Source organism: Cyclopterus lumpus, chromosome 3 (genome assembly GCF_009769545.1).
Source record: "Cyclopterus lumpus isolate fCycLum1 chromosome 3, fCycLum1.pri, whole genome shotgun sequence".
Taxonomy (NCBI): Eukaryota; Metazoa; Chordata; class Actinopteri; order Perciformes; family Cyclopteridae; genus Cyclopterus; species Cyclopterus lumpus.
In genome coordinates, this window is record NC_046968.1 from 31273947 (window position 1) to 31346035 (window position 72089).

Here is a 72089-nt window from a genome sequence, read left to right on the forward strand (position 1 = left end):
AAAAACATGCTGCGCAAGTTTGTATCCAACACAGGAGCTGATTGGGACCAATGGCTGCCTTATCTACTCTTCGCCTACCAGGAGGTGCCACAAGCTTCAACTGGCTTCTCACCATTCAAACTGCTTTATGGACACCATGTGAGAGGGCCACTGGACCTCCTGAAGGACTACTGGTAAAGTCCTACGTCAGAAGGAGAGAACATGGTGGCATATGTGGACAAGATGAGAGAAAGGTTGGAGGAGATGTCGGCACTGGCCCAGGAGACCATGAGGATAGCACAACAGAACCAAAAGAAGTGGTATGACCAAAAGGCCAGAGAGAGGGTTTTTGAACCAGGGGGAAGGTACTGTTACTGCTGCCTATGTCTAACAGCAAGCTCTTGACCAAGTGGCATGGACCTGAAGTCAGTTTTCAGCATTCACACTATTACGCACTCCTACCACAACATATATCAAATCTACTTCAATTTTGTTTAAGGATGATCTGAAGACCTTGAATATGAATTGTTATCAAACTGGTGAGCTTTCACTCAAAAACCTTGCCGTGGCATGGACCACTATGTTATAGAAAGTTGCTGTAACTCCAAGATACATCATCCCATCCACCCAAAATGTCTCATGCATGATGCCGGTCTAAGCCTGAGCACATTTAAAGGAAAACATGTTTGAATGTATCATAGCGCCACCTACTGGCAAAGGGAAAACAGCGTTAAGTGACAAATGACATCGGATTTACATATAATTTACATGACGTGGTCTACACTTCACGTAGAGACACACGTTGCATGTATATGTTCGCATTGTCATTGCACCACCTACTGGCAAAAATAAATGACTTGTTTTATACTATGATGTATTACTCCTACTTTAGTGGCTTGGGATGCTCAAAAACACATGCCACTTTACACATGTGTCAAAGTTGATGGAAACAAATAATACATGTTTTTTGGTCATTAAAAATGGCCTGAATAAAAGTTATCTAAAGCTTTATGTTTCATGGACGAATTCCTGGGATGATCCTGCAGAATGATTACCATCTACCGTTATCATCTTGATAACGTTTTAATTCACCTTCACCCAGTACTCATAATTCATCTCTATTATGTAACTTATAAACTTCTCATTTAAATTACTGGATTTATTCAATGTTTCTCACCAACACTACATTTCGCGAGGTTACATGTGAAGTCATTTTGATAACGTTTTAATTTACCTTCACCCAGTACTCATGTTCACTGAGCAGAACCTGAACACATCACAATGGTACCGAATGGAACTTCGTTTGTTGCTATTACCGTTAACTATGATGTATTAATCCTAGTTTAGTGACTTGGGATGCTCAAAAACTTGTGCAACTTTACACATGTGTCAAAGGTGATGGAAACAAATAATTAACGTGTTTTTTTGGCTTGGTCGTAAAAAATCGCCTGAATAGCGCCCCCTACACATTTTACAAGCTTCCTCATTAAACAGGCTCTTGGAACTACAGTGGACTTCCTCCAAACTGCCCCAAACTTGTCATGCTTGATGAAAGTCACGAGCTGAGGAAATTGACAAGCCTATTTTCTCTATCAAAGTGCCACCTACTGGCGAAAATAAATCAGCGTTACGTGAAAAACAGAAAAATCAGCTTAAAATGAGATTTAGAACGTTCTCGGCTGATCGGGAAGGTGTCCTGCCGGCGCCCCTGACCGGCGCAAAGGAGCAAGGACCCGTTCATCGCTGCTCGCAGCTTTAATATTTGATTTTCTTCAATAACAAAGATGTAAACAGAGAGAAACTTTGATTTACATGTGAAACTGTTTTTACATGACAGATGATTATTGATTGAAGACGTTTCAACTGTGATCAGCTCATGTTCACACATACTAACCTTCTGTTTCTAGAAGAGCTTTGCTGAAGTTAACTCCAGTTTGTTCTAGGAGGCTTTTATTGGGAAACTCTGAAACAGGAATTAGTCTAATTAGTCTTTAAATCTAAGCTTCCTGTTTCTTTGAGCAATGACTGCTGATCTCTTCTCTTTTTCTTCAACTGATAATCAGAATCTGTTTGTCTCTTTGACCAGCGTTTAGTTCTTCATCTACTGAACTAAATAACATCTAATAATTCAGTCCAGGAGCTCTGACTGCCAACATACTATTAAATATGAGATGTTCATTCATCACTTGTTTAAATATCAGATCACATCACGTTTGAATACAGACTTCAAGGGAACAACTTCTCATTTCACTGAATTCTGGATTTGTTTCCTTAATTCCTCTTTTCAGTGGGACAGGAGAAGAAGAAGAAAAAATGAAGAAAAAGAAGAAGAAGAAGAAGAAGGAGGAGAAGAAGAAGAAGAAGGAGGAGAATAAAAACATGAACAACAAGAAGATGAAGAAGAAGAAAAGAAGGAGGAGGAGGAGAAGAAGAAAAAGATGAAGAAGAAGGAGGAAGAGAAGGTAGAGGAGGAGAAGGTGGAGGAGGAGGAGAAGAAGAAAAAGATGAAGAAGAAGAAGGAGGAGAAGAAGGAGTAGAAAAACATAAACAAGAAGAAGAAGAAGAAAAAGATGAAGAAGAAGAAAAAAAGATGAAGAAGAAGAAGGAGGAGGAGGAAGAGAAGGTAGAGGAGGAGAAGAAGGAGAAGAAAAAGATGATGAAGAAGAAGCAGGAGGAGAAGGAGAAGTAGGAGAAGGATAAGAAGAAGAAGGTGATGTAGGCAATGGAACGAGAAGCACCACCAGAAGAAGATGCTTCAGAACGTTAGACGGGTGTGCTTCTTCAAGAGGACAGAGACCAGAATGCACTGGGGTTTGTTGTCTCTCCACCGGAAACCCTCATCTCGTCTCTGAGGTTGAAATACATTCTGGGAAGCAGAAGAGTCCCGTGAGAATGACTCACTCCTTCTCCACCACAGTGAGCAGCTCCTCTCCTCGCGGTTTCGCCATCATCCTGATGACCACCGCGCTGTCGGTGGACTCCGACACAGCGTCGTCGTGGTCCTGAACAGCCACGAGAGGAACCGGAGAACGGTGGTGCATCGGAGAGGGGGGGGGGACTCGATAGACGAGGGGAGGAGCCTGGGCAGGAGGACAAGAATGAGGGAGGTCAACATGACAAGAGCTGAATGTGTCCTTGCTTACTTCCCTTAGTTCCTTTCCTTCTATTGGCAAAAAGGGAATTGGTGGTCTTCATGATATTTTCTCTAAAAACAAACTGAGAAGTGTCCTCGAGTAAGACACTGAACCGCCAGTTGCTCCCCGGGCGCTTCACTGCAGCCCACTGCTGCTTAATAACTAAGGATGGGTCAATGCAGAGCAGAAGTTACCCACTGGGATCAATAAAAGTGGACATTTATTTCTTAAAACACAAAGTTATTGTTTTGAGACCAAATTTACAAAGTCAGAAAAACAATGAAACAGAAAGATGTCCATGTTTGTCTTTCTAGCAGCGTCTGTCATTTTCCTGAGACATCACTCTCTGTCTCTACATTGCCTGAGACAGTATGTCTCACCTCTGTCTGTCCTGATCCTGAGACAGTGTGTCTCACCTCTGTCTGTCCTGATCCTGAGACAGTGTGTCTCACCTCTGTCTGTCCTGAGACAGTGTCTCACCTCTGCTGTGGTCTCAGCTTGTTGGTAGGTCTTCCTCAGTTTGGTGAAGGTCCCTTCTATTCCCACCTGCTGGGACACTTTCAAGGCCGCCTTGAACATTACAGGTGTGTCCGGTCTCGGCGGAATAACCTGCATCGCCTCTTTAGCTCCGGCCTTCTCGTCTGGCTTTGTGTCCTTCGTCAACATCGTCCTGCACAAACACAGAGACACAATGAGGACGTCTGAACAGAAAGACAGGGGTGCTGACCACGTAGGTCTCATACAGCACGTTCATCCAGTCTGCTGCAGCACCGTAATCTGACCCGAGATCCGTCGGAAGGAGACGAATGAGATGAATGAGACGAAAGGAGATGAAAGGAGACGAAAGGAGACGAAAGGAGACGAAAGGAGACGACAGGAGACTGAAGGAGACGACAGAGACAGTAGGAGACGGAAGGAGACGCAAGGAGATGAAAGGAGACAGAAGGAGACAGAGGAGCAGACGGAAGGAGACGAAGCAAGGAGACGAAAGGAAGGAGGCGACAGAAGGCGACGCAAGGAGACGATTGAGACGGAAGGATACGACTGAGACGGAAAGAGATGACAGACGCTGAGACGAAAGGAGACAACTGAGACGAAAGGAGACGAAAGGAAACGGAAGGAGACGGAGGAGCAGACGGAAGGAGATGAAGCAAGGAGACGAAAGGAAGGAGGCAACAGAAGGAGACGCTAGGAGACGATTGAGACGGAAGGAGACGACAGAGACGAAAGGAGACGACGGCGACAGAAGGAGACGACTGAGACGGAAGGAGACGACAGAGACAAAAGGAGACGAAAGGAGATGAAAGGAGACGACTGAGACAAAAGGAGGCAACTGAGACTGAAGGAGACGACAGAGACGGCTGAGACGAAAGGAGACGACTGAGACGAAAGGAGACGAAAGGAGACGACTGAGACGAAAGGAGACGAAAGGAGACGGAAGGAAACAGAGGAGTAGACCGAAGGAGACGAAGCAAGGAGACGAAAGGAAGGAGGCGACAGAAGGAGACGCAAGGAGACGATTGAGACGGAAGGAGATTACTGAGACGGAAGGAGACGACAGAGACGAAAGGAGACGACGGCGACAGAAGGAGACGACTGAGATGGAAGGAGACAACAGAAAAGGTAGGAGGAAGGAAAAGACTGAGACGGAAGGAGATGTCGGAGACAAAAGGAGACAAGTAGTAGTAGTATTAGTAGTAGCAGCTCTGTGGAGCTGTGTGTTCCTATAGACCTCAGTACTAGTAATAGTAGTAGTAGTAGTAGCTCTGTGGAGCCGTGTATTCCTATAGACCTCAGTAGTAATGACTTCATGAACTTCTTCAATGAAAAGATTTGAACTATTAGAGGCAAGATTGATGATCTCTTGCCCTCAACTACTGCCGATCTGTCATCAAGAGGAGTGGCCTTGGAAACGGCTGTATGCCCTGGTGTATATTTGGATAGCTTTTCTCCCATTAACCTAGACCAATTGTCTTCAACGGTTTCTACTTCTAAACCGTCTACCTGTCTCATAGACCCCATCCCAACGAGGCTGCTTAAAGACGTGTTACCTTTAATTGGCACCTCTCTGCTGGATATTATTAATGTGTCTTTGCTAACAGGCCATGTACCACATTCCTTCAAAGTAGCTGTAATTAAACCTCTCCTGAAAAAGCCCACTCTTAATCCAGAGGTGTTGGCTAACTACAGACCGATCTCTAACCTTCCCTTCCTCTCTAAGATCCTTGAGAAAGTAGTCGCGAATCAGTTGTGTGACTTTCTACATCATAATAGTTTATTTGAGGAGTCAGGATTTAGAAAACACCACAGCACAGAGACAGCACTGGTGAACATTACTAATGACCTCCTAATTGCATCAGATAAAGGACTCATCTCTGTACTGGTCTTGTTCGACCTTAGTGCTGATAAAGGACTCATCTCTGTACTTGTTTGGTTACACCTTAGTGCTTGTTACGTGTCAGTGTTGTGTGTTTTCCTCTCCCTCCATGTTGTCATGGGTGCCGGCTTCTGTCTCTCCTATAGGGAGTTTGTGGCAGAGCTACGTAAGGTGTTCCACCATCCAGCCAGTGGTCAGGACCCCGGTGTCCAGTTGAGCAGTATCCAACAGGGTGGTGGCAGAGTGGCGGACTACTCGGTGGAGTTCAGGTTGGCTCCTGCGGAGAGCGGGTGGAACGATCCGGCACTTCGGGTCACCTTCCGGAGGGGGCTCAGCGAGGCGGTGAGAGACCAGCTAGCCACACGGGAGGAGTGCTCTTCCCTCGATGACCTCATCAACCTCGCCATCCACATCGATGGACGCCTCTGTGAGAGGAGGCAGGAGCGAGTCCTCCGGGGATCCCTTTCCACCCCCCACAGACCCAGCACACAGGAGAGGACCCTCGCCTTAGCTCAACCTACTCCCCCTATTCCCGTCCTGCCCTCATCACAGACGACGACTTGCGAGGAACCCATGCAGCTGGGACGCACGCGCCTTAGCCCAGCCGAACGGGAGGCCCGATTCATGGCAGGCCTGTGTCTCTACTGTGGCCAGAAGGGACATCGCATCAGCGGCTGCCCCACCTGGCTAAAAGATTAGGCTCACCAGGACCTCGGGAGATCCTAGTGAGTCACCTTTCCTGTTCCCGTAGTCCTGCACCACCGAGCCGGCGGATTAGCGTCACCCTGGCCTGGGCGGATCAGCAGATTACAGTGGGGGCCCTCCTCGATTCTGGGGCGGATGAGTGTTTCCTGGACTCGGAGTTCGCTGCCCAGGCTAACATCCCACTAGAAGCACTGGAGGAGCCCGTAGAGGCCTTTGCACTGGACAACCGCCATCTGGCCCGCATCACCCAGTGCACCCGTCCCATCTCCCTCACCGTGGCGGGAAACCATGTGGAGAACCGCCAGTTCTACCTGATCAAGTCCCCACTGGCGCCTGTGATCCTAGGGTACCCCTGGTTTGTAGAGCATGAGCCACACATTGCCTGGTCCTCTGGGACGATCCTGGAGTGGAGTTCCTCCTGTCACGCCCAGTGTCTAAAGGCAGCCCCCAGCCCGTCACCCCGACCAATCCCAAGTGCCCCTCCCCCGGACATTTCCTCTATTCCTACCACGTTCTGGGAGAGGTTTTCAGCAAGACCCAGGCTCAGTCGCTCCCTCCACATAGGCCGTACGACTGTGCAATTGACCTCCGCCCTGGGGCTTCCCTTCCCAGCAGTCGGCTGTACAGCCTGTCTATTCCGGAGAAGGCTTCTTACATCTCGGAGTCAGTGGCAGCAGGGCTCATTCGGCCGTCGTCCTCCCCGGTGGCAGCGGGCTTCTTCTTCGTGAAAAAGAAGGATGGGGGCAGTTCTCCTCCGTGCAGAGTCATCTGAACAGGTGTCGTCGCATCTGGGAGGTCACCAGAGCCGCCTTACTCTGAGCGGCTGAACGTGGCAGCCGGGGAGCCAACCGTCGCCGGAACCCAGCTCCCGCATACCAACTGGGGCAGAAGGTTTAGCTGTCCTCCAAGGATCTTCCCCTGCAGTCGACCGCCAAGAAGCTGGATCCCTGGTTCGTTGGACCCTTTGAGATCACAAGGGTGCTCAGTCCTGCAGCGGTGAGGCTGAGACTTCCAACCTCCATGAGGATCCATCCAGTGTTCCATGTGTCGCGAATTAAACCTTGTCTCCCACAGTCCCCTGATGCCTCCTGCCCCAGTTCCACCTCCCCTAAGATTGTGGATGGGCACCCTCAGTGGAATGTTTGGATGTTCGCCGACGAGGACGTGGGTACCAGTTTCTGGTGGTCTGGGTGGGCTATGGTCCAGAGGAACGAAGCTGGGTGTCCCGCCAGCTCATTATGGACCCGAGAATGTTGACTGACTTTTATCAGGCCCATCCCGATAAGCCTGGCAAGTCGCCAGGTGGCTCCCGTAGAGGGTGGGGTGGGGGGGGGGGGGGGGGGGGTATTGTCAGGACTCAGCCAGCCGTACTCCCTCCTCAGCCCGTTCACACAGTGACACCCGGTACCTCAGAGCGCTGCCAGGGAGCTACGGGCTTGGAGGCGGGGACAAGCCAGGGGCGCTCCAACTCACACCTGAAGCCACTCAGCTCATCCCACAGCTGCAGCTCGTCAGCTCGTTGTATTCGGGGGATAAAGATCAGGACAGTCTGTGCTGACGTTGCGAGTTTGTGCCATGATGTCCGTGGACTTTCCTCCTCGGGTCTTTACTGAGTTTTTGTATGGAGTATTTTCTTGGGTTTTTTGTATGGATTATTTTCTGTTCGACCATCAAGTGGATTACCTTTTTTTCACTTCCCCTGGAGAAGAGGAGTTTTTGGTTTGTCAGGTTTGATGTTCAATCACTCTTGGATTAAGGGGACACTTTGAGTTTTTTGTGTTTCTTTTTCGTAGTGACTTGTGTTCTAATAAACTACGCTGTGTGTTTGGCTAAAACTAAAACCTTCCTGTTGTCGTGCGCTTGGGGTCAGAGACAAACCATAACAGATTCTTGTTGTTCTGAGTTTGGACTCATGGTTTAATGCACTTATTGTAAATCGCTTTGGATAAAAGCGTCAGCTAAATGACATGTAATGTAATGTAATCTCTGTACTGGTCTTGTTAGACCTTAGTGCTGATAAAGGACTCATCTCTGTACTGGTATTATTAGACCTTAGTGCTGCGTTCGACACCATTGATCATGACATCCTATTACAGAGACTGGATCAGTCGATTGGCATTTCAGGTACCGCACTAAGTTGGTTTAAATCCTATTTATCAGATCGATCTCAATTTGTATTTGTAAACGATGAAGCCTCAATGACCACTAACGTTAATCACGGAGTTCCACAAGGTTCTGTGCTTGGTCCAATTTTATTTACCTTATATATGCTTCCTTTGGTCCTCTAACCAGACCTTGTCGAGTTCCATCCATCCATCTTCCATCTCAGTGTTAATAAAATAAAATACTAACATTGTACCCAGGCATCCATTCTGCATAAGGCTTCCATTCCTTATCAAAGCCCACATAAGAGGAAAACAAGCAGTGAACAAGTACTGAACAAACTATGACTCAGATAAGAACTGTTACGTGACGTGACTGAAGCTGACTCAGAAACTCGGCTAAAGTTGAGACGGATTGAAAAGAACTGCATCCTGGTCATCGAACAACACACTGATTAGACAAATGCTGGAGGCGGGATCGTGAGCCGTGAGGGTGGGACCACCCTGTGCTCCAACCAGAGGAGTCCAAAGTCTAAACCAAGAGACTCCTCCTTCTAATTTTCAGCCAATCACGCTTGCTCTTAAAGACTATATAATGCTAAAAGTTTCCCTTGGAAAATCAGTCTGTTACCGAAAGATGCCTTGAGCTGACTTAACTCAGACCCGTGCTGCACGTTAAATACTTTGTTGTCACCGGACTTTTGTTCTACCGCACTTGAATAAATCCACTTGTTTTGATTTTAACTTTGCCGTCCTGGTCATCTTTTTCCCAACCTTCGACATCAGTCACATTTCAAACTTTAATTATCATAACGACGGTAGAGAACAAGTCATGCTCATAGAGCCTGTTACACACACAGACGCATGCTTTCCTTTCTTTCTTATCTTAAGTCAGTCATTCATTTTACATATAATTGAGACAGTTTCTTGGTTTTCAGTTCATTATTCAACCCTTTCAACTTGGAAAAGGAGTGCTCTCTAAGAAGAAAGTAAAACTCACTGATTGAACAGAGGTCAGCTGACTCCCTATCTCCCTGGATATATGTACTGTGTTTGATGACCCATAAGCCAGGCAGCACCTTGGGTGCAGGACTTTATCTTACTTGGCTTTCTTGCGGAGGAGTTTCTGAGACTCTGGGTAGTGCACCAAGATCTCTGCCAGGTCCTTCTTATCCAGGATGAAGAGGTTGGCGAAACCGTGCGCCTTTACGTTGGCAGTCCGTCGGTTGCCCCCGCCTCCTGCCAGCAAACTGACCAATCGATGAAAAGAGAGAGGGGTCACAACTCACTCAGATTTCAGAGTCCAATTAAATCACAAAAGGCTCTTTTTTCCTCTTGGCAGAAACATTTTCAATGCTAAACATAGTAAATGTTCTGCTGCTTCGAGTCAGTGCCTGTTGAGGACCACAGTCTACTAGACATCTATCAGAAGAGGAGTGGCATTGTGGGTAGTAGAAGCAATAACATTATTAAATTGAAATGATAAATAACTTTTCTATTCTATTCTGAGTTTTTTCCAATATGTAACTTACACATACAAGAAAAAAGAGAAACAAAGAAACCCTGAAACTTAAATGAAAGTTTCTCTCTGTATGCGTCCGTTTATGTTTTGCTTCGTGGGTTTGGTTTTGGACCCCTGATCCTCAGCCCCAGGTTCCCAATCATCAGGCCAGTTCCTGAGTCAGGACTCTAAAGTGGTCGCGCTTACATCACTGACCTTTAAAGTGGTCCAGCTTACATTGCTGACCTCTAAAGTGGTCCAGCTTACATCGCTGTGCATTGCGGTCCTGCTTATGTGGTCCAGTAGGGATGAAGCTTTCAGTCTTTTTGAGTTATTAAATGAAAGGAAGCAGTTCTGACCTGATCTCTCCGAACACAGAGCCGGATCTAATGGTGACAAACACCGTCTGCAGGTCTGGACCGCCCACCACCTGAACCTCCCCCTGTTTAATGATGTACATCTCCCTGCCGATCTCCCCCTGCAACACACACACACACACGCACACACACACACACACACACACACACACACACACACACACACACACACACAAACACACGCAAGTCCACACACATTGGAACAGAACAGAAGAACAATAAAAGGGAACGGCTGCTGCCCCCCCACCCCACACACCTTCTTACAGACGAAGTCTCCGGGCAGGTAGACCACAGACTTGAGCCTTGTCAGCAGGTCGAACACCATCTGTCTGTCGCAGCCCTGAGACGTTCAGTGAGAGTTTCACATGAAGTTGTTTCCACACCCCTGTGGAAGGATTATCTTACCTCATCTCATTGTATCTCATCTTCTTATCTCACTGTATCTCATCTCATTGTATCTCATCTTCTCATCTCACTGTATCTCATCATCTCATCTCATTGTATCTCATCTTCTCATCTCATTGTATCTCATCTCACTGTATCTCATCTTCTCATCTCACTGTATCTCATCTCATTGTATCTCATCTTCTCATCTCATTGTATCTCATCTCACTGTATCTCATCTTCTCATCTCACTGTATCTCATCTCACTGTATCTCATCTTCTCATCTCACTGTATCTCATCTCATTGTATCTCATCTTCTCATCTCATTGTATCTCATCTCATTGTATCTCATCTTCTTATCTCACTGTATCTCATCTCATTGTATCTCATCTTCTCATCTCACTGTATCTCATCTCATTGTATCTCATCTTCTCATCTCACTGTATCTCATCATTTCATCTCACTGTATCTCATCTTATTGTATCTCATCTTCTCATCTCATTGTATCTCATCTCATTGTACCTCATCTTCTCATCTCATTGTATCTCATCTCATTGTATCTCATCTTCTCATCTCACTGTATCTCATCTCATTGTATCTCATTTTCTCATCTCATTGTATCTCATCATCTCATCTCACTGTATCTCATCTTCTCATCTCACTGTATCTCATCTTCTCATCTCACTGTATCTCATCTCACTGTATCTCATCTTCTCATCTCACTGTATCTCATCTCATTGTATCTCATCTTCTCATCTCACTGTATCTCATCTCATTGTATCTCATCATCTCATCTCACTGTATCTCATCTTCTCATCTCACTGTATCTCATCTCATTGTATCTCATCTTCTCATCTCATTGTATCTCATCTTCTCATCTCACTGTATCTCATCTCATTGTATCTCATCATCTCATCTCACTGTATCTCATCTTCTCATCTCACTGTATCTCATCTCATTGTATCTCATCATCTCATCTTACTGTATCTCATCTTCTCATCTCACTGTATCTCATCTTCTCATCTCACTGTATCTCATCTCATTGTATCTCATCTTCTCATCTCACTGTATCTCATCTCATTGTATCTCATCTTCTCATCTCATTGTATGTCATCTTCTCATCTCACTGTATCTCATCTCATTGTATCTCATCTTCTCATCTCATTGTATGTCATCTTCTCATCTCACTGTATCTCATCTCATTGTATCTCATCTTCTCATCTCACTGTATCTCATCTCATTGTATCTCATCTTCTCATCTCACTGTATCTCATCTCATTGTATCTCATCTTCTCATCTCATTCTATCTCATCTTCTCATTTCATTGTACCTCATCTCATTGTATCTCATTCAGTTTCCAAATTAAACCTGCTCATCGTATCTCATCTTTTATCTCCATCTTATTTAATCTTATCTCATCTTATTTGATCTGATCTTATTTGATCTGGTCTGGTCTTATTTTATTTAATCCCATTTTATTTGTTCTCATCTCATCTCATTTAATCTCATCTCATTTTATTTGATCTCATCTCATCTCATTTAATCTCATCTGATTTAACCTCATCTCATTTTATTTGATCTCATCTCATGTTATTTGATCTCATCTCATTTAATCTCATCTCTACCTGAAACAAGGCGACCTTGCTGACAATGGTGTAGTTGACGTCCACGGCCATGTCCAGCCTCATCTTAGCGGGAAGCTGCATCAGCAGCTCCTGTTCATCTGCAAAGAGAACATCACTTTGAGTGTTCCTAAACGAGACATTCAGGGACAAAGTTTACTTCTGGAGATATAACCATGATGATACATGTACTGCAGCACTCAAGCACTTTCAGGCTACTTGAGTATTTAAAAGTAATGGGACATTTTTTTGACAGCTGCAGTTATTGGTTACTTTGCAAATGGAGATTTTACATCTTATAAAATATGTTGATATTTTAATTACTAAGCAAAAGAAAGTAAGCTACTCAACAAGATGCAACATTAAAGTACTGATTACCTGTACATTAGTAATATTTGTACTTTTGTCTGTACATTTACTCAAATGATGGCCTTTTTTATATGGTTGTACTACCTTCACATAATATTTAAAAAATATTTTTTCGTTATCTTTGTACTCAAGCTGTCATCATGTTTCGTCCATTTCTATTGTCTCTTATTTATTTTAAACCTCATTCTACTATATTTATATTCTTGTCTTCTCCGGCATTTCTTTGCATTTTGAATTGCTTCTGTGTTTACGAGCCCTAGAATGAGGTTTAAACCTCATTGTTTGTCCCGGTTTTATCTGCTGCTTGTGTTGTTACAAGAAAAAGAGCTTCTACTGGGATACAAACTGAGAACACCTCTTACCCAGCATGCCCTGGCTCTTCCAGGTATAGTCGTACCAGGTCTTAATGCGGTTCTGGACCTCTCCGGGGATGTTGTAGGAGTTCATGTACTTGACGGTGCTGTCCATGCAGGCTCGGTAGTAGTTCTCCCCGGCGGTCGCGGCTCCTACCACGTCTCTCATCTAGGACCAAACAATCAGGTTAAGGAGGACCAAAGACACCCACCTTCATCTCATTCACTTTGGATTCTTTGTTTGACTGTCATCGCTTTGTAACGTCGTCATGATCCATATAATAAACAACTGACCTGACCGATCATGATGGAGAAGGCAAAGACACCAACAAAGTAATTGATGAGCTGGAAGCAGATCTCAAAGACGGTGGTGGGGTCCGGGAGTCCTCCGATGGTGATCAACGTCTTCACGGCAAAATAGTAACAGCGAATATAACTGGAGGAAAAACACAATGGGATATCCACTAACAGTTAAAAATCATGTCTTCAGCCTTGTTTAAGCTTCATCATGCAGCTCTGAGATTAAGTTCTCAGGCCAATTAATGTGAGGAGTTTCAAACTCATCACCAAACTTTGGGCTCATTTTCATGTCGAACTCGTGTCTTAACTCAATGCACACTTCCCCTTCACCGTTTAACTCATTAAAGCTCCTGGTGGAGTGTTCTTGGAAGTCTTTGACCGCCAACAAACATCCTTCTTAATGAACATAAAGAAGATGGCAGACTTCTTCTTCACTGCTTTTATCGCCACACTGCTGCCATCTGCGACTACAGGATCGTATCGGTTCAACCTTGTAGTCATGAACCCTCAGCATTCTTCAGCCTCACTGTTCTCCTGTCCTCCAATGGTCTGACTTCCTGCTCATTTTAAAAACATCCTTGTGTGTTTAACAGAGTGGTGTGAAGCAGAAGCTTCAGAAACTGGTCAAGAAAGTGACCGGCGGTTCTTACGCGTTGCCTTTCCCGTTGTAGACCCACTTGGTAGACCCCAGTCCTTCATAGTCTGATCCCCAGTAGAAGAGACAAGCATTGATGTGCAGAGAGTACAGCAGGTAGGTGGAGGTCCGGATCACCCTGACACACACACACACACATGAAGATGAAATTCCACACAAACATAATTCACCAACATAATTACATGTGAGGCTCCTCAAGGACAAATTCGATCTACCGGGTGTGCTCGAGGTTGCCCTAGATTGATTATTTTTCTTTTTAGCCTCATGTCTGTGACAATAATATGTAGATAATACCAATAATCTGTAATATTCATTTTTATTATTATTTAATGAATTCAATATTAATATTTGTAATTGTTTGACCTGTTTATGAGGCACTGCAGGAAGGCCTCTAAAGCATTTTACTTGTTCAAACAGACAACAGAAGGACACAATCCCAGATGAGACTGAATATCACCAGTTAGTTCAACTTCATCCTGGTTTTATCGACCCACTGATGTGATAAACAATTCTTTCAGGAAATGTATCTGTTTTGGTTGTTATTTATAACCAGACCCAATATACTGAAGGTTGTGATATCAAGACTCATGAATAATGAAAAGACACAAGAGAAACAGCACCCCTGGTGGTTCTTGGAGGTAAACCTCTCATCACCTGTAGATGTATGCCTTCTTCATCACAGCCTCCATTCTGTCGTTGAACTCAAAGAAAGCCATGTACTGCCAGAGGAGAGACGAGACTCAGCTGAGTATCTTCACTCATTGAACATCTGCATGAACATCTGCATGAACATCTGCACGAACATCTGCATGAACATCTGCATGAACATCTGCATGAACATCTGCATGAACATCTGTATGAACATCTGCATGAACATCTGTACGAACATCTGTACGAACATCTGCATGAACATCTGCATGAACATCTGCATGAACATCTGTATGAACATCTGTATGAACATCTGCATGAACAACTGTACGAACATCTGTACGAACATCTGTATGAACATCTGTACGAACATCTGCATGAACAACTGTATGAACATCTGTACGAACATCTGCATGAACAACTGTACGAACATCTGTACGAACATCTGCATGAACATCTGTATGAACATCTGTACGAACATCTGTACGAACATCTGTACGAACATCTGCATGAACAACTGTATGAACATCTGTACGAACATCTGCATGAACAACTGTACGAACATCTGTATGAACATCTGCATGAACAACTGTATGAACATCTGTATGAACATCTGTATGAACAACTGTACGAACATCTGTATGAACATCTGCATGAACAACTGTACGAACATATGTACGAACATCTGCATGAACATCTGTATGAACATCTGTATGAACATCTGTATGAACATCTGTATGAACATCTGTATGAACAACTGTACGAACATCTGCATGAACAACTGTACGAACATCTGTAGAACAACTGTATGAACATCTGCATGAACATCTGTATGAACATCTGTACGAACATCTGTACGAACATCTGTACGAACATCTGTATGAACATCTGCATGAACATCTGTAGAACAACTGTACGAACATCTGTACGAACATCTGCATGAACATCTGTATGAACATCTGTATGAACATCTGTATGAACAACTGTACGAACATCTGCATGAACAACTGTATGAACATCTGTATGAACATCTGTACGAACATCTGCATGAACAACTGTATGTACATCTGAATGAACATCTGCATGAACAACTGTATGAACATCTGCATGAACAACTGTATGAACATCTGCATGAACATCTGCATGAACATAAACCAGCCAACCTTCAGCAGACGAGGGAACCTCAGCAGCGAGTTGACGCCCGTGAAACAGTAGAGGATCTCCAAGGGAAACAGACTGATGACATCCATCTGCAGAGAGATGGATTATAGTTGTAATGTTTAATCAATAACAAGCAATCAAAGTGGAACACAGCAGGAGATCTGAGATGCTTATGTTTATATCATGTATATTATATTTGTATTGTGCGTCATCACATGACGGCTAAAGGGTCTCAAACCAACATTAAAGTATTTGATGTGCATCTCACCTTGAATCTCTCAGTGGTCATGTAGTTTTCTCTCATGTCCTTTTTATCACACTGAAATAAAACGTTTCAGGTGAAAGAAGTTCAGATCAAAAGACAGAAGACAGAAGTTTATGTGTTCGTTGGTTCCACTGACCACGATGTCTCCCCCGCGGACAAACTGCAGTCGGGGCTGGAAGACGAGGATGTCGGCGATGTAGATGAGGTCACAGGTGTAGTCCATCAGCAACCACAGGTGGAGGTTCTCGGAAGTTTGGTAGGGGAACGCCCAGCGGATGGGGATCAACCACACGTTCCAGTTCCACGCTGCCACGACACAGAAGAGCCAGAGGACGTAGATGAGATCTGTCAGGCAGAGACAGGAAGTTCACATATATATCATATATATCATAATCATATCAGACCTGTGAGACTGAGACTGGAAGTCGACATCACTGAGACAGGAAGTCGACATCGTATATATATATATATATATATATATATATATATATGATATATATGATTATATATGATTATGATATATACGATATATATATCGTATATATCGTATATATCATATATATCGTATATATCATAATCATATGATCAATCAATTCAAGATATCGCAGTAGCTGCCCATATGTTTTTTTAAAATTTCTTATTGTTTTTTCCTCTTTCCTCTCTTTTTCTTTTCCTTTCTTTCACGTTTTGGTTTGAACTTCATTTCCAACGGACAGTAACTTTTTCGCAATTACAATGGACAATGACTGGGACCTGGAGACAGGGCTGTGATCCCGGTGGAGCTACAGAGAAGGGCTCCGGCTGCAGGTCGGGTGCTAAGAGGAGTGCGAAAACAAGGAAATACAAACCCCCGGTACCGGCGATCATAACGGGGAACGTGAGGTACTGATGAGCTAGGCGCGCTGGTTATGACCGAGAGGATCTTCCGTGAGTGCCGGACCACAGCGCGTCTGTGCCCGGCTTCAGGACTGTTGGAGCGGTCAGAGACGCTTTACTGGGCGCTAAGAAGAGAGGGGCGGGATTGCAGTGCATGTGAATGAGAGGTGGTGGCCCGACCACGTGTGTGAAGGAGCGTCTCTGTAGCCCGAACATTGAACTGTTAGCCGTGGGGATGCGCCCGTACTATCTGCCGAGGGAGTTCACGTCCGCCATTGTTGTTGCTGTTTATGTGCCGCCATCAGCTGACGCTGAGGAAGCAGTGGACACCATCCACTCTGTGTCTGGACTGCTGAACCAACAGCTGGGGGCTTTTCTGATGATCACTGGTGACTTTAATCACACCACCCTGGTTAAAGTTCTGCCAACTTTTCAGCAATATGTAGACTGCCCCACAAGGAACAATAGAACTCTGGACTTCCGATCACGACCTGGTCCTGCTGACACCCAAGTATGTTCCTCTGGTGAAGAGGCTGCCTGTGACCACCAGGACTGTGAGGAAGTGGTCTCTGGAGGCTGATGACGCCCTGCAGGACTGCTTCGAGTCAACGGACTGGGATGTGCTGTGTGGACCACATGGGGTGGACATCAACAGCATGACGGACTGTATCACAGAATACATCAAGTTCTGTGAACACACCACCATCCCATCCCCAACTGTGCGTTGCTTCCCCAACAACAAGCCCTGGATCACCAAGGACCTGAGGGCTCTTCTTAACAAGAAGAAAGCTGCTTTCAGGTCTGGGACAGGGATGAGCTAAGGAGAGTCCAGCGCAACCTGAAGGTGAAGTTCAGGGAGGGCAAGGATTCCTACAGGAGGAAGCTGGAGGCCAAACTCCAGAAGAACAATACGAGGGAGGTGTGGACCGGGATGAAGCAAATCACTGGCTTCAAGGTTGGAGGGAGACAGCCAGGGGGCTCCCTGGAGAAGGCCAACGAGCTAAACTGTTTCTTCAATAGGTTTAATTCACAGCCCTCATCTGTCTCCTCCACACAACACACCTCTCAAACACCTCCCTCTCTGTCTCCCCTGTTGAGCTGCACAATCACTGAGCCCTCAACATCAATGGGCTCTTCCCCCCTCCCCTCCCCCCTCTCTCTGTGACGACTGCGCAGGTGAGAAGACAGCTGAAGAAACTTCACCAACGCAAGGCGGAAGGTCCTGATGGCATCAGCCCCAGGGTCCTTAAGACCTTCGCCACCCAGCTGTCTGGTTTCCTGCAGCACCTCTACAACTTGAGCCTGAGGCAGGAGGAAGTCCCGGTGCTGTGGAAGACGTTGTGCCTGGTCCCTGTTCCAAAGAAGTCGATTCCATCTGGCCTCAATGACTACCGACCGGTTGCCCTCACATCCCATGTGATGAAGGTGCTGGAGAGGCTGGTCTTGGCCCACCTCCGACCGCAGGTGAAATCATCACGGGACCCTCTGCAATTCCCTTACCGGCCTCATGTGGGAGTGGATGACGCCATCATCTACCTGCTGCAACGAGCTCAGTCGCACCTGGATGGAACCGGTGTCTCTGTGAGAGACTTTCTTTGACTTCTCCAGTGCATTTAACACCATCCAACCACTGCTGCTGAGTGAGAAGCTGCAGGTGGTGGGGTTAGACTCGTCCACCATCTCCTGGATCACTGACTACCTCACAGGCAGACCACAGTATGTCCGACTGGGCCGTGTGCTGTCTGAAACGGTGGTCAGTGATGTTAGAGCCCCCCAAAAGGAACTGTTCTGTCTCCCTTCCTGTTCACCCTGTCCACCACTGACTTCCAGTACGACTCGGGGTCATGCCATGTGCAGAAGTACTCTGATGACTCTGCAGTGGTCGGGTGTATTAGGGATGGACGGGAGGAGGAGTACGGAGCAGTGGTGAGTGACTTTGTGGAGCGGGCCGGTGAGAATCAGCTGCTTCTGAACGTGGCCAAGACCAGAGAGATGGTGGTTGACTTCAGGAGGAAGACGACAGCTCCTAGACCTTCGAGTGTCCTGGGAGTGGACGTGGACATGGTGGAGGAGTACAAGTACCTGGGTGTCTCCATCAACAGCCGACTGAACTGGAAGACCAACATCAACGCTGTCTACAAGAAGGGGATGAGTCCGCTGTCACAAGGACCGATACAGGAAAACATTCCTGCCCACAGCAATTGGACTGTTCAACAAATCACTTCTGGCCAGATCCTCTGTGTACTCACTGTACACATTCACATTTATATTGATTTACACTTCATATACACTACACATACTTTACATTTTGCACACTCTGTTTAAACTTAAATTAATGTCCTTAAATACACACTGCAGTTATTCGTATTCTATTGTGTATATATATTTTACATATTTTGCACACTCTGTTTACATTTAATTTTATTGAATTTCCTTATTGTATTCTATTGCGTATATATATATATATTTAATATATATATATATTTTGTATATATCTGTCATCCCTGTTCTTATATTTTATTTTATTTTATTTTGTGTGTTTAGTTTATTTAGTTTATTCCATTTGTTGTCTGTAAAGTGTTGGGCGCTACTATGACAACACATTTCCCTTTGGGGATTAATAAAGTATATATCTATCTATATATATCATACTCATATATATCATATTCATATATATCATAATCGGATCAGACCACTGCAACACGGTGGAGAGGAACAAGTACTCCGAGTCATACTGTGCATTTCTGAGGTACTTCTACATTACTTGAGTATTTCCACTTCATCCTACTTCACTACATCTCAAGTACTTTTATATGACAGCTTTAGTTACTTTACAGATTCAGATTATGAATCAACTAATAAATAATGATGTATTATTACATAAAACTAGCAGCAGAATATAAAGTCATGAAAATGAACACATGAATAAATTAATAAGATATTTTATTCTATATCATGAGTACTTTTGGTACTTGAAGTATATTTTGTTGCTTCGTACCTCATTTTATTTCAGTATCATTTAGAAAGCAGGATGTTGACTTGTCTTTCTACACTGTGGTATTAGTACTTTACTGCAGTAAAGGATCACAGTACTTCTTCCAGGGATGTCAATATGGTACTTACTGCTAGTTTTCACATAATTAGAATCTCCATAAATCTCTCAATAATATTTGTTTATTATCCGGCGATTAATTGATCAAATATAAGAAAACTATCTTTGAATATTCATTTGTCCAGAGATCAAGAAGCAGATGGCTTTGTTCGTGAAACAACAGCTCCGCTTCCCTTTAGGGCCACATGTGAACTCATACACGGACCAGATGTCCTCACAGAACTATCTGTGGACGTGAGGACATCTGGACAGACAAAAGAAAGAACAGACACAAGAAGAGACAGAAACACATAGATAATATACAAATTAAGCATTAAAAGAAATTATGTTTTTTGTAACTGTCTGTTGCTTACCGGTAAACGGGTCGATGCTGGAAGGGAAGCGGTAATCCACAAGGACTTGGACCCAGGACGGCATCGGGGGAAGTTTGGGCAGTTTAGGAATTGTAACTGAACGTCCCAAAAGTTCAAAGGGGAGCACAAACGCCTTCTCTTCCTCTTCCTCTTCCTCTTCTGCTGCTGGAGGGACATCATCCTTCTTCTCTTCTGGAGGAGGAGGTGGAGGAGGAGGAGGAGCTTTGCTCGGTGCTGCAGAAAGAATCAATACAGAAATAATGAAGCTGAATGGGGAGTTTTTCCAGATCCGATGTGAGGTCAAAGTTCAGGGATGTCGTATGTGGGGGGAGTCTGAGGGGAGTTTGTTATATTGGGCTATACAAAATAAACTGATTCGAATTGAATTGAAACATATGAAGACAAATACATGAAGACAATGATATGAAGACAAATACATGAAGACAATGATATGAAGACAATTACATGAAGACAAAGACACAACGACATGAAGACAAAGACATGAAGACAAATACATGAAGACAATGATATGAAGACAACGACATGAAGACAAAGACACAACGACATGAAGACAAAGACATGAAGACATGAAGACAAAGACACAACGACATGAAGACAAAGACACAACGACATGAAGACAAAGACATGAAGACATGAAGACAAAGACATGAAGACATGAAGACAAAGACACAACGACATGAAGACAAAGACATGAAGACATGAAGACAAAGACATGAAGACATGAAGACATGAAGACAAAGACACAATGACATGAAGACAAAGACAACATGAGACACTTACAGGCTGAAGGACTGTCTTCTTCAGACTCGTCTGGGTCCACCAGCCGGTCTTTTTGCCGCTCCGTCCGACCTTTAAACAGCCTAACGAGCTCGCTCAGACGGTCCTGGATGATCACGCTGCCGACGCTGGCTGCTGACAGAGGACTCATCCTATGGGACGACAGCATGTCACTAAGCGTGAGGGATGGACGGGACGGAGGTTGAGGACAAAGTGCGTCTGTGTGGTTTCTCTCACTCATCGTCTGCAGTCAGCAGGTCTCCCTGCCTGGACCAGGTCTTCAGACCAGTTGTCGACATTTCATTATCATCCACATCAGCAGACAGATCCCCTGCAGCACTGAGAGGGACACGGCAGGAGGGCATGGAGACAACAACATGGACAGAAGTATGGAAATAACCAGATAGGGCCTAAAAAAATGGTCTAGAGACCTTTTCTTTTGCTTTTAACTGAACGTCGAAAGTGTTTGATTCTTTCAAAACAAGCAAACAAGGAAACAAAGACAAAGACATAAACATGAAGAAATGAAAACATCAACAAAGGAAACGATTCAGAATATTAGGACAAGCCCATGTCAACAGAGACGTAACCACAAAATAATAAGACAACCGTCTGGTTCTTTAGGTGTTAAAGCTGCATTCTCTCTTTTGACCACCAGGGGGTGACTCCTCTGGTTGTATAGAAGTCTATATAAATGACTCTACTTCTCTTGATTTATTCCCTCAGTAAACATTTTAAACATGAGTTTATGGTCAATTTCTAGTTTCAAGTCACAAATCCAACATGGCAACAGCCAACAGGACTCATCTTGGGTCTATGTTTCTCTAATAACTCAAACTAGAGGTTTTACAATGCCACAGTATCTCTAGTGCCCCATCAGGCCGGTCAGCAGCGCTGCACATCAAGACTGGTCCGTTACCTGAGCTTTGACAGCGGGGCACTCAGAGTTCTGAATTCTGGGGTTGTGGTCATTTTAGGGATGTTCAGGCCTTGCCCCACATCCTGATCCACATCCTCCACCCTCAGCTCTGGAGCTCCACCCACAGCTCCAGCACAGCCCCCTGAGGGACAGAGCAGGAAAACTGGTGAACGGCGACATCTTCTCAGTGGTCTCAGTGTGACTGACATCAGGCTTCAACAACCTGCTGACATGATGGTTTAGTTTAGTATTCAGTGTTCAATAAACCAAAAGGCTGGAAGTTAACAGGCATATTTATTATAATTATATAATTATAAAAGAGATGAGCAAGTGGCAAACAGCTCGCTACTTTTAGCATATTTAAGGTTCTGTTCGGTTCATTAAGGCCTTTAATCTCTCTATTACATATATTAATATATATTTTTTAATATAATGTATATCATTTTTTATCAAGTCTTCCTAATCATTTCCAAATGATCTCCAAATAGTTTACATCTACAATGTATGAGCTTGTGTTTAATTAAAGTTTTTTTGTAATAACCAGTTTCCAACCTGTCGATCCACGTCATGTTCTTTAACCCTCACATGACGAACTCTCCATCCAGACCTGAACGCAGGTCACCAGACTTTTAGTCCCAAACATGGGCCTGACTAAGACTTTCCAGTAATGACTCATTGTGATTCTGGGAAACGTTGTCATGTATATTTATTACTGTAAAGAATCTCTAGTTATCTTTGACCAAGACTTGTCCTTTAACTCCACGTTAAGCAAATCTCAAGCATTGCATTTTATCATCTACATAACATTTAAAAAATCAGGCACATCTTGTCTCAAAAAGATGCAGAAAAGCTGGTTCACGCGTTTGTTACTTCCAGATTAGATTACTGCAACTCCTTATTATCAGGCTGCTCTAATAAGTCTCTTAAGTCCCTCCAGTTGATCCAGAATGCTGCAGCTCGTGTACTCACAAAAACTAAGAAAAGAGATCACATTACTCCTGTATTAGCTGCTCTGCACTGGCTCCCTGTAAAATCAAGAATCACATTTAAAATTCTTCTCCTCACCTACAAAGCCTTGATTGGTGATGCACCATCATATCTTAAGGAGCTTGTAGTACCATATTGCCCCACTAGAGAGCTGCTCACTAAATGTGGGGCTACTTGTGGTTCCTAGAGTCCTAAAAAGTAGGATGGGAGCCAGAGCCTTCAGTTATCAAGCTCCTCTTTTATGGAACCAGCTTCCACTTTCAGTCCTGGAGGCAGACACAGTCACCTCATTCAAGAATAGACTTAAGACTTTCCTCTTTAATAGTGCTTATAGTTAGGCCTGAATCAGGTTTGTCCTGGTCCAGCCCCTTGATATGCTGCTATAGGCTTATAGGCTGCTGGGGGATGTTTTAGGATACACTGAGCACCTATCTCCTCTTCTCTCTCTCCTTATGGATGAATTGACATCTCTCCATTGCACCTTATTAACTCTGCTTCCTCCCCGGAGTCGTTGTGACTTCACGTCTCATAGGGTCCATTGGACCTGGAGGTGTCTGATGCTGGTGAGCCGGCCTCCCATTGGCCCTGCTGATGCCCCGCCCCCCCTACTCCCTACCTCCTTCTGTTTCATGGATTGTGGAGGTCTGGATCGTGGTCCATGCTCACTACTCATTATTCATACATTGTCATATTCATGTAATGTGTTTATGTAACTCTGGAACTCTGTTCATCTGGTCACATGACATCTATTCTTCTGTCCATCCGGGGAGAGGGATCCTCCTCTGTTGCTCTCCTGAAGGGTCCTTACCTTTTTTCCCCTGAAAGGTTATTTTCTATTATTTGGGAGTTTTTCCTGATCCGATGTGAGGTCAAAGGTCAGGGATGTCGTATGTGTACAGATTGTAAAGCCCTCTGAGGCAAATTCGTAATTTGTGATATTGGGCTATATAAAATAAACTGAATTGAATTGAATTGAAAAATGTACCCGACAACAAATATCATTTTAAAAGCGAGTTTGACAGTTAAAGGATATTTTTGTGCTAATGTCCGGTTTAACATGGATTAACTATGACAGGCATTAAAACAGGCATCAGTCTGTTTGTGCAGCTCTTTCTAGTGATATCTAGAAGCAAAGGAGACAGTGAACAGCTCAGCACTAACATCCACTTCCTGTTAGATCACCTGGCCTGAGGTCAGCTGTCAACTCGCAGCGCAGTGCAGGGCAGCAGTGCATGATGGGAGAGAGGAGAAAGAGGATGTGGGATGGTTTGGATGAAGGTGGCTTGTTTGGCACTTCAAAGGTCTGGATCTACAGGTGGCTAAAGGTTATCTAGGGGTCTGCTGGAGGAGGGTGGGGCTAAGGCTGCTGAGGATGCTGGGAGTTGGAGTTAAGGCGTGTGAAGCGGCTGACGATGCTCGTGCAGCACTGTCGCGCCTGCCCGGGGAGCTGCGAGAGCTCCTGGGTCAGCTGGGCAAGCTCCGGCGGCGGGCTCAGTCTGGCAGGGACGAGGTAATGGTCACGCATCAGTGTCCAGCAGCTCTCCAGACACTCAGCAGTGCGCGGGAAGTGAAGCAGAAAGCTCTTTATCGGAGAACAAGCGTTGGGAACTGGACGGAGAAACAGTCAAAGAGCAGATGAGAGCTGAGCGTTCCTGGAGGAACCATCAGTGGACAAGAGGAGACCAGGAAGCTCTGAACTATCAAGTAGAACTGCAGCATCAAGCTCTCGGTCTCAGTGAGTCTGCCAATCCACATATCAATAGGTCATAATTATATTATCAGAGCAAAACATCACTTTATTACACGTGTACACAGTAAAGAGCTGCCTATGTTATGGAGTTTAATGAACTGTTCACATTCTAGGAGTTGACCATTGACCCCTGTGAGGCTCACCTGTGTTGTTTATTAGTTATGAAGCTGATTAGTTCTGTTGCTGTTCTGTTAGGATTTTACTTGATACCTTCAGCTCTATATAATGTATTGTGTGTGAATATGATCCGGCAACTATTCGCTTCATTTAAATACAGAAATGTGCAATATGTTCATATTTGAAGCTAATCATAGACTGATGAGAGGAAGTAGGAATCAAACCTGCACTTGTGACTTTATAATTGTAATATATATATATATGTATTTATATTGCTGTTGTGTTGTGCTCTCACCTCCACATTCTCCTTCTGCTGCATTGGCCTAAGAGAAGAAGAGAAACATACGTTTAAAATCTCTGCTCACCTTTTAGTCATAATAATTAAAACAAAATTCACACTTTGTCTGTATTTATATTTGTCAAAATTAAAATGTAAACTATTATTTTATGAAGCGTCACGTTTAACTATTTAGCAGAAGTTTGTTCAGTTTACAACATTTGTTGGAGAAGCTGATGAAGCTGATGAAGCTGAAGAAGCTGATGAATCTGATAAAGTTGAAGAAGTTAATGAAGCTGAAGAAGTTGAAGAAGTTAATGAAGCTGATGAAGTGACCCTGTATTTCTGATACGTCAAAACAAACGTTATCTGAGAGAAAATAAGTTTTCCTTAAAATGTGCCTGAAAATGCAGTTTTGTTGTATTGGAACATCAATTTTGGAAACCAGGCTGGAATTCTGGAGGATCTGTGTTTATTGTATACACATATATCAGCTTGGTGTAAAACGATTCATAAACTGTTTTAGAATGGGCTTTAAAATCTGTACACATATGACATGTCCTTCACATCAGAACAGGAAAAAGTCCCCCAAAAACACTTTATGGGGAGAAAAAGGGCAAAAAGCTCAGGGAGAGCAACAGAGAACGATCCTCCATCAGGATGGACAGAAGAACAATATGTGTCATGTGACCAGAATGAACAACATACCAGGTACAACACAATCACCTGATCTATTGGAGCTTGTGACTGTGGTTGTTGGGTGATGGTTTGGGAGTCCGGACTATCCAGGTCTCTCCTCTCTGACACTGGCTCCACATGTGTTGATGAAGGAGTGGCATCAGCCGGACAGACTTCCATCAGGTTCCTGGAGAAGAAGGGCAAATGGAGAAGAAGGGCACATGTCATGTCCTGAAGAGCAGCATAACTATACAGCCAATATACAGCCCTCAGTTTGCACATCTGTGATGTTCAGTGCTTTCGTCTTGAGGTGAACCTTTTTTTCTTGATCTTGCCTCATGTGTCTCTTCAGTTACAGTGAAATGCTAAACAATGACTCAAGAAAGACTCTGAGGGTCTGATGACGACGACGAGCAGTAAGGACTTTACCATCATCATACATTATCTGGTAACCATGAATGAAAAGTTTTGTGCCACTCCGCGTAGAGGTCAATATATTTCTAGTCGTGTCTCCAAAGTTATATTCTTATCCTGAGTCCTGTTTTATCCTGTGGTCCACCATACGAAACACAAAATGTTGACCTGCCAGATCAGACGATTGCCAAAGTTGATACGATTCATCCTCTGGGGGTCATGAATATGTATACCAGATTTATCCCATACTATTCAAGATATTCTCACTGTGGACTAAAGTGTTGGGCCAACTGAACGACCAACTGAGATGGACCTTTCTGACTAGAACGAAAACAAGTACTTTAACCAAGTGGAATTGACGGGAAGAAGCGATTGGGTCCGCCGGTAATGGGTGGCGCGTGCCCTGATTAGGTGATAAAGGTGCACCCGCTGGGAAATCAGGATCTTTTCTGTGTCTCCGCCATCAAGAGTGAGTGCGCCGAGACTCCGTTCACTGTCTCTCTCGCCACAAGTGAGACGTAGCGTGTAGCTTGCCTTTACGGTGTTTGAACCGCGTCTCTGTGGCAACGGGGTGCTACAGTTTGGTGCTGTGAGTAGGGTCCTTGGGCAGTGACGGTTTGGCTGGGCCTAGTGTGGGATGGGCAGGACTGATGAGAAGGCAATAGATTTTAGACCAAGGCAGTGAGTCTCACAAAGTCTACACAGCTAGAAGAGCCGGGGTCATCAGCTGGAGTTGACGGTGCGAACAGCGAAGATGGAAGATCTTCAAGAGGAGCTACAGGCCCTGAAGGAGACAAGGGAGCGATGACGGCCTTAAAAGTCTCCTGATAAATCCAGCTTCTCGTCTTCGATACAACCGGAGGAGGCTGCTGATCCTAGGGCTAGAGAGTGTGTCATTTATGTACCAAAAGAAAAAAAGTGTCCGGTTTTCAATGGGGAGTCCTGTGCTGCGTGGTTTGATGAGATAAATGCAGTTCTGGGTTACCGTCATTTTGAGGATACCGAGAAGGCAATGTACATTTATGACCATTTGGGGGGTGGGGGGTAAGCCAGACAGTAGATAAGATATCAGTCTCAGAGCGAGAGGAGAGACCCTAGCCGCATTCTGGCAATGTTGAAGGAAGTATACGGGCAGCCTGATTCATTGACCAGATTGCAAAAACAATTTTTTTGCGATCGGAGGCAGCGAGAAGGGGAATCCGTCAGGGAGTATTCGCACGGGCTTATGGCTATTATTGACTATATTAATCATTGTGACATCAAGCAGGTCTGGTGCTTTACGTGATCAATTTGCAGAGAATGTTCGGGGTTTAGCGCTACGTTGAGAGTTTTTGATTTGGCACGGAAGGTGTCTGATTTGTCTGGTCTAGGGATGAGCAGAGTGGGGGTACGTGAGGAGCAGCCAAGGTTTGACGCTGAAAGTCAGCCTATATGTTTTAAATGTCGGGTTGTGGGTCACCTAGCATGACAGTAGGGGCTCCAAACAGGGGGACAGCCCTGATTTTACGCCATGATTACATTACATGCCATTTAGCTGACGCTTTTATCCAAAGCGACTGACAACAGGTGCATTAAAACATGAGTACAAGTACAAAAGTAGAATTCCTTCAATAAAGTTAAACTACAAAGTGCTATCAGTAAGAGCCATTTAAGTGCTACTAAAGTGCTACCATGGCGCTACCTTCCCTATTCAAGGTATAGTCGAAAAAGATGTGTTTTTAGTTTGCGACGGAAGATGTAGAGACTTTCTGCTGTCCTGATGTCAATGGGAAGCTCGTTCCACCAATGAGGAGCCAGCACAGCGGCCACCGGTAACCAGTGAAGGTCGCGGAGGAGCGGAAAAGTGTGGGTACATTTCGGGAGGTTAAAGACCAGTCTAGCAGCTGAATTCTGGATGAGCTGTAGCGGTCGAATGGCATTAGCAGGTAGACCTGCCAGGAGGGAGTTACAGTAGTCTAGCCGTGAGATGATCAGAGCCTGGACCAGAGCCTGGTCCAGAACCTGTACCGCCTTCTGAGTGAGAAGGGGTCGTATTCTCCTGATGTTGTACAGCATGTACCTACAGGAGCGTGTTGTTGCGGTAATGTTGGCAGTCAGGGAGAGTTGACTGTCGAGTGTCACACTGAGGTTCCTGGCAGACGGAGTCGGGGCCAACACTGAGTTGTTGAAGTTAATAGTTAGGTCGTGGGTGGGAGAGCCTTTTCCTGGAAGGAGAAGAAGTTCAGTCTTGTCAGGCTTAATTTTCAGGTGGTGTGCAGACATCCACTGAGAGATGTCAGTCAGCCATCTACTGAGAGATGTCAGTCAGACATCCACTGAGAGATGTCAGTCAGACATCCACTGAGAGATGTCAGTCAGACAGGCAGATATTTGAGCTGCTACCTGTGTTTCAGATTGGGGAAACGAGAGGATCAGTTGGGTGTCATTAGCGTAGCTGTGGTAGGAGAAGCCATGCGAGAGAATGACAGAGTCGAGAGAGTTGGTGTACAGAGAGAAGAGAAGAGGACCAAGGACTGAACCCTGAGGGACCCCGGTAGTCAGAGGACAAGGCTCAGACACAGATCCTCTCCAGGTTACCCGGTAAGAGCGGTCGGTGAGATAGGATGAGAAGAGTGAGAGCGCGGTGCCTGAGATACCCAGGTCCTGGAGGGAGGACAAGAGGATCTGGTGGTTCACTGTGTCAAAGGCAGCGGAAAGGTCTAGAAGGATGAGGACAGAGGAGAGAGAGGCTGCTCTAGCAGTGTGAAGCTGCTCAGAGACAGCAAGGAGGGCAGTCTCTGTTGAGTGGCCTGCCTTGAATCCAGACTGGTGAGGGTCAAGAAGGTTGTTATGGTGGAGAAAGGAGGAGACTTGGTTAAAGATTGCTCGCTCTAGAGTTTTGGAAAGGAAGGGGAGGAGAGAGACAGGTCTGTAGTTGTTGACTTCAGACGGGTTGAGAGTGGGTTTCTTCAGGTTAGGGAAGCAGACAGTTGAGAGGGAGGTGTTAATAAGATGGGTAAGAAAGGGAAGAAGGTCAGGAGCAAATTCTATCTCCTTTACGTCTCTTCATTGCACCTTAATAACTCTACTTCTTCCTCGGAGTCTTTGTGCCTTCTCGCCTCTCAGGGTCCATTGGACCTGGCTGTGTCTGGAGCTGTGTCCTGCCTCCTGCATCCTGCCTCCTGCATCCTGCCCTTGGCCCTAGCCTCCTTCCACATTGCCCTGTCTCCTACGCCGTGCCTCATGCCTCTGTGGCCCTGCCTCCTCCAGTGGCCCTGCTGATGAACTATGTTTGAACTTCAGTTGTGGAGACGAGGAGAGGCTCTCAAAATTAAGTCCTTACTGAAACTCACTTGTAAATACTATGGGACATACTTCTAAATATATCGTGGAACATAAAAGCGAGGAGATGGTGCTCTTCTAGGTAGCGTGAGTCCCTGTAATACTGTAGGAAACCCTCTCTCAAAGGTAAATGAGAACATTAAAGCAATACAACCCCACTGATCAACACCTCTTGGTCAGAGGAGAAGATGGATGTCCGTTTCATCACTTTTTGATCCAGCGGATGCCAAATGAGAACAAAACACATCATGAAGTGTGTTAGTAAGGTTTTCCCCCACAAGCATCACTGAGCCAAAGTTATTTTTCAGTCAACACAGAAGCTGCCGTAGCGGTTGCGATTAGCATTTAACAAAGCAGCAGTATGTGCAGTAGCAGTAGGGGGCGCTGTGCTCCATGAAGAGGGACTTACTCTGGATCGTCCTCGTTTTCCTCCTCAAGGATGTTGGGCAGTCTGTTGAGAACAAACAGCGAGACAGATTGTGTTTGTCTCTGTGTGTACTATTAGTCTATCTAGTGTAGCAGAACGTACAGCTTTTCTTTAAAGAGAAAATAATCGTAGTGCGATACTGCTGTTTCTGGCATTAACTGAAGAAAATACAAGCTCAAAATCAGGGTCTGTCTTAGTCCCTGAAAAGCTGACAGGCCGTAGATACAGGTCTTTGACTGAAAAGGATATGTATACATTTGTACGAGCTGTGTGTATTGACGTGACTTACTGCTCGTTGGACTCTGGCAGCGTTTCGATGACAATCTTAGCTGAATGCTCCACCTCCAGCTGTCGGACGGCCTCCTCCGCTGCCTTCCTGGCGATCTCCTCTGCGATGCGGGCTGCCTCCAGATGGTCCTGCTGCAGTCTGCACAACACGGAGGAGCTCAGATACCCACCAACATTCAAGGAAATGACACATAAATGTGGAGTCTGAACCAAAAAAGACAAAGCCCTGCTTGTGTTTCATCCCACAATGACAAGGAGATCAGTAACCTGTCCTCCATGTAAGCCAGAACCTCCTCTCCAGAATCCTTCCTGATGTTGTCCATCGCTGGACTGCATTGATCCACTTTGGCCACCTCTGCATCTCCTGTCTGCAACCAAGACGTCCCATTCTCTTCACATGGAAACATCTCTGTCGAGTACTACTTCAGTACTACTTTGAATATTAAATATTGATGTCCTTATTGCCATGGTAACCTATATGTCATGGTAAGTACATGGTACATACCCTATACCCTCTAAGGTACCATGGTACTTACCCCTGTACCCTATAAAGTATCATGGTACTTGCCCTATAGCCTGTAAAGTACCATGGTACTTAGCCCTGTAGTCTCTAAAGTATATGGAACTGTAGCCTTTTCTAGTGTTCCAACCACTCAAAGCGCTTTAAACCAAGCTAAGATGTTTCATGTGAAGACAGATGTTTTTTTAAAAGACTGAATTCATGTAATGAGCAGAAATTGACATGAAAATGGAGAAGTAACCTTTCGTAGGATATATACGGACCATTGTATTAGGATACGTTGACTTTATATATTATTATTTCGGTCTTTATAACATGTAGCAGCTGAAGTACCAGTACCCTTCCAAGTATGGCCTACCCTGGTACTACCGTGGTACCATTCTTAATTCCATGGACCTAGTCTGGTGCTACCACAATACCTGTCTAATGACTCTGGTTTAAACTATAACACGCATGTTCACAACATGGTACCATTAGCATGTTGGCATGTTTATATGCTCAGAGTAGAATATTCAGAATGTTCCAGGTCTCACCAGATCCTCTTTCTTCTGCTCAGCCTCTTTGTCCTGGTCCTGTCCCATGTCCTCCAGCACCAGGTCCGTCTTCTTCTGTACGATGTTTACTGAATGCCACACGGCAGAAGAGCAGGACTGAGTATTGTCTCTGTGTGTGTATATATATAGATATGTGTATATATATATATATATATATATATATATATATATATATATACATACATATACATACAGTGTATACATATATATATGTGTATATATATGTGTATATATATGTATATATATATATACATATATTCAATTCAATTTAATTCAGTTCAGTTTATTTTGTATAGCCCAATATCACAAATTTGCCTCAGAGGGCTTTACAATCTGTACACATATATACATATATATATGTGTGTATATATATGTGTATATATATGTGTATATATACAGTATGTATATATATATATACATATATACGGATATATATGTGTATATATACACACATATATACATATATATATACATATATATACAAACATATATATATATATGTATATATGCATATATACATATATACATACATATATATGTATATATATGGTTAAATATATGTGTATACAGTATATATGTATATATATATACATATATATACCCACAAATATATATATATATATATATATATATATATATATATATATATTTGTGTGTGTGTGTCTTGTATACATAACCATCACTGAAAATGATGAAATCATGTCATAGATCAAAAAGAAATTAACTATATGATTCGGGGACAGATGAAAATCTAATGCAATCTGCAAAGCAAACGCTATGGAAGTTTACATTATATGTTTACAGCATATAAATGACACGTTTGGACATTTAATATTGGTTTGATAGACTCATTGATTGATTGATTGATTGATTCCCATTCCCTGCACATTCAGGTTTGCAAACCAACACAATGAAAACACTCATTAAAGCACCAATGTCCCCCCCCCCTCCCTATTTCTTTATTTCATAAACATACAGCAAAATGCTTTCATGAGTTGCCTTGTCCATAATTAATCAGCTGCCTTTATATCATCAGCAAAAGCGTTTTAAACAGCAACTATTGGCAGTCTGGATTCCAGATATGTCCGTAATAGCTGATGTGAGTATGAAGAAGCAACAAACAGCAGAATGATCACCACTTCAGAGCAGTCCGTCCTGTAGTTGTAGTGTTGGACAGGACCGGCCAATAAAGACTACTGGGGAAAACTAACATATGAATCTCATACGATCATCTTCCTGATCTACACATGTTCAAATATGTGTATAAAAAAATATTGTAGATTTCTCCCCTGTAGTTTCCTCACTAATGTTTGGTGAAGAAAAGCTCATTTGTTAATTAAAAAGACTGAAAGACTCTTGGCGGAGCAGCAGTCTATCGCTACAGGACTGGATGTCCCCGTGTAGCTTTCTGCTTTCTGTTTGTTCTTCAGTCACTGCTAGTGTCAGTGTGAATGACTCTGTCCTGCTTTTCCTTCTCCTTTTATTTTAAGGGGCTCTTGCCGCATTTCCCCCCTGAAACAGAAGGATAAGAGCAGCGTGATTAGAGTCTGCCTCATCACTGACACCAACCCCTACCAATCAACACCCTGGTAGAAAAAACCCATCAATCTACCAATGAATCACTCCATCATGTATTTGTGCACCTGCAGTTAGAGTCATTACAACCTGGACCACAGCCAACAGTGATGTCACAGTGAGTACACTTCTACATCACTGCAGCAAGGTGTGAAAAGTTGAATTCTAAATATGGTGTAAATAAGTTTTTTTTTAGTCTCTAAAATAGCGTTAGGGACCGATAGAACAGGCTGTACTTACTGTTCTGCACCTCATCAGTGCCTGCATCCTGCATGAGGAGAACACATATTTGGTAACAAGTTGTGCTACGGTCTGCTGTCCTGATTTATACGTATGAGATGAATCTTACTGCAGCCACTCACCTGCTTCTGCACCGGCTGAGGCAACATGCGGCCAAACTCACTGACGATCCATCCCATCATACTGCCAACACAACAGAGATGCACCAGAGCACATTAGAGTCCGAACACATTCATCCTACACTTACACTTACTTACACTTACTGAGACTTTCACACTTTGTACACATCGTTACATTAGATTCCAATCTGGCAATATTTTCTTAACTTAGGGAAATATAAACAATGAGCACATCTGATGCTATGAGAGTTGTTTCTATGTTTCTTCCAGAGTATTTATGTTTCATCCAGCCATTTGATACATGGTTTGTTTCATGGACATGTATATTTTTTTCAGTTTTCTAGTGGAAGAACCCAAGTTAAGATTGTTTCTCTCATGTTGTTGTGTATTTATGCCAATTGCTCCTCTCCCAAAGTGCACCTCGCACCGGTAAAGGGAAGCACGCCGGCGAGTGTCTGCTGGCCGTGCCTTAGCACATGGGGCTCTGACGAGCACAGCCTCAAAGTCTACAAGGAGCCCCTTCCCTGGGGTCCCACAACTTGCAAGGATGGTATCGGGGTCAGGCACATTGTGGGGTGGGGGGTGTTGCAGGACAGTCCTGCAGCACCCCCCACCCCACAGGGTTGACCAGAAGGACTGCTGCTGGTTACCAAAGTAAAAACCTGGGTGTGGAAGGAGTTCAGGGAGACTATTAAGCAACTCAGAAAGGACTGTGTTCAGCAGAGGAGGAGGGCTGCAGACCCAGACTGGAGAGATTGTGTGTTTTAGAAAAAGCATCATCACATTGCTCAGCCTCCCCGGGAAAGTTTATTCCAGCCCAAGAAAGGAAGTTGAAGTATCTGGGGATCTTGTCCACCACTAAGGGTAAAATGGAATGTGAGACGGAAAGGCGGTTCTGTGCGGCATCAGCATTGATGAAGACTGTGGTGGCGGGGCGTTGTATCCCAACAAGGCTGCTTAAAGATGTTTTGCCTTTCATTGGCACCTCTCTATTAGATATTGTATATGTGTCTTTGCTAACAGGCCATGTACCACACTGTAAAATGTAATTGCTGACCTTAAAAAAAATAGTGAGCTTAACTCATGTCTGCTTAATTTGTTGACCATACTTAAAGAAACTTGGTAAAGAACACTTTCTGGTGAGTAAAGTTATTAAACTTATCATCTTAAGTAACCTTTACTTAAAAAAAACGAGTGAGGAGGACCCATTTGAAAACCTCGGAGAAACTCGGCCGCACTCGGCAGCGTTCGACTCGAATACGCATGAGCAGTCGACCACTGAAGACGTTCTTTGAGAGGCGGAATGACGAAGCGGGAAGAAAGCGCCATTGTGTCAACTTATCTTAAGGTAAGTTTAAAGCTTGATAATAAAACGCTGCCGTTCATCTATTTAGCAAACGTCGTCGTCTCTTCGCCATATTCTTCATATGTTAATTATTGGTTGGATGTTAACTTTGCATCTTCTATTTCGAAAGCTAACGTTAGCTAGCGTTTAAGCTAGCTAGCCCATCAAGTCCACCGTGTGTAATCCCAGAAGAGCTTTAGTGTAAATATAAACACAACTTGTTTCAGCAAACTTAGCGTGCTTATTAGCGGGTGCAATGACGATTGTCAATCTTTCAGGGCCACTCTTGAATTCGGTACGCATGTCTTTTTTTATTGTCGTGTAGCTACATGGGCTAATGGTGGAAGGGACCTCGTCGGGAAACGAGTCAAAATTCTAAACAAGTTTATCCGTTTAACAATTTAAAAGTAACGTACTTAACATATAACGTCACGTTACGCATTTTTTTAATGCCAGACAGGATGTTAGTGGGTATTAATAACCGTGGCTGTGTCACTCGTGTTCCCTGAACGCACCATTACGCGAGTCACGCAACGTTACTGTCATTGAATGTAGATGAAATGTAATGTTAGGTTAAGTTGAACGAGGAGTAATTCAACGACAACCGTATGACGGCGGACCTCTCGGCCACAGCGAGTGGCACCGTGTCCCAACTCTACGTTTTGTATTGTTTAGGTAATGTGACTAAATCTTAAATTATCATACTCTTTTCTTTAGATTCTGGCTGAGTTCTGTCGTTTATCAAGCAAAAATCTGCAAGCAGAGTTCTTCAAAGAACTCGACAAATGCACTCCTCTCTTCCTGGAGATGTCCAAGTCCAAGGAGGGAAGTGTCAGCCAGAAACTTAATGAATATCTGCACAAGTCACACCAGGGGTAAGTTTCTTAAGCAAAGTAATTTGTCTTTATGTGGTTACTAAAGTAGTGCCATTGCATGCAGAGTTGTCAATTGATTGTCCTTTAACACTTAGGAAGTGTGTGTGTGTTTGAGATATTTGTTTGAATGCAGATGTAATTGGGAAGCGAACAGCAGTCCTCCGTGGCCTTCCTGTCATCCTTGGAGATGAGAACGCACACTTCTTCAAGACGGGCTTTGGAAGTAGACTTTACTCAACATTATTTAACTGCCCAATCTATCTCTCTTGATTCACTGATCACTTATCCCTGATTGGGGCCCTTTTTGGTGGTATCTCATGTCTTTCCAGTCGGGTCCAGTTGCAGCTCTCAAATCTCCCCATTCAAAACCCAAATGCCTTCAAGAATGAAATAAAAAACTCATATCACACTCAAACGGGTATCTGTACACCTTCATATGTCTGCATGACAGTAGAGGGCTTCTATTAATATCTCCTGTTACAAAACAACAAAACAAAAACCGGATTTTCCCTTGTAACATCATCACCATTTGTTTGTTGCCTATGCTTTTGGGAAATTACATTACATTAGATTACATGTCATTTAGCTGACGCTTTTATCCAAAGCGACTTACAATAAGTGCATTAAACCATGAGTCCAAACTTAGAACAACAAGAATCAAGCAAGTACAATTTCTTCAATAACGTTAAACTACAGAGTGCTATCCGTAAGTGCCATTTAAGTGCTACTAAAGTGCTAAACTTCAAACTGCTATCGGTAAGGGACATTTAAGTGCTACTAGAGTGCTACTACGGCTCTACCTTCCCTATTCAAGGTGTAGTCACTAAGATGTGTTTTTAGTCTGTAGAGACTTTCTCCTGTCCTGATGTCAATGGGGAGCTCGTTCCACCAATGAGGAGCCAGCACAGCAAACAGTCGTGACTTTGTTGAGTGTTTAGCTCCAAGTGAAGGAGCTACAAGCCGATTGGCAGAAGCCGAGCGAAGTGAACGGGCTCGGGTGTGAGGTTAGACCATGTCCTGGGTGTAGACCGGACCCGATCTGTTCACAGCACGGTACGCAAGTACCAATGTTTTGAAGCGGATGCGGGCGGCCACTGGTAACCAGTGAAGGTCGCAGAGGAGGGGAGGATTGTGGGTCAATTTCGGTAGGTTGAAGACCAGTCGAGCAGCTGCATTCTGGATGAGCTGTAGAGGTCGAATGGCATTAGCAGGTAGACCTGCCAGGAGGGAGTTGCAATAGTCTAGCCGTGAGATGACCGGAGCCTGGACCAGAACCTGTGCCGCCTTCTGACTGAGAAGGGGTCGTATTCTCCTGATGTTGTACAGCATGTACCTACAGGAGCGTGTTATTGCGGTAATGTTGGCAGTCAATGTTGGCAGTCAGGGAGAGTTGACTGTCGAGTGTCACATCAAGGTTCCTGGCAGTCGGAGTCGGGGCCAACACTGAGTTGTTGAAGTTAATAGTCAGGTCGTGGGTGGTAGAGCCTTTTCCTGGAAGGAGGAGAAGTTCAGTCTTGTCCGGGTTAATTTTCAGGTGGTGTGCGGACATCCACTGAGAGATGTCAGTCATACATCCACTGAGAGATGTCAGTCAGACAGGCAGAGATTTGTGCTGCTACCTGTGTTTCGAATTGGGGAAACGAGAGGATCAGTTGGGTGTCGTCAGCATAGCTGTGGTAGGTGAAGCCATGCGAGAGAATGACAGAGCCAAGAGAGTTGGTGTACAGAGAGAAGAGAAGAGGACCAAGGACTGAGCCCTGAGGGACCCAAGTAGTCAGAGGACAAGGCTCAGACACAGATCCTCTCCAGGTTAACCGGTAAGAGCGGTCGGTGAGGTAGGATGAGAAGAGTGAGAGCAGAGCCTGAGATACCAGGTCCTGGAGGGAGGACATGAGAATCTGGTGGTTCACTGTGTCAAAGGCAGCGGAAAGGTCTAGAAGGATAAGAACAGAGGAGAGAGAGGCTGCTCTAGCAGTGTGAAGCTGCTCAGAGACAGCAAGGAGGGCAGTCTCTGTTGAGTGGCCTGCCTTGAATCCAGACTGGTGAGGGTCTAGAAGGTTGTTACTGTGAAGAAAGGAGGAGACTTGGTTAAAGATAGCTCATAAATATGCTCGCTCTACTGCAACAGGAGGTTCAGGAGTAGAGTGCCAATATGATGCAGGTGTGACAGCTGAAAACGGTAGGCTGCAAACCTGATCAGCCTCCTGTATTTGAGTTTTGGATGGCGTGAAACTGCGACTTGACCTTACGGAAACACACCAAAGGGTCCTGATCCGGGCTAACGAGCTGTCATTTCTATTTCACTTAGTGTTTGATGCCACTGCATCAACCTGTTGTTATCAGGCTCTTCTACATTATGTTGTATTTACATTTGTGCTATTATTGTTGTTCCATTCAAATATCATCCTTATATGTAAATACCCCAGTCCTTGTGAGAATCCATATTCTTTAATAGCCTTTGCAACCATTCAGGGAATTATATGATGAATGAATGAATCAAAGCTCTCACTCTGGAGGAGCATCTTCTTTTACTTGATTATCTAATAATATCAGAATTTAGCTTAGTGTCTGTGTGTCTGTGTCTCTTCAATGCTTCGATTGGTTGATTTTGTGGAGCCCTGTTTTGCTGTGAGGCACAAGGTTCTGTGCTTGGACCAATTTTATTTACCTTATATATGCTTCCTTTGGGAAATATTATCAGGAAACACTCCATAAACTATGCAGACGATACTCAATTATATCTATCGCTCAAACCAGAGGAGACCAACCAGCTCGCTAAAATTCAAGAATGTCTTAAAGACATAAAAACATGGATGATCTGCAACTTCCTGATGTTAAACTCAGACAAAACTGAAGTTATTTTACTGGCCCTGAACACCTCAGAGATGAATTATCTGGTGATGTGGTTTCTGTAGATGGCATTTCCCTCGCATCCAACACCACTGTAAAGAATCTCTAGTTATCTTTGACCGAGACTTGTCCTTTAACTCCCACGTTAAGCAAATCTCAAGGATTGCATTTTATCATCTACGTAACATTTCTAAAATCAGGCACATCTTGTCTCAAAAAGATGCAGAAAAACTGGTTCAGTTTAGTTTAATTCAATTCAGTTTATTTTAAATAGCCCAATATCACAAATTAGAGGAGGGGGGGGGCAGGGTACATCAGCAGGGGCCATGGCAGGATGACCCTATGAGACGTGAAGTCACAAAGACTCCGGGGAGGAAGCAGAGTTAATAAGGTGCAATGGAGAGATGTAAATTCATCCATAAGGAGAGAGAAGAGGAGATAGGTGCTCAGTGTATCCTAAAACATCCCCCAGCAGCCTATAAGCCTATAGCAGCAGATCTAGTGGCTTGATAACTGAAGGCTCTGGCTGGAACCAGCTTCACACGCGTGAAGCTGGTTCAGACGCTTGTTACTTCCAGACTGGATTACTCCAACTCCTTATTATCAGGCTGCTCTAATAAGTCTCTTAAATCCCTCCAGTTGATCCAGAATGCTGCAGCTCGTGTACTCACAAAAACTAAGAAAAGAGATCACATGACTCCTGTATTAGCTGCTGTTTTAGCACTGATTCCCTGTAAAATCAAGAATCACATTGAAAATTCTTCTCCGCACCTACAAAGCCTTGATTGGTGATGCACATACATACATTGTCATATTCATGTAATGTGTTTATGTAACTTTGTAATGCTGTTCATTCTGTACACATGACATCTATTGCATCTGTCCATCCGGGGAGAGGGATCCTTCTCTGTTGCTCTCCTAAAGGTATCTTCCCTTTTTTCCCTGTGAAAGGTTATTTTTGGGGAACTGAATTGAATATCTTAAGGAGCTTGTAGTACCATATTGCCCCACTAGAGAGCTGCGCTCACTAAATGCTGGGCTACTTGTGGTTCCTAGAGTCCTAAAAAGTAGGATGGGAGCCAGAGCCTTCAGTTATCAAGCTCCTCTTTTATGGAACCAGCTTCCACTTTCAGTCCAGGAGGCAGACACAGTCACCTCATTTAAGAGTAGACTTAAGACTTTCCTCTTTAATAGTGCTTATAGTTAGGGCTGAATCAGGTTTGCCCTGGTCCAGCCCCTTGATATGCTGCTATAGGCTTATAGGCTGCTGGGGGATGTTTTAGGATACACTGAGCACCTATCTCCTCTTCTCTCTCTCCTTATGGATGAATTTACATCTCTCCATTGCACCTTATTAACTCTGCTTCCTCCCCGGAGTTGTTGTGACTTCACGTCTTATAGGGTCCATTGGACCTGGCTGTGTCTGATGCCTCCTGCCTGATGCGCTCCGCCCCCCTCCTCTCTACCTCCTTCTGTTTCATGGATAGTGGAGGTCCATTCATACATTCTGTCATATTCATTGAATGTGTTGTAATTCTGCTCATCTGGTCACATGACATCTATTGCGTCTGTTCATCCGGGGGGAGGGATCCGCCTCTGTGGCTCTCCTGAAGGTTTCTTCCCTTTTTTTCCCTGTGAAAGGGCTTTTTCTATTATTTGGGAGTTTTGTCTGATCCGATGTGAGGTCCTGGGACAGGGATGTTGTATGTGTACGGATTGTAAAGCCCTCTGAGGCAAATTTGTAATTTGTGATATTGGGCTATATAAAATAAACTGAATTGAATTGAATAGTTGGGCTCAGCTGCAGAGGGAACTGAGCGAGTATGTGGTTCAGGGAACGGTGCCAGGATATGATGTAATCAGCCTCAGCTGGCGTCAATCTGTGTGTCTGTCTCTTCTCGATAAAATATTAGTGGTGACTGAGGTGCAGCGGAAGCAGGGTTGACTGGAGAGCGCACACTAGACAGCCAGCAAAGTACTCACGTGTATGATAAATAAAAAGCATTTAGAACTGCAATTCAACCGTGTTGCTATCTTTGTGCTGCCCGAGACTCACAGGGGTAACGGAATAGCTGTTACAAAGACGTCATACTGGACCATTGTGGGAGCTAAGATGGAAGGCATAGTTATTCCTGGAAGAGCTTGAACACGTTGGTGTGGAGAGGGACGTCTGGAATACCCTGCTTTCCCCACGACCCAAACCCGGGTAAGAGGAAGATAATGGATGGATGGAAGGATGGATGGGTGAATAGTTGGAAGGATGGAAGGATGATGGATATATAACATGGCCAAGACCAGAGAGATGGTGGTGGACTTCAGGAGGAAGACGACTGCTCCACAACCACAGAGAGTTCTTGAAAAGGATGTGGACATAGTGGTGGAGTACAGGTTCCTGGGTGTCTCCATCGACAACAGACTGAACTGGAAGGCCAACATCAACGCTATGTACAAGAAGGGGAGGAGTCGACACATCCTTTGATGTGTGCAGCAAGATATTGGAGATGTTCTACCAGTCTGTTGGACCAGTGCACTGTACTTCTGCTGGGGGAGCAGCATTGGAGCCGAAGACACCAACAGACTCACTAAACTGGTGAGGAAGGCCCGCTCCATCATTGGCTGCAAACACGACTATCAAGAACAGGTGGTTGAGAGGAGGACACTGAAGAAATTGTCGATATTGGAGAACCCGGACCATCCTCTCCACCACCTACTGCAGGGACAGCGGAGCACATTCTCCAACAGACTGCTTCAGCTCCGCTTCACAAGGACAGAAACAGGAGAACATTCCAGATACAGGAGAACATTCCTGACCACTGCTATTAGACTGTATAATAAATCACCTCTGGCCAGATCCTGCTCAAATTGAATCAACATCAATAACCCTTGCATCGCCTTCACTTTATATACTTTATACTCATTTATATATACACTGTATACACTTATTTTTTTCATTTTCGTTATTATTTAAATTCCGAAATGTAATATGCTCTGCTATTTTATTGTACATATGTAAACATGTTTGCTAGTACTCCATCCATCTATCCATCTATCCATCTTTCCACCGATCCATCCATCCATTCAATTCAATTCAGTTTATTTTGTATAGCCCAATATCACAAATTACAAATTTGCCTCAGAGGGCTTTACAATCTGTACACATACGACATCCCTGTCCCAGGACCTCACATCCATCCATCCATCTATCTGATGGAGGATGGATGTTCGATGGATACAAGGATAGAAGGATGGTAATGATGTAAATGGTATATGGACATGTACTTAAGACTACTCAAAGCACTTTCACACTAAATGCCATCATTCACCCATTCACACCAATTCATACATACACTGATGGGAGGAGCTAAGGTGTCACCTGTTAGCTACCATCAGGAGTAGCTAACATTCATACACACATTCATACACTATTGTCACACCTACGGGAGCAATTGCACCAAACCCCAGAGGACGGAAGAATGATGAATGATGGATGGATATTTTTAAAGTGATAAAACGCTGTATTGGTTTGTAATGTGATTATCAAAATTGAGTCGAGTATCCAAAATAATAAGGTTTCTGACTTGCTCGCTGTATTTCAGAGACAATAAATATAAATGTCCTGTTTCTGCCTTTTAGGACTACGAGTATCTCAGTCTAGACTGTATTCAGCTTTTAAAAATTGCATCAGCATGTTTCCCACTTAAGCTTGTAATATATGACACTAACACAACAAAGGTCAACCAAACCTCACAAGCAGCATCTCAGAAAGGTTTATATTTAAATGAACGTCCAGCATTTTGAACGTGTTCATTATGAAGAGACTTTAGGAAAAGACGAGTTATATTTGGTGGATGAAAAGAAAAACACAAACTCAAATGCTGCCTGAGATCTGAGATGTGTCCACACTGCCCCACCCACACCTTGATCTTCAGCCTGCATTATAGTTATTTACATCTCAAACTGTACATGTTAGTATCTTCCTATTGAATCAATCAACATGTACTAACTTTTCAGTGTCAGCAGCAGGTTTTGGTGCCGGAGCAGGTTTTGGTGCCGGAGCCTCTCCTGTTGAAAGAAACAGTGTCAGGTTTGCAGCATTTATTCTCTCTGAGGTAAACATGTCACGATGATCTGAAGATGACCTTTCGTTGAAGCTTCAGGGTTCTCGTTAACTTCTATCTTTGAGCGAACATGAATCTCCGGCTGAGGAACCACCTTCTCTAGACCATGTTTAATCCAGTCCATCATCCTGTCAGTCACACAAACACACATGTTCAAATATCACAAATATATTACTGACCCAAAAACTAATTTATTGTGGCCACCAAAACAATAATGTGACAGATTTCAGGCTCCAGAAACAGTCTAGAAAGCTTCTCAAATCAAGTTCTACTGTCTTGTGTATATATTTACCTTCCACCAGTGTTTCTACCCCTAAATAAACAAGACTGTATATTTAATGCCCCACTAGAGAGCTGCGCTCACTAAATGTGGGGCTACTTGTGGTTCCCAGAGTCCTAAAAAGTAGGATGGGAGCCAAAGCCTTCAGTTATCAAGCTCCTCTTTTATGGAACCAGCTTCCACTTTCAGTCCTGGAGGCAGACACAGTCACCTCATTCAAGAATAGACTTAAGACTTTCCTCTTTAATAGTGCTTATAGTTAGGGCTGAATCAGGTTTGCCCTGGTCCAGCCCCTTGATATGCTGCTATAGGCTTATAGGCTGCTGGGGGATGTTTTAGGATACACTGAGCACCTATCTCCTCTTCTCTCTCTCCTTATGGATGAATTTACATCTCTCCATTGCACCTTATTAACTCTGCTTCCTCCCCGGAAGTGTGACTTCACGTCTCATAGGGTCCATTGGACCTGGAGGTGTCTGATGCTGGTGAGCCGGCCTCCCGCGTTGGCCCTGCTGATGCCCCGCCCCCTCCTCTCTACCTCCTTCTGTTTCATGGATTGGAGTTCCATTCATACATTGTCATATGCATGTAATGTGTTTATGTAACTCTGTAACTCTGTTCATCTGGTCACATGACATCTATTCATCTGTCCATCCGGGGAGAGGGATCCTCCTCTGTTGCTCTCCTGAAGGGTTCTTCCCTTTTTTCCCTGTCAAAGGTTATTTTTGGGGAGTTTTTCCTGATCCGATGTGAGGTCAAAGGTCAGGTATGTCGTATGTGTACAGATTGTAAAGCCCTTTGAGGGGAGTTTGTAATTTGTGATATTGGGCTATACAAAATAAACTGAATTAAATTTAACTGAAAGTCATTGAAGTATTTTATGGTATGAGGTCTTGTGTGGTTGAGACACGGTCAACAACACTTTGTTGTTTGTTTCTGCTTGTTGTTGAGCTGATGTTATTTACCAGCTGTTTCCTGCTTAACAACCTTCCTCCTTGGAAGGAGGAGAGTGAATATCAGGTCTCAGCCACAGTAGCTTTAAATTGAATCAATGTGATGGTATAGCAGAAGTCTTTCTGAACACCTTTTTATCTGAAAACACGGAGTTCCTTGATGGCACTTTGTGTCCCATGAGGTCTAAACAGTTTGAAAGGAGGCTCCTCCCAAAGACATCTCTGAGTATATGCTCTCCTATTTACAAACGAGTTTAAATGTCAGCCTCGGAAATCTATCTGCTTGTCCAGAAGAATCCCAATAACGGGGCAATGGGGACTCAGTGGGGAGAGTGGGCCGTCCTTTAGCCACGAGGTTTCATCCCGGGTCCTGGGGGCTTTCAAGCAGCGTTCTACTCAGGATGCTGAGGCCAAGCTTCATGACTGTAAATTACCTTTAAATGGCCTAAAGTTGCTTAGAACAGGTATTACAACCAATATAAAGTTGTATGTACATTAACTTTACATTACCTTTACAGACAGGGTTCTATTGGTTGTAATAGAAAGCTGTATGTAAATGACCTTTACATTACATTTACAGACAGGTTTCTATTGGTTATGACACATGTTATAACCAATACAAACCTGTACTTAAATTACCTTTACATACAGGTTTCTTTTTTTTTTTATAACAGAACACTGTATGTAAATAAACTTTACCTACAGCTTATATATATAACAGGCTTATAACAGGTGTTCTGTCAGGAGATGCTCTAGACCACTTAACTAACAGTGGATTGTATTATTCTACTGCTGTATTTCTTATCAATAATATCAATAATAATCAATAATCATACCATCCAGACTGCTGTTCCACTTTGACCGTGTGCGAGGTAATAATAAGGACACACACACATACACACACACACCTGGGTGGCAGTGGCTTGTGATCCTCTTGGAGTAGCTCCTCCTCCACAGGGACCTGAAGCTCTGCAGCTGAAAGAAACCAGTGATTCATTGATTCTATTTACTTAATGTAACATCTCAGCTGTAGGAATTTTCTGATTGGTTCTCACCTGTTGAAGCTGCTGTTTGCTGGACCTGAAGAGAAACAAACACACAAGGTCACATGAGCAGCAGCCAGGAAGTTATAATGTTGTTTGTTGTAGGAAAAAATGACATCAGGGTTTCCTATGACGTCATCAAAACAGAAAGCCTGCATTACAAACTTTCACCATGTAAGGTGGATCACAGGAAGTATAGTATCCAGAGTACACCTTTTATACATGTTTAATACATATATATATATATATATATATATATATATATATATATATATATATATATATATATTCATCTACTATATTCATACTCTATATCCTGACGTCCTGCAGCTGGTGCTCATGTACCTCAGTGGGCTGCTGAGCTGCTGGAGTCTCCTTCCTGTTTATATCGGGCTGAGGGACCACTTTCTCCAGACCCTGAGCGATCCAAGCCATCATCCCTTTTCTGTGGTGCAAGACAATAGAAACCAGCATTGATGTCTTTGACGACCAGAGGTTGAGAATCATCCAGACGGTGACGATCTGAACAAATATGATGAGGATCATGTGATCTGCGAAAGCATCTGATGGCTTTGGGTCACTTTCAGTGAGAATCAACTCAGTGTCTTTATTCCTGGTTATGACTTACCAGAATATTAATGACTGCCAGACAACTAATCGATGGAATAAAGGTGAAAGTGAAAGAGAAGCTATGCTCTAAGGTTTGTTTATTAAGCAGCTCACTATTTGGCTTTTTTCCTGCTGACAGGGTTTTTAAAGCAACTCACTATTTTTACATTTCATGTCATTTAGCTGACGCTTTTATCCAAAGCGACTTACAATCATGTTCCATTCATGCACTGTAGGGGACATGTAGCTACAGGGAACAATTCAGGGTTAAGTGTCTTGCTCACAGACACATGGACTAGAGCAGGGATTGAACAACCAACCCTCTGGTTGAAAGAGGGACTTGCTAACCACTGACCCACAGTCACCCCTATTTGCCCATATGTTGGTAAAGCTGCTCACTATTTGGCATTCAGCCTCTGAATAGCTTTATACAGTAGCTCTGTATTTGGCAATCCTTCTGTTGATGAGTTCATAAAGCAGCTCACTATTTGGCATTCTGCCTCTGAATGGCTATATGCAGCACCTCACTATATGGCAGTCTGTTTGTTGATGGGTTCATGAGGATCTCTTTATTATGCCATGATTACTCACTCTTCTTCAGGTTCACTGTCGTCCACAGAGAAGAGAGAACACAGAGGGAACACCAGTAAACATCCAGTTCATACAAACTTTAACTATCAGTAAACCAGGACATACTTGTTGTCTGGACTGAGACTTCATAACTTCAACAGCCAGTCCAGGAACTTGAGGGTTCCAACATCAAGGATCACAATAGATGACATTGTAGTCCAGCATCTGACCAACATCCACAACTGTCCAAGTCTCAACTCTTTGAAACAAGTCCAAGTTAAGGCAATAATCCTTTAAAGCAGTCCCGTTCTAGGTCTAAGGAGTTATCAAAACAAGTCAGAGTTGAGAAAAAAGTATTTTTAAAGGAAGTCTACATCAAGTATCAGTAGTTTCAAGTCAAGTTTAATCATCAAGGTCCATATCAAGTCTTATCAAAACAAGTCCAAAACCAAAGTCAACTCTTATTAAAACAAGTCCAAGACAAGACTCAAGTCTTATTAAAACAAGTCACACACACACATGCGCGCGCACACAGACACAGACACACACACACACACACACACACACACACACACACACGCGCACACAGACACACACACACACACACACACACACACACGTCCTGTACTTACCTGGTGCTTTTGTTTTCCTCCTTTGGACAGAGGTGATGAGGGAAGAAGAAAACATTACAGTGTCAGTGTCTGATGCTGTAACATCTGATCCCGGGTCAGTGTCTGATGCTCACCTTGGTAGAGTTAGCTCGACTGAGCTTTGGAGAGACGGCTCGCTGAGGCAGAGCACCGCTGATCCACGTCAGCACACCAGGAGAACCAGGTGCTGGACTGAGGACAGAAGAGTTTAACTTTTTAATTCACAGTTAGTTTCGAACTGAAACCAAATTGATTGAAATGAATTAATTGACGTGAAAGCATTTTTATATAAAAGACGTGGGTCAAAACAAGGTTTCCACATTGAAGTAATAAAATGTGAAATTTAATAAATAACGAATTGCACGACAGTTTGATGGTGCGTCAATGAAGAAGAACTGAAACGAACTCAAAGCTTCTCAAAGGAAAAGTCGAAGGAAAGAAAAGTGTCAATACAAGAGAGTTAGCAGCTCTGATATATATAGTATTTATATATATATATATATATATATATACAGTATACAATATTACATATATATATAGTATATATATTACATATTGATTAGACAAACCCACAAAGCCTTTCCTTACTATATATACTGTGTATATATATATATATATATATATATATATATATATGTACAACCACGGACAACGGTAGAGAGCTAGTGATATGTATATGCGGGTCATTTTGCGCATGTTGGGCAGTATGCCAGTGCACAGCCCTTGTAGATGTATGTCTTACACACAGTGTGTGTTTTACAGTCATTCTTCGGTGGGCAGATCTGACACCTCCTCCGCTTACTTGCCCTGGGTGGCACGGTGGTGGCTGAGGAGGCGCGGGTGGGTGGGGCAGCTAGTTCCTCGGGTTGATCACGCAATCTGGAGCTTTGTGCAGCTTTCACAACCGCTGTGGACCCATCCGTGCGGGGCAGACGCTACCGTCTCTCCATGAACGGAGACACGACCGCCTTTCCCAGCTGCTCGAGGAACACCCTCCTCTTGTTCCGCTTGCCGGGCATCCAGTCGGGGTTGATCTCTCTCCATATCACGAAGGCGTTGTAGGCGGACACGTCGAGGATGTTGTGGAAGACGAACAGGGGCCAGCGTGCGGTCATCCTTCGGGCAGCTGTACGACCTGGTCACCTTATCAAGGCTTCCCGTCCGCTCAATTGCTAATGTCGCCCTCTGTGTGCCACGTGCTCAGGAGCACCACGTTCTTGCTCTTCTTTGGGAGGTAGGACACAAGCGTGGTGGTCGGCGTGAAGGCAAACTTTGACGAGAAGACGTCTCTGCCTGGATGCGAGCAGTGCCGCCGGGAGCTCGGGCTTGTTCTTTCGAACCGTGCCCACCATGGTGATCTTCCTGACGAGATGCTGTGCGAGTTCGTAGGTGATGAAGTAGTTGTCGCACGTGACATTGTGCCCCCTCAGTCCCTTGGTCACATTGAGCACAACCTGCATCCCCAGGTTTCTCTATGGGCGTCCACCGCTCGGCTTTCCGGTGTAGACTTGCAAACTTTCCAAACCTGCGCAGCTCATGTTCTAACAGCTCGTTCGGTATAAACGGAGACGGTCATCCGCGTGGAGGGAACTGAGAGCGGGGAGACCTGCACATAGCTGTCCCTGATAAACACGGCACATTCTACCAGCTTGTGGTCACAAGCCGCACTGGTCACAAACACAACCACAGCTTTATTCATCCTCGAGGCAAAGGAAAGGTTGTCATGTCCTACCTGCTCTCCGACAACCAGCAGCATCTCCTCTACTGACACGCTGCTGTCCGGTGGAACTACCCGGACTCCTCTACCGACACGCTGCTGTCTGTTGGAACTACCCGGACTCCTCTACCGACACGCTGCTGTCCGGTGGAACTACCCGGACTCCTCTACCGACACGCTGCTGTCCGGTGGAACTACCCGAACTCCTCTACCGACACGCTGCTGTCCAGTGGAACTACCCGGTCTCCTCTACCGACATGCTGCTGTCTGGTGGAACTACCCGGACTCCTTTACCGACACGCTGCTGTCCGGTGGAACTACCCGGACTCCTCTACCGACACGCTGCTGTCCGGTGGAACTACCCGGACTCCTCTACCGACACGCTGCTGTCCGGTGGAACTACCCGGACTCCTCTACCTACACGCTGCTGTCCGGTGGAACTACCCGAATCCTCTACTGACATGCTGCTGTCCGGTGGAACTACCCGGACTCCTCTACCGACACACTGCTGTCCGGTGGAACTACCCCGACTCCTTTACCGACACGCTGCTGTCCGGTGGAACTACCCGGACTCCTCTACCGACACACTGCTGTCCGGTGGAACTACCCGGTCTCCTCTACCGACATGCTGCTGTCTGGTGGAACTACCCGGACTCCTCTACTGACACGCTGCTGTCCGGTGGAACTACCCCGACTCCTTTACCGACACGCTGCTGTCCGGTGGAACTACCCGGACTCCTCTACCGGAGGGACAAGCGTGGTGTCTCAGAGGACGCCATCCTTAACATTGGTTTGTGTGTTTCATGGTGGGTATCAGTAACTCACCCGTTCTCCTCGGCGTCCCGAGCCTCCAGACTGGGTTTGTCTTTCAGAGCTGTAAATAAAATATTGATGTTTCTGTTTGTGAAGAATAAAACAAACTGAACTACATCACTTTCACTGCGTTTATGTCTTACCCTCATTTTTGCACTCATCTTGAAATTTCACTTTCTTTTCCTGTCGAAAACATAAAATAATGTTATCTTACACATATAAAAATGTATTTATTATTTATTTGTTTAACTAAAACACATTACATATGTAGCTATTATATATTTTATTCCTATTTCTGAAGTCATTAATGTCCACGATTTATAAATTTGGAAAATGTTTACATATAAAAGCAAGAAATATCAAAATATCTACAAATTAATTTAAAATAAAAGTGTCTGTCAATCAAAAAATACCAACACATTCCTTGAGTTTTTGACATTGAGACATTGGCGTCTCCCCGAAGTATAAAAGAAGACTCTGTCGTCTATGCACATATTCATAAACTTAAAAACTTTTACAACAAAATGAAATTAACAAAAACATAAATGATAAAGGGGGTGTGACTTACAGCGACAGGTGGCGTGGTCGTGGAAAGGGGTGGGGTTGAAGCAGGGGCTGGGCCAGCCGTTGCTTTCAGCTCTTTCTGATCTTTCTGATCTTCAGCTGTTGAAGGCGGCTGAGGAACCACCTTCACCACCCAGCTCAACATCCTGGCTCACTGCTGGGTATAAAGTTCAACTGTCATCCAATGCATGCTGCTGGACTCATTAGAGTCACTATTCATGTGAGTTATTAGAGTCACTAAAGTCACGAGTCATGTGAGTCATTAGAGTCAGTAGAGTCACTATTCATGTGAGTTATTAGAGTCACTAAAGTCACAAGTCATGTGAGTCATTAGAGTCACTAGAGTCACTATTCATGTGAGTTATTATAGTCACTAAAGTCACTAGTCACATGAGTTATTAGAGTCACTCGTCACGTGAGTCATTAGAGTCAACACTCTGTGCCGCACACGTCCAACACAATGCCCCTCAAACGTCCAACAGAGCCTTCAGTTATCAAGCTCCTCTTTTATGGAACCAGCTCCCACTTTCAGTCCGGGAGGCAGACACAGTGACTTAATTTAAGAGTAGACTTAAGACTTTCCTCTTTAATAGTGCTTATAGTTAGGGCTGAATCAGGTTTGCCCAGGTCCAGCCCCTAGATATGCTGCTATAGGCTTATAGGCTGCTGGGGGATGTTTTAGGATACACTGAGCACCTATCTCCTCTTCTCTCTCTCCTTATGGATGAATTTACATCTCTCCATTGCACCTTATTAACTCTGCTTCCTCCCCGGAGTCTTTGTGACTTCACGTCTCATAGGGTCCATTGGACCTGGAGGTGTCTGATGCTGGTGAGCCGGCCTCCCGCATTGGTCCTGCTGATGCCCCGCCCCCCCTCCTCTCTACCTCATTCTGTTTCATGGATTGGAGTTCCATTCATACATTGTCATATTCATGTAATGTGTTTATGTAACTCTGTAACTCTGTTCATTCTGTACACATGACATCTATTGCTTCTGTCCATCCGGGGAGAGGGATCCTCCTCTGTTGCTCTCTTGAAGGTTTCTTCCCTTTTTTCCCTGTCAAAGGTTATTTTTGGGGAGTTTTTCCTGATCCGATGTGAGGTCAAAGTTCAGGGATGTCGTATGTGTACAGATTGTAAAGCCCTCTGAGGATAATTTGTAATTTGTGATATTGGGCTATACAAAATAAACTGAATTGAATGTAATGAGCCGAAGGGAGGAGTGTGACAAGGGTGATGGCCGAAAGCTCTCATGTGTGTTTTAAATAATGTATTGTTTTTTATTGTTTTAAACCTCTTTCTCTGAATGAATACTTTTAGAGTGGAAAGTTTAAATGTGACTGGAGCCAGAGATGTAAAGAAGAGAACATCTATATATGAATTTTAAAAAAATGAAAAGTATTGATGTTCTCTTCTTGCAAGAAACTCACAGCAACAGCACCAATGACGCTGACTGAAGGAGGGAGTGGGAAGGGGAAGTCCTCCTGAGTCACCACACAAACCTCAGTGGAGGAGTGGGCTTCCTCTTCTCCAGGTCTTTTATCCCGGTTTCACTGGAGGTCAAACACATCATCGAGGGGAGGTTGTTTTTAATTAAAGCACGGTTCGACCTTTTTACTGTTGTTTTTATCAATGTGTATGCTCCAGCAGAGAGGAAGCTGTTTTTACAAAAAGTTTATCTTGTTTTAAGTGGCTGTGACACGGAGGATTTTTTATTCTTGGTCCAGCTTCACAGCAGGTTCTGAGGCAGCTGGTCCATTCTCATGGACTCACCTAGAAGGATGCATGCTGACTGTCGACAGTACACATGGTCCCGCTTTAGAGAGGGAAGGATCTCCTCAGCCAGGTTAGACCATATTTATGTTTTTAAGCACCATTTTAATATTTTTAAAATGTGCAGTATTGTTCCTGACGGTTTTACTGATCATTCTTTGCTTTTGTGTCATGTTTCTATTAGAAAACTTTGACCCAAAAGCGCGTATTGGCATTTTAATTCAGTTTTACCTCTCTCTACCTCCTTCTGTTTCATGGATTGGAGTTCCATTCATATGTTATATGTGTACAGATTGTAATTTTGTAGAGGCACATTTGTAATTTGTGATATTGGGCTATACAAAATAAACTGGATTGAAACTGAATATTGTCCCTCAGACGTCCAACACATTGTCCCACATACGTCCAACATATTGTCCCTCAGACGTCCAACACTCTGTCCCTCAGATGTCCAACACAATGTCCCTCAAACATCCAACATATTGTCCCTCAGACGTCCAACACATTGTCCCACATACGTCCAACATATTGTCCCTCAGACGTCCAACACTCTGTCCCTCAGATGTCCAACAATGTCCCTCAAACATCCAACATATTGTCCCTCAGACGTCCACCACTCTGTAACTCAAACGTCCAACACATTGTCCCTCAAACATCCAACATATTGTCCCTCAGACGTCCACCACTCTGTTACTCAAACGTCCAACACATTGTCCCTCAAACATCCAGCATATTGTCCCTCAGACGTCCACCACTCTGTAACTCAAACATCCAACATATTGTCCCTCAGACGTCCACCACTCTGTAACTCAAATGTCCAACACATTGTCCCTCAAACATCCAACACATTCTCCCTCAAACATCTAACATATTGTCCCTCAGACGTCCACCACTCTGTAACTCAAACGTCCAACACATTGTCCCTCAAACATCCAACATATTGTCCCTCAGATGTCCAGCACTCTGTAACTCAAATGTCCAACACATTGTCCCTCAGACGTCCACCACTCTGTTACTCAAACGTCCAACACATTGTCCCTCAAACATCCAACATATTGTCCCTCAGACGTCCAGCACTCTGTAACTCAAATGTCCAACACATTGTCCCTCAGACGTCCACCACTCTGTTACTCAAACGTCCAACACATTGTCCCTCAAACATCCAACATATTGTCCCTCAGACGTCCAGCACTCTGTAACTCAAATGTCCAACACATTGTCCCTCAGACGTCCACCACTCTGTTACTCAAACGTCCAACACATTGTCCCTCAAACATCCAACATATTGTCCCTCAGACGTCCACCACTCTGTTACTCAAACGTCCAACACATTGTCCCTCAGACGTCCAACATATTGTCCCTCAGACGTCCACCACTCTGTAACTCAAACGTCCAACACATTGTCCCTCAGACGTCCAACATATTGTCTCTCAGACGTCCACCACTCTGTAACTCAAACATCCAACACATTGTCCCTCACGTGTCAAACACTCTGTCCCTCAGACGTCCACACTGGCCTACAGTGGAACCTTGAGCGAAACAGTTTGAAGGAAAACTGACCAAACCTCCATATTTGATGAGTTGGGAGTGAAACTTTATACTTTAAAATAAAACCCTTTGAGGCTTAAAATGAAATATACATTATTAGTAATCGTCTCTCTTTATGAAGCTTACATCTGAGCCTCTTGGTGCTTAGAGGCATTTGGATCATGTCTGGCTGAGTTTCAGCCTCAATGACCCTAATCCCCCACAGGCTGCTCCTGTGTCACAGTGATAGTGGGCATACTGTTGGATCTTAAGCAGAGAGAAAACCTACCAGTGAACCAGTGGACCAGTCAGACAACTGACCAGTTTAGTAGTTAATCGTTATACAGTGAGCGAACCAACAATTGAACATGTCAATCAGTGTACCAGGCAGTTAGATAGGTAGGTAGTTGGTAGGTTGGCCGGTCAGCTCATCAATAAGTTAGCTGGTTAATTAATTAACCAGTTGGCCAGTCATCCATCCAAGAGACCAGTTAGCCAGCAGTTAATACCAGTGAGTTAACTAGCTAGTGAACCAGTGGACCAGTCGGCCAGTCATCTGGGACTACAGATGAACAATAGCCTCTGACGCATTTACAGAAATTATGTGCACTGTCCCTTATCAAATAAACCCAACTAATCCAGGTGACCAGTTAACCACCAGTTAACACCAGTGAGTAAACCAGTCTCTGGAGAGAAGACTTCTAGTACATCCACAGTAGACGTTGATTCATCTCAGTTTGGTCTGGCAGAATTTGGTTGCATGTTGGGACCTCCGGCTGTGTTCCAGAACCGGACGGTGAGCCGGATCTGGACCATATAATGTTGGGTTTGTGCGCTCAGAACTCCAGTTACCAGCACTTTGATCACCTCTGGTTCTAGCATCAACACCCTGATCTGGGCCGTGGTCTTTGGAGGGTTCATTTATTCAGGCCTGAAAGGTATTTAGAATATGGAACCGGTCCACCATGAGAGGTCCATCAGACCATCAGAGTCCAGTTAACAGGATCCAGGTTGTTGTCTGTCCAAACCAGTCTGGTGTCCTGTAAGGCTTTTGTTGAACAACCCAAATTGATGTTTCTCCTGATGCTGAAGATGCAGATAACCTGTATGAAGTTAACCCTAACCCATAGTCAGACCAGAAGCAGATCGTTGACTGATGAGACGGGTCAGTCCTTTTTTTCTTAACTCAATGGGAATCACATTTTCTATTTAAACTCTCAGTTCTAGGTTACCTAAAACACATTACTCATTATTATTAGGATTAATTTATGTCACCAGAAAGAGAACCTAAATCGTTTCAGATCAACCAAACTGAACTAAAATAAACCAGCAGACACAACAATGATCCACTGTCCTGCTTTGGGGTGTAGCGTAGTGGTGTAGGTTGGTCTGGTCTTTGTGCTGGTGGTCTCTTGGCCTACCTGAGGTCTAGGTAAGTATAGTCTATGTGCTGGTGGTCTCTCGCCCTACCTCGAGTCTAGGTGTGTGTTGTCTTTGGGCTGGTGGTCTCTCGGCCTACCTGAGGTGTTCAGTCAGGGTCCAGCAGCATTCCTCAGAGTTGGAGTGAAGACGCTGTGAAGAACTGCAGGGCTCTAAACGCTGTGGGAGGATTATGGAGGAACTCTGCTAACAGGATTACAGAGGAGCTAAAGGGCAGATAGGGACAGACAGAGAGAGAGAGAGAGAGAGAGACCGACAGAGAGAGAGAGAGAGAGATTTTATTTTTATTTTTCACAAACACTATATTTACATACTTGTACTTTTTCCAATTTCTACAAATAAAGTACTAATGCTTTAAAATCACAGGTTGCTTTGTTTTGTAAAAAAAAAATACACATAATTTATCTGATAAAAACAACAGAACAAACAATATTATTAAAACATCAACGTTTTTTATAAAGCGTCTAAGTCTCCAATGTGTTTATGAAAGCTGAACTCCAGCCAGAGTCTAGCCCTGATGTTACAGAGCCACACTGCCCTGTTCTCCTGCCCCTCCCTGTTGTCCTGCCCTCCCTGTTCTCCTGCCCCTCCCTGTTCTCCTGCCTCTCCCTGTTGTCCTGCCCCTCCCTGTTCTCCTGCCCCACCCTGTTCTCCTGCCTCTCCCTGTTCTCCTGCCCCCTCCCTGTTTCTCCTGCCTCTCCCTGTTCTCCTGCCCCTCCCTGTTCTCCTGCCCCTCCCTGTTCTCCACTTGTTTCTTCCTGCTTAGATAAATGGCTATTTTCCCCGAGAAAGATAGTTGAGGAGCATTAAAAAGACTAAAAAAAAATGTTAAAAGAGAGAAGAAACCTGAAAGTCTCTTGCACTCAGTAAAAACATGGTAGATAGTTTCCCGAAGGTCACAGAAGGGGCACCGGCTCAGGACAGCGGGATTAAGAACAGAAATAAAAGCATTGGAGGCGACAGCACCGTGTAAAAAGTGCTTTGTGCAACGTACATGTTTCTGGGTGTGTCGTAGCAAGCAGGCGGCCGGTGAGTTCCCCCAGCCCCGGGCTCAGGGAGATCTCGGGGAAAGGGTCTGCAGGGTCCGGCTCAACTTCTCCTTCGCTCTAGTCCATGAGGAGGCTTCTCTCCTTCCCGGTCAGCCTCTGTCTCCACAGCTCCAGGAGCTTCCTCGCCACCTGGGCAGAATGCAGACCCAGAAGAGGGCCCAGGGCCGGGGGGGTCGCTCAGCATCGGCCCAACTGCATCCACCAGCTGCTGCAGGCACAGGGTCTGTGACCTCAGCATTGGCCCGTCAGTCCAGGGGTGACGCTGCTGTTGATGTTCCACCACTGCATAATACTGCTAAAATCGCTCTTCCTCAGCCTAAAAACACTCCAGAAATAAATAAGAACCTCTCTAAAATTCTTATCAAAGACTAAAACTGAATTAAAATGCCAATACGCGCTTTTGGGTCAAATGTTTCTAATAGAAACATGACACAAAAGCAAAGAATGATCAGTAAAACCGGCAGGAACAATACTGCACATTTTAAAATATTAAAATGGTGCTTAAAAACATAAATATGGTCTAACCTGGCTGAGGAGATCCTTCCCTCTCTAAAGCGGGACCATGTGTACTGTCGGCAGTCAGCATGCATCCTTCTAGGTGAGTCCATGAGAATGGACCAGCTGCCTCAGAACCTGCTGTGAAGCTGGACCAAGAATAAAAAAATCCTCCGTGTCACAGCACTTAAAACAAGATAAACTTTTTGTAAAAAACAGCTTCCTCTCTGCTGGAGCATACACATTGATAAAAACAACAGTAAAAAGGTCGAACCGTGCTTTAATTAAAAACAACCTCCCCTCGATGATGTGTTTGACCTCCAGTGAAACCGGGATAAAAGACCTGGAGAAGAGGAAGCCCACTCCTCCACTGAGGTTTGTGTGGTGACTCAGGAGGACTTCCCCTTCCCACTCCCTCCTTCAGTCGGCGTCATTGGTGCTGTTGCTGTGAGTTTCTTGCAAGAAGAGAACATCAATACTTTTCATTTTTTAAAATTCATATATAGATGTTCTCTTCTTTACATCTCTGGCTCCAGTCACATTTAAACTTTCCACTCTAAAAGTATTCATTCAGAGAAAGAGGTTTAAAACAATAAAAAACAATACATTATTTAAAACACACATGAGAGCTTTCGGCCATCACCCTTGTCACACTCCTCCCTTCGGCTCATTACATTCAATTCAGTTTATTTTGTATAGCCCAATATCACAAATTACAAATTATCCTCAGAGGGCTTTACAATCTGTACACATACGACATCCCTGAACTTTGACCTCACATCGGATCAGGAAAAACTCCCCAAAAATAACCTTTGACAGGGAAAAAAGGGAAGAAACCTTCAGGAGAGCAACAGAGGAGGATCCCTCTCCCCGGATGGACAGAAGCAATAGATGTCATGTGTACAGAATGAACAGCATTCCCAAAGTTACATAAACACATTACATGAATATGACAATGTATGAATGGAACTCCAATCCAAGAAACAGAAGGAGGTAGAGAGGAGGGGGGGGGCAGGGCATCAGCAGGGCCAATGCGGGAGGCCGGCTCACCAGCATCAGACACCTCCAGGTCCAATGGACCCTATGAGACGTGAAGTCACACTTCCGGGGAGGAAACAGAGTTAATAAGGTGCAATGGAGAGATATAAATTCATCCATAAGTAGAGAGAGAAGAGGAGATAGGTGCTCAGTGTATCCTAAAACATCCCCCAGCAGCCTATAAGCCTATAGCAGCATATCTAGGGGCTGGACCAGGGCAAACCTGATTCAGCCCTAACTATAAGCACTATTAAAGAGGAAAGTCTTAAGTCTATTCTTGAATGAGGTGACTGTGTCTGCCTCCAGGACTGAAAGTGGAAGCTGGTTCCATAAAAGAGGAGCTTGATAACTGAAGGCTCTGGCTCCCATCCTACTTTTTAGGACTCTAGGAACCACGAGTAGCTCCGCATTTAGTGAGCAGCTCTCTAGTGGGGCAATATGGTACTACAAGCTCCTTAAGATATGATGGTGCATCACCAATCAAGGCTTTGTAGGTGAGGAGAAGAATTTTAAATGTGATTCTTGATTTTACAGGGAGCCACTGCAGAGCAGCTAATACAGGAGTCATGTGATCTATTTTCTTAGTTTTTGTGAGTACAGGAGCTGCAGCATGGGAAGCATATATAAGGTAAATATAATTGGTCCAAGCACAGAACCTTGTGGAACTCCGTGATTAACGTTGGTGGTCATTGAGGCTTCATCGTTTACAAATACAAATTGAGATCCATCTGATAAATAGGATTCAAACCAACTTAGTGCGGTACCTGAAATGCCAATCGACTGATCCAGTCTCTGTAATAGGATGTCATGACGTGTCGAACGAAGCACTAAGGTCTAACAAGACCAGTACAGAGATGAGTCCTTTATCTGATGCAATTAGGAGGTCATTAGTAATCTTCACTAGTGCTGTCTCTGTGCTGTGGTGTTTTCTAAATCCTGACTGAAACTCCTTAAATAAACTATTCTGATGTAGAAAGTCGCACAACTGATTTGCGACTACTTTCTCAAGGATCTTAGAGAGGAAGGGAAGGTTAGAGATTGGTCTGTAGTTAGCCAACACCTCTGGATCAAGAGTGGGCTTCTTCAGGAGAGGTTTAATTACAGCTACTTTGAAGGAATGTGGTACATGGCCTGTTAGCAAAGATACATTAACAATATCCAGCAGAGAGGTGCCAATTAAAGGCAACATGTCTTTAAGCAGCCTCGTTGGGATGGGGTCTAAGAGACAGGTAGACGGTTTAGAAGTAGAAACCGTTGAGGACAATTGGTCTAGGTTAATGGGAGAAAAGCTATCCAAATATACACCAGGGCATACAGCCGTTTCCAAGGCAACGCCACTTGATGACAGATCGGCAGTAGTTGAGGGCAAGAGATCATCAATCTTGCCTCTAATAGTTAAAATCTTTCATTGAAGAAGTTCATGAAGTCATTACTACTGAGGTCTATAGGAATACACGGCTCCACAGAGCTGTGACTCTCTGTCAGCCTGGCTACAGTGCTAAAGAGAACCCTGGGGTTGTTCTTATTTTTCTCTATTACTGATGAGTAATAGGCTGCTCTGGCATTACGGATGTTTTAAGACTATCTCGCCAAACTAAGCGTGATTCTTCCAGATTGGTGGAACGCCATATACTTTAAAGCTTTCATGAAGTTTGCTTTAGGTCGCAGGTCTGAGGGTTCTACCAGGGAGCAAACCTCCTTTGTCTCACCGTCTTTTTCTTCAGTGGGGCTATCGAGTCTAGTGTCATTCTCAGTGAGCCTGTAGCACTATTGACAAGATGATCCATCTGGGACGGACTAAAGTTAGCACAGGAGTCCTCTGTCACATTGAGACGTGGTATTGAATCAAATGCAGAAGGAATTGCTTCTTTAAATGTAGCTACAGCACTGTCAGTTAGACATCTGGGGTAGAAACTTTGGACTAACGGTGTATACTCCGGGAGTATAAACTCAAAAGTTATGAGGTAATGGTCTGACAGAAGAGGGTTCTGTGGGAAGACCTCCAAATGCTCAATGTCAATGCCACATGCAAGAACAAGGTGGAGGGTGTGGCCAAAGCAGTGAGTGGGTTTCTGTACTCTGACAGAAGCCAATCGAGTCCAACAATGAGATAAATGCAGTACTAAGGCAATCATTGTCAATATCCACATCCACCCTCGCCGGCCTAGGGACACCCCGTGACACTACAATATATACATATATTCCCTGTAATTCATCTCCTTGTGACTTGTATGCAGGTCTAAAACGCTGCAGAGGTTCTGAAGGAACTGTTTTTGTGTGTTGATGTCAGCAGCTCCAAGTTAAAGCTGTTAACGTGGAGGGGGATAAGCTGCTAACAAGGTTAAGTCTGGCGTCAGCAAAACAGAGGATTGGAGGTCCCTGATCCAGATCACAGAACTGAGAACAGAACAGATCTGTTGCACTTCTCAACCTCCTGAGACCAAACAGGTTTATTAAGTTCATCAGACAAAAAACTGCTCATGTCTTCTTCTGTCTTTTCTTCATCATCACAGTCATTCTGTCCCTTCCTCATCCTCTTCCTCCCCTCTCTGTTTCTATGCATCCTAAATGGAGTTCTAAGTGTTCAGAGCGCCCTCGTTGCGTCTAGTCTGGTCTGGTATGTTGTGGTTCTGTGGATCAGATCACCCTCTTTACCTCTGGTCTGGTATGGTCTGGTACATTGTGGTTCTGTGGATCAAAGCGCACTCCTGTGGATAAACTCTGCATCTGCAGTAACAAGCAGAGGAGCATCTAGCTGCATACGCGAATCAATCTTTTGGTATTTTTCAAGAGAAGTACAGTTCGATAAAACAAGTTTTAATAATTTTTTTGCTTTTCAAGAAGAAAGAAAAAGTTAAATAAAAAGAGAGAAAGAGAGAAGAAAATGAATAAAATTCAAAATAAGGAAATAAAGAACAATCAGTCAATTTGTAAATTCTTTACAGTGGACATACTGTAAAATAGGTCATGGTAGTAAACAAGGGAACGGAGGTTGTGTTTCCAGCAGTAACCACACTGACATTAGGCTTTGTAAAAGTTCAATTCAATTTCAATTCAATTCAATTCAGTTTATTTTGTACAGCCCAATATCACAAAGTTCTTGCCTTCTTCAGTTTCCGGAGGAAGTAGAGGCGCCTCTGTGCTTTCTTTGCCAGGGATTTTGTGTTGACTGTCCACGAGAGGTCCTCACTGATGTCCACCCCCAGAAATTTGGTGGTGCTCACTCTCTCTATGTCAGCACCATTGATGGTCAGTGGTGGGTGTTCATCAATTAGTATATAAATATCGAACAAAAAGTTAGGAAATTAGTGTTTGGTAGGTTATTACTCTGTTCTGTAATATCTGCCACTTTTCTTAGGAGGGACATGTAAAGCAGAAGAGCACAAAACTGAGTGTGGCTCCAGAGTCAACCAAAAATGGAACATCTTTACCCTTTACCCCTTCTCTGGGGTCCGGTCCGCCGCCTACCACTACTCTCAGTCTGAATTTTCCAGGTACCCCCACCAGTCCTTCTTTTACTACCCGGGGTCTGTGGGCACTCCCTTCTCCAGTGCTCAGCTTCTCTGGTTCGTGGGTGCGTGTGTCAAAGTCTCTGCCCCTCAGTCTTCCTCTTGCTTCCCAGTTTTCTCTCTCCTCATGCCTCCCTTCTCTCCCCACATGTTTTGGGTTGTCTTGTTTTCCATCAGCTTCCTCTTCGGACACCATACCACCATACATTGTCAGTGGGGCATCCTCGAGTTTGCGCTGACTAGTTTCTTCCCTCTCTCTCCCAATTAGTTCTTGTTCTTTGCTTCTGAACAGCTCTTTAGCGTGTTCAGCATATGGCAGTATGATGTCCCGGTCCGCCTTCTTCCATGCCACACAACTTTCTCGGACTTCACGGTTTATTTTATTCAGGAAATGTTCTTTTAGATGCACTTCGTACGACTCAAGAGGAGTACTCCCCATTCTGCCTCTTATTAGCCCACTTTGCTGATCAAAGACTATCGTGAGTCTTGCCAAGAAGGTAGCTCATGTCTCCTCCAGCTTCTGATCCAACAACGTGGGGAAGGGAAGGAGGAGGGAAAGGGGAGGGAAGGAGGAAGGAAAGGGAAAAGAAGAGAAAGGGGAAAGAAATGGGAAGGACAGGGACAGGAAGTCTGTTCCAGTCTGATATTGATCTGGTATCAGATGTGAACACCTGGTGCAGTTACCTGAGATGCTAATGATGGACTGGTCCTCCTCGAGCAGTCGGTTGTGTCTCTGACTTCCTGTTGTATTCTTAAAGGGATGAAGATCATCAGCAGTTTAACTTGTCAAATCTGGTGTTTTAGGGTTTAAAACAAATCAGCAAGAGGTGAAGGAGGACAGAAGGAGTGTTCAATCACTTATTTATCTTGACAGTGGGTGACAAAGGGTGGGGGTGCAGTTTTATTAATCTGGTCAAAGTCTTTAGGTCACAGTAAGCCCCGCCCACTCGTACAGCATCAGCTGAGTCTGCAGGTGAATCACTGACGGAGGTGAATCACTGATGGAGGTGGGAGTAGCTCGTAAGTCAGGGTCGTCACAGGAACCTGAACCAACAAAGCTAACACTATCATGCTAATATGTGAAGAGGAAAGGGGGTAATATTGACCACTGTGATGTTTAATAATTATTTAAAATCACATTTCACTAAAACACATCAGCAGAGTTCTAACTCCAACGTACCATCAGTTAGCTTAGCATAATCAGGTAAATCTCAAACACTCTCCATGTGCACTCAGAAATATAACCATGATGTTTTGAAGGCGAGACGCTATAGAGACTTCCTGTTTACACGCTACAGAGACTTCCTGTTTAAATACTACAGACTTCTTATTTACATGCTACTGTCACGGATTGAAGACCAGGGACCCAAGCACAATGGACAAAACAGAGTAAGCAAATAATAATCCTTTACTGGAGTAACAGCAGGAACAGAACAGACAGAAACAGGGACACAGACTATGGAACGCTGGAGAACTTGGTCTCAAAACACAAGACAATCTGGCAGAGGACAAGTGAGGGAACCTAAGTAGTGAGTGACTAACGAGGGAATGGGTTGCAGGTGAGATGGGTGTGAGAACCAGGTGAAGGGAATGAAGGATGATCAGGTGTGAATGACCGGGTCTGAAATGACAAGAGAGTTAATAGACAAACAGATATAATGAAAACAACTATTAACAGAAAGGTGTGGAGCTGAACTGTTAAAGCTACAGAGGCTTCCTGTTTAAATACTACAGAGACTTTCTGTTTACACGATACAGAGACTTCCTGTTTTGTGAATCACTAGTTTGAGATGAGCTACTGAGAACTGGTCGGACTGGTCTTCTTCATTCACATCACTTCCTATATTGACACTGCGTTGGCAGTAAGTGGAGATGAAGAGGTGCAGAACCCCCCGCTGGACTCATGCACATGTGCAATCAGCACACCTACTCAAGAGATGAAACTGTTCCAGATGTCGTATAGGCATATATACCTACTGTATATATAAATATAGATATATATATCTATATAGATGGCCAACCAATCAGAAACCAGTACTGTAATGGTGGCAGAAAGCAGTCGATCCGAACCTCAGTGAGGAATTTATGTCCATTTGTTCAGTGTGTGTAAAAGTTTTGTCCACTGAGTCATCAAGCGCTCAAGAGTATGTGTGTGTGTATGCGTGTGTGTGTGTGTATGTGAGTGTGTGTGCGTGCGTGTGTGTGTGTGTGTGTGTGTAAGTCAGCTAGCTGCTATTTAACACCACACCCTGTCCTGTCCTGGATCATAACGGAACTGCTCGCTGCCTCTCTGCTTCTTCTGAAGGTAAGAACACATGGAAACACTTACAGTTTGTTAGAGATCTCAGCTTCACTCAGAGAAACCTTTAACTTCCACACATCACAAAGCATTTAGGTGTCTTTGGTGTTTTAAAGGATCAAGTCTTTGAGTCTCAGTGAGTCTGTGGAGAGTCTATGAAGAGAGACTGGTGTGAAACTATGTAGTCTGCAGACCCTCTGATTATCTGCCCTCCTTTATTATCATTTATATTATCATGTTCATGTCAGATACAGAGGGAAGATCACGGGAGATTAAATATATGGAGTCATCTCTCCATGCCGACTGGCTGCTGCTGCTCCTGGCGGTCCTGAGAAAAGACTTTAACTTTAATCCATTCATAAACATACTAATCAGCATTGACTGAGGACTATTATTTTGAAACCAGTTGGATGCAGGGAGATATTTTGTTAAAACATTTACATTCATGGCAAAATGCGTAACATTTTCAACGCTAAATATTCAAAATAAGAGTCTGATCTGATCCTAACCTAAGGGATTTTTGTTTGAAAAATGGGGTTGAGGAAATGACGACCAGAGAAAACTGCAATGATCTAAAGGTAAAATGTGTACATGACTAATAACACTGTTAACTGTACTTTGTATTGTAATTATTGCTTTATCAGTGTATCATAGGAATTCCCCCAGCAGTCTGGGCCGATAGCAGCATGACTAGGGGCTGGACCAGGGAAAACCTGAACCAGCCCTCACTAGAAACTTGAACCAGCTCTAACTATGAACCTGAACCAGCACTAACTATAAACCTAAACCAGCCCTAACTATAAACCTAAACCAGCCCTAACTATAAACCTGAACCAGCCCTAACTATAAACCTAATCCAGCCCTAACTATACACCTAAACCAGCCCTAACTATAAATCTGAACCAGCACTAACTATAAACCTAATCCAGCCCTAACTATAAACCTGAACCAGCCCTAACTACAAATCTGAACCAGCACTAACTATACACCTGAACCAGTCCTAACTATAAACCTGAACCAGCCCTAACTACAAATCTGAACCAGTCCTTACTATAAACCTGAACCAGCACTAACTATAAATCTGAACCAGCACTAACTATAAACCTGAACCAGCACTAACTATAAACCTGAACCAGCCCTAACTACAAATCTGAACCAGCACTAACTATAAATCTGAACCAGCACTAACTATAAACCTAAACCAGCCCTAACTATAAACCTGAACCAGCCCTAACTATAAATCTGAACCAGCCCTAACTATGAACCTGAACCAGTCCTAACTATAAACCTGAACCAGCCCTAACTATAAACCTAAACCAGCCCTAACTACAAATCTGAACCAGTCCTAACTATAAACCTAAACCAGCCCTAACTATAGACCGGAACCGGCCCTAACTATAAACCTGAACCAGTCCTAACTATAAACCTGAACCAGTCCTAACTATAAACCTGAACCAGTCCTAACTATAAATCTGAACCAGCACTAACTATAAACCTGAACCAGCCCTAACTACAAATCTGAACCAGCACTAACTATAAACCTGAACCAGTACACAAGCTGGGATCAACTGGAGATATGTAAGAGACTTATTAGAGCAGCTTGATAATAAGGAATTGCAGTAGTCTAGTCTAGAAGTAACAAATGCATGAACTCATGATTCCCGTCAGAAGGAGAATCCAACTGATTTGGGAACAAAATGTCGAGTTCTTCAGTGAAGTAGTTTTGTCTCTTTTATTTTCACCAAAAACCAGAGGACCAGGATCACGAGAATGCGATTCACGAGTAACATAGTTGACATCCTTCAAGATCCTAGCCGGAATGCAACACTCCTTTAGTAATCCATAAGAAACCTGGCCTATTTTCACTTCAACTGTTACGGGTTGATAAACAGTTTTCTGTTTTGAGTGCATGAATATTTGAGATGGCAGCCTTCCCCTTTAAGCTCAACGAGTGTTGCTAGGTGATGAAACGCTGAATCTCACTACAGGGTCAAAGGTCGAGTCCAGTTCTTCACAAGTATTAAATCACGATAACTCCATTGTTTATGGTGTATAATTATCTAACACTTTACAGAGTTTAAATTAATTTGTAATTTCTTTGAAGATCTGTATGTTTGTGTTTGTGTGTGTGTGTGTGTGTGTGTGTGTGTGTGTGTGTGTGTGTTACACAACAGGCTTCATGCCCCATTAGATATGTGTGCTCTATCTTATCTGCAGCCCTGACCTCTCCTGCGGTCCCACCCTCAGACGTCCTGGTCAATAAATCAAACGCACCTCTCTGCAGCGTTTACAGCCTGCTGGGTTCTGAAGCGCTCAGTGTGAACAGACTTTTGTGTTGAAAATCCTTAGTCTGTTCTCAGAGTTACTGAGATTGAATCAACTGATGTGCTTTCTCCTCTGGTATCTCGGTCCCACTTTTTGTTGTGCATTCTGCATAATATTCATATATCCATACAACATTCATACAAAAGAAAAACCTGTATGGAAACACGTCAGCGTGGTCAACATAAGATGCTCCATCCGGTGTTTGTAATAATTGTGAAGTCAGGTGACTTAGTAGAAAGTCCAGGCAGGGAGGAGGCCGGCAGGTGGAGGAGTCTAACAAAAGAGACACCAAAGGGTCCTGAGAACCCAGGGGGAAACATCTGAACACTGTAAGTGTGACTAAAGAGCAGGACAACATCTTTAAATTGACTTTCATGTCATTCTTTAGTCGACTGATAGAACATTAATCGCTGAGTATCAAGTCTTCTGATAATCAGTTCATCTTTTGAGTCACTTTGCAAACTAAAACATCTGCTGGTTGCAGTTTATCCAAAGTGAAAATGTGCTGTGTGTGTGTGTGTGTGTGTGTGTGTGTGTGTGTGTGTGTGTGTGTGTGTGTGTGTGTGTGTGTGTGTGTGTGTGTGTGTGTGTGTGGTGTGTGTGTGTGTGTGTGTGTGTGTGTGTGTGTGTGTGTGTGTGTGTGTGTGTGTGTGTGTGTGTGTGTGTGTGTGTGTGTGTGTGTGTGTGTGTGTGTGTGTGTGTGTGTGTGTGTGTGTGTGTGTGTGTGTGTGTGTGTGTGTGTGTGTGTGTGTACAGTATATTTTTAAACACACAGGAGAATACGTTCACCAATACCTCTCTGGTGTTTCTCAGATTAAACCATTCATTGATGAATCGAGAGAAGAATAAGTGGAAGAATTGATGGTGAAAACAATAATTTTCACTGAATGATGTGGAGGAGACGTGATCATGATTGATTAATGATTGTGTTTCCTCTCTGCAGGTGGAATCAACATGGCGATGGTGTCTGAGTTTCTGGCCCAGCTGACGCTGGCGTACGGAGCGGTGAGTCTCAGGAAGCATATTCATCAGGACAGCGAGGTGATGATCCACCTCCTACTGTCTTAATCTTATCATCACATCAGGACACGTATGTCCATTGTGCCATATCTTTACTGCCCTCTGAGAGCCGATAAAGGTGTGGCTGGTTCTCCACCCACAGTTCACCTGAACAAATAGAAACCTGATAAACTGAAGGCAAGGACCAAAGACCCAATGAGTCACAAGATGATCAAGTGATCATTTCTGAACTTCAATCTCAGACTCTTTGTTATCTATTATTTACAGGAAGTTTAGATGATGTCACAGCACTGTGAATTGACATTCTGTCCTCCGTAGGAAGTGGAGCCTAAATTCCCCACCGTGGTCCCGGTACGAGACTTCGACCCGGACAAAGATGCAGCCAGGATCGAGACGGCCATCAAGACTAAAGGTGAGAGAGTCTTTCCACATCTCAGAATGATGTCCCTGTGTTCCGCCTGTTCATCACAAATCATTGAGTGGACATCAGCCCCAAATAAAGGTTTACATCAGACCAGAGTCTTCAGAGACAAACCTGGGGCTTCAGAATGAAGACAACATTCATTCAACAGAGCTGTGGTTTCAGTACATAATACACAGTACGCTACTTCCTTTACTGTCAACCAGACGCTACTTAAAGGTCCTCTATTTGGCATTCAGATCATTAATATCTCATCATCCTCTACCATCTACATAAAGATGGAGAGGAGTAAAGTCACACGATCAAAGAATGAAGTCTCTCTCCTTCTGTGTGTTGGTATCAAAGCTTCTTCTTTCAAATATATATATATATATATATATATATATATATATATATATATATATATATATATTATATATATATATATATATATATCTATAGTTGGAGGCCTTCTTTTAAGCCCTCAATGTCTCTTCAGTGTGAAATAAAAATATTTGAAACAGACACTAAGACTAAGGTCTAACAAGACCAGTATAGAGATGAGTCCTTTATCAGCACTAAGGTCTAACAAGACCAGTATAGAGATGAGTCCTTTATCAGCACTAAGGTCTAATAATACCAGTACAGAGATGAGTCCTTTATCAGATGCAATTAGAGGTCATTAGTAATGTCGCCAGTGCTGTCTCTGGGTTGTGGTGTTTTCTAAATCCTGACTGAATAAACTATTATGATGTAGAAAGTCACACAACTGATTTGCGACTACTTTCTCAAGGATCTTAGAGAGGAAGGGAAGGTTAGAGATTGGTCTGTAGTTAGCCAACACCTCTGGATTAAGAGTGGGCTTTTTCAGGAGAAGTTTAATTACAGCTACTTTGAAGGAATGTGGTACATGGCCTGTTAGCAAAGACACATTAACAATATCCAACAGAGAGGTGCCAATTAAAGGCAACATGTCTTTAAGCAGCCTCGTTGGGATGGGGTCTAAGAGACAGGTAGACGGTTTAGAAGTAGAAACCGTTGAGGACAATTGGTCTAGGTTAATGGGAGAAAAGCTATCCAAATATACACCAGGGCATACAGCCGTTTCCAAGGCCACTCCTCTTGATGACAGATCGGCAGTAGTTGAGGGCAAGAGATCATCAATCTTGCCTCTAATAGTTCAAATCTTTTCATTGAAGAAGTTCATGAAGTCATTACTACTGAGGTCTATAGGAATACACGGCTCCACAGAGCTGTGACTCTCTGTCAGCCTGGCTACAGTGCTAAAGAGAACCCTGGGGTTGTTCTTATTTTTCTCTATTACTGATGAGTAATAGGCTGCTCTGGCATTACGGAGAGCCTTTTTATATGTTTTAAGACTATCTCTCCAAACTAAGCGTGATTCTTCCAGATTGGTGGAACGCCATATGCTTTAAAGCTTTCGTGAAGTTTGCTTTAGGTCGCGGGTCTGAGGGTTCTACCAGGGAGCAAACCTCCTTTGCCTCACCGTCTTTTTCTTCAGTGGGGCTATCGAGTCTAGTGTCATTCTCAGTGAGCCTGTAGCACTATCGACAAGATGATCAATCTGGGACGGACTAAAGTTAGCACAGGAGTCCTCCGTCACATTGAGACGTGGTATTGAATCAAATGCAGAAGGAATCGCTTCTTTAAATTTAGCTACAGCACTGTCAGTTAGACATCTGGTGTAGAAACTTTTGACTAACGGTGTACACTCCGGGAGTATAAACTCAAAAGTTATGAGGTAATGGTCTGACAGAAGAGGGTTCTGTGGGAAGACCTCCAAATGCTCAATGTCAATGCCACATGTAAGAACAAGGTTGAGGGTGTGGCCAAAGCAGTGAGTGGGTTTCTGTACTCTGACAGAAGCCAATCGAGTCCAACAATGAGATAAATGCAGTACTAAGGCAATCATTATCAATATCCACATGAATATTACAATCTCCTACAATAATAACCTTTTCACTTTTAAGGACTAAACTTGATAAAAACTCTGAAAATTCAGATATAAATTCTGAATATGGACCTGGTGGCCGGTACAGTATAACAAATAGGATTGGCTGTAATGTTTTCCAGGTTGGATGTGAAAGACTAAGAACAAGGCTTTCAAATGAGTTGTAGTTTAGTTTAGGTTTAGGATTCATTAATAGGCTTGAGTCAAAGATGGCTGCTACTCCACCTCCTCGGCCGGTGCCTCGAGGAATGTGAGTATTAATATGACTTGGAGGAGTTGATTCATTTAGGCTGACATATTCTTCATGGCTCAGCCAGGTTTCAGTAAGACACAGTAAATCAATGTGATTGTCTGATATTAAATCATTTACTAATACAGCTTTAGATGACAGAGATCTAATATTTAGGAGTCCACATTTAATTCTCTTGTTTTGTTGCACTGTTGCAGTAGTGATGTTAACCTGTATGAGGTTATTTTGTATGACTCCTCTTCTGGTTACTTTTGATTTAATTAATTTAAGTGGCCGTGGGACAGACACAGTCTCTATAGAGTTAAGGTTAAGGGTGGGTAACTGCTCGAATGGAAGTGCAGAGAAGGGTGGAAGACTACAACTCTGCTTCTGCTTCCTGACCTCAACTCTGGGTCATGGATTAAGTCTGTTAATCAACTTGGCCATGTTCACAGAAATGAGACGCGCTCCATCCCAAGTGGGATGAATGCCGTCTCGACTCATCAGATCAGGCTTTCCCCAGAAAGTCTTCCAGTTATCTATGTAGCCCACATTGTTTGCTGGGCACCACCTGGACAACCAGCGGTTGAATGACGACATGCGGCTATACATGTCATCATTCATCAGATTGGGGGGGTCAATGATGTTAGTTTCCATTACTATACTGAATCCGTTAGACTGATGATGAAATACATAACTGATTGAAGATCTGGTGTGAAATGTGTTGAACCGACCTCTGACTGTGAAAATGAAGATCTTTTGAAGTTGAACTTAAAATGTTATGCAGGAGTGGACGAACAGACCGTCATCGACATCCTGACCCGACGCAGTGGAGAGCAGCGGAGAGAGATTGCCTTCGAATACGAACGGATCGCAAAGAAGGTTCCAACCATTCTGCCTGAATCCAAACATGAAGACACAACAACTTGCCACTTCTTTCTGCTTCAGCATCACTTAGTTGTTCAAAAAGACATTTGAGTGTCCCTGTTTCAGGATCTGACGATTGCCCTGAAGGGGGCGCTGTCCGGCCCTCTCGAGGCTCTAATGTTGGGTCTGATGAAGAGCACCGCTCATTACGATGCCTCGGAGCTCAAAGCCTCCATCAAGGTCAGAGGCAGCAGAACACAGTACACCAATACACAAGTACAGGAGGAGAAGAGGACAGTACTCAGTACTCTATGACAGTTAGACACACAAAAGGAGCACTTTTACTTTGGATGAAAATGGTACTTGACCAATCAGATGTCTCTGAAAGAGCTATTACCTGACTGCTGGTTCTGGTTTCAGGGACTGGGGACGGACGAAGAAACCCTCATCGAGATTGTCTGTTCCAGAAACAACAAAGAACTGGAGGAGATCAAGAAGGTTTACAAAGAGAGTACGTCTGGACACAACCAGGGAATCTGAAATTAGTTTAAGAATTTAACTTAAAGCTGCTGCCAGTAAATAAAGTGGTTATTCACCAAACCTAAACTAGACTCTTCGTACCATCAACTGCGTAGAAAGCCGAATGTCACATCTCTTTTTTGTCTCTGCAGTGTTTAAGAAGGAGGTGGAGAAAGACGTAGCAGGAGACACATCGGGAGACTTCGCTAAGCTGCTCCAGGCGCTGGTTCAGGTAGAATGTTTGAGGCTCAGTGGCACAGAACGTTTGAGGCTCAGTGAAACAGAACGTTTGAGGCTCAGTGAAACAGAACGTTTGAGGCTCAGTGGCACAGAACGTTTGAGGCTCAGTGAAACAGAACGTTTGAGGCTCAGTGGAACAGAACGTTTAAGGCTCAGTGGAACAGAACGTTTGAGGCTCAGTGAAACAGAATGTTTGAGGCTCAGTGGAACAGAACTTTTGAGGCTCAGTGGAACAGAACGTGAAACGGAACGTTTAAGGTTCTCTTAAACCATTACAGTCACTATATGAGCGTACGCTAAAAACTCTTTATACAAAAAAAGTTCTCTCTCATCACATTCCTATACTAAAAATATATAACTTGCTTAGTTGCGATAACATGATTAAATATGTGCATGTCTGTCTCATGTACAACATTATACATGGTTTGACCTCTCCTCCAAACAATCTGTCGCCACACGACCTGGACATCGGCTCACAAGAGGTGCAGCAAGAGGGGATTGTATTATTATTATTATTATTATTATTATTATTATTATTGTCCCTCTCAGGAAAAGTGCTTCTAGTCATGCTGCGTTCTCCGTACAGGCAGCAGTTCACTGAACTCTATTCCAGGATCAATCAGAGATCTACAATCATTCTTTTAAAGCTGAGACAAATAAATGGTTCATTAGTAGCAGCTCTGTCAGCACTAGACTGTAACTGCTCCTACTCGTCCTCAATCTGTCAGTCAATCTGTCTGTCAGTTGTCTGTTTTTAGGTCTATATGTCCTGACTTTGCTGGTCGACCATTCACTCCACCTGCATGTATGTCTTTTGTTGTTGTTTACCTGTCTGTGGTTATATTTAATTTACTTCTCCCTTATTTTATTTTGGGTGTTTGTACATTTTATATGTAATCTTATGTTTTTAGGTTTGTTTCATAACATCTGCCTCTTGGGACTACAGATGAAAAATAGCCTCTTGGCTAACTCTGGCACATTTACAGAAATGTTTATATTAATGTGTACTGTCCCTTATTAAATAAACAAATAATAAAAGGTTCAGTGAAACAGAACGTTTTAGGCTCAGTGAAACAGAACGTTTGAGGGTCAATGTAACACAACGTTCGAGGCTAAGTGGAACAGAATATTTGAGGCTCAGTGGAACAGAACGTTTAAGGCTCAATGAAACAGAACGTTCGAGGCTCAGTGGTCAAACCGTACACACCTCGCTCACTTCGCTCGGCTTCTGCCAATCGGCTTGTAGCTCCGTCACTTCGAGCTAAACACTCAACAAAGTTACGACTGTTTGCTGTGCTGGCTCCTCATTGGTGGAACGAGCTCCCCATTGACATCAGGACAGGAAGTCTCTACAGACTAAAAACACATCTTAGTGACTACACCTTGAATAGGGAAGGTAGAGCCGTAGTAGCACTTTAGCAGCACTTAAATGTCTCTTACTGATAGCACTTTGTATTTTAACACTTTAGTAGCACTTAAATGTCTCTTACTGATAGTACTCTGTAGTTTAACGTTATTGAAGAAATTGTACTTTCTTGATTCTTGTTGTTCTGAGTTTGGACTCATGGTTTAATGTACTTATTGTAAGTCGCTTTGGATAAAAGCGTCAGCTAAATGACATGTAATGTAATCAGTGAAACAGAACGTTTGAGGCTCAGTCAAATGGAACGCTTTAGGGTCAGTGGAACAGAACGTTTAAGACTCAGTGAAACAGAACATTCGAAGCTCAGTGAAACTGGA

At 43.9% G+C, this 72089-nt stretch overlaps 2 protein-coding genes across 6 annotated transcripts in view; one reads left to right on the forward strand and one right to left on the reverse strand.

Annotated features, from left to right (window-relative positions):
* Positions 1-2876: 2876 nt before the first annotated feature.
* cngb1a (cyclic nucleotide gated channel subunit beta 1a) lies at positions 2877-47666 on the reverse strand. Its single transcript, XM_034529828.1, has 32 exons — positions 47491-47666; positions 46647-46743; positions 45068-45244; positions 44735-44759; positions 44588-44654; positions 33262-33322; positions 33140-33167; positions 31304-31392; positions 30518-30618; positions 30252-30389; positions 29945-29986; positions 25831-25987; positions 25141-25168; positions 24390-24586; positions 24161-24287; positions 21992-22133; positions 21310-21411; positions 21076-21224; positions 20275-20508; positions 16070-16278; positions 15937-15987; positions 15671-15757; positions 14514-14578; positions 13855-13977; positions 13199-13340; positions 12914-13073; positions 12186-12283; positions 10432-10515; positions 10158-10276; positions 9401-9547; positions 3566-3783; positions 2877-3037 (listed from the first exon to the last, which is right to left on the reverse strand). Exons 1-32 carry the CDS (start codon positions 47664-47666, stop codon positions 2877-2879), a joined length of 3801 nt encoding a protein of 1266 aa, XP_034385719.1.
* Positions 47667-61798: 14132 nt separating this feature from the next.
* LOC117728501 (annexin A2-like) overlaps positions 61799-72089 on the forward strand; it is a 14108-nt gene continuing 3817 nt past the window's right edge. For 2 of the 5 annotated variants that reach the window (XM_034529262.1, XM_034529261.1), the window contains exons 1-7: positions 62080-62783; positions 66046-66107; positions 66441-66534; positions 69511-69605; positions 69717-69830; positions 70011-70101; positions 70262-70341. In XM_034529262.1, the coding sequence (XP_034385153.1) occupies positions 66057-66107; positions 66441-66534; positions 69511-69605; positions 69717-69830; positions 70011-70101; positions 70262-70341 (525 nt within the window). In that variant the 5' untranslated portion in view covers positions 62080-62783; positions 66046-66056. Of the gene's footprint in view, positions 61868-62079; positions 62784-66045; positions 66108-66440; positions 66535-69510; positions 69606-69716; positions 69831-70010; positions 70102-70261; positions 70342-72089 lie in introns of those variants that run through there. The other 3 variants (XM_034529263.1, XM_034529264.1, XM_034529265.1) reach the window with 3 other exon arrangements.

Excerpts from the sequence above, each read along its gene's own strand:
- cngb1a (XM_034529828.1), bottom strand. The coding sequence starts at position 47,666 with ATGACCGCACGCTGGCCCCTGTTCGTCTTCCACAACATCCTCGACGTG. Across the intron at positions 20,509-21,075 it reads AGAAGACAGTCCTTCAGCCT|CACCGAGCAAAGCTCCTCCT; the intron begins GTAAGTGTCTCA and ends TTCTTTCTGCAG. Across the intron at positions 10,277-10,431 it reads GAGACTTCGTCTGTAAGAAG|GGGGAGATCGGCAGGGAGAT; the intron begins GTGTGTGGGGTG and ends TGTGTGTTGCAG.